The 59,451-nt window shown below is 38.2% G+C and overlaps 1 protein-coding gene across 1 annotated transcript; it reads right to left on the bottom strand.

Annotated features, from left to right (window-relative positions):
- Nucleotides 1–3,039: 3,039 nt before the first annotated feature.
- yjefn3 (YjeF N-terminal domain containing 3) lies at nucleotides 3,040–56,983 on the bottom strand. Its single transcript, XM_066648200.1, has 6 exons — nucleotides 56,808–56,983; nucleotides 18,594–18,702; nucleotides 6,876–6,986; nucleotides 5,330–5,443; nucleotides 5,047–5,197; nucleotides 3,040–3,833 (listed from the first exon to the last, which is right to left on the bottom strand). Exons 1-6 carry the CDS (start codon nucleotides 56,873–56,875, stop codon nucleotides 3,637–3,639), a joined length of 750 nt encoding a protein of 249 aa, XP_066504297.1. The 5' UTR covers nucleotides 56,876–56,983; the 3' UTR covers nucleotides 3,040–3,636.
- Nucleotides 56,984–59,451: the final 2,468 nt, after the last annotated feature.

The following is a 59,451-nucleotide window of genomic DNA, read 5'->3' as shown; positions in this document are numbered from 1 at the left end:
ACAAACACTTTTAAAAATAAAGGCGTTGGCAAATGTTCTTTGAGTGATGCCATTAAAAAAGCACTTTTGGTTCCATATAGAATATGTTAAATACATTTTAACTGGTAAAGAAACTTAAGGTCAAGTGATGAATTTTTAATCATTTAAAAGGTTATTCACACTCACACATCTCTTAAACCAAAATATTTCTTTAGGGAACCATGAGTGGATGCTCTATGGCATTGCTCATAGAACCCTTTTAGCACCTTTATATTTAAGAGTAAATATTAAAATTTTTATATAGCTGGATCTCCATAAGGAAATCATTACCAAAACAATAGGATGCCTAGCACTGACTAGAAGGATGTACATTTGGCAGTGGAGGATTGTTATTGATGGAGCAACCTTACGGTGATTTTTTTCGTGGTGTTTGTGATCCACAACTTTTTATTCAATATCTCGTGGTAGAATGCCATCAAACCCTGAAAGAAATGTTCCAACATTCTATGCCATCAAAGTGGGGACAAACTAATAACTCTTCACAGCACATTTTTGTTGATAGGTTTTAATGGTATGAAACCAGCATTTACACCTTTATATTCTCCAGTGTCTGACCATTGCTGTAAACGTTTTCACATGGCATGTAAAGACAGCTGTAATCACATGCTCAGACTGTAAAAAATCTCACATGACAAATCCTGGACTTCCCCCTGTCAAGGACCTGAGTGACGTTAACCACTCGCATTGTTCAAATGTTCCCGGACAGTAAGAGGAGAGCAGATGGTGCGCTTATGGTTCAGTTTTTCAACTTTAATGACCACTGATTGCAGGATGCTCCAATGCCAAAGAGGCAAGTGGTGTTGTATTGCACGCTATTCAACACACACTTCACACTGAAGGCCTACACAGTGGTGAAACAAAGTTAATACCTCATAAGCAGCTATGATGATGTTTGGCAATGGCAAATGTCTGCAGATATCCTCAGGTATGAAGGATAGAAATTGCATTCAGCAACAGAATAGCTGCTGACAAGTAGATGGTGTTCTAAGAAGAAGGGTATTTGGAAAAATTGTTTGAAGATGTTGCATAATTGAAAGGTTATTTGTCTCAAAGAATATGCTAATCACTATGTCATTGATGCAAAGCACTGAATAGCACCCCAAGTGGAGAATTTGTTAAATGTGTGTGAGTGAGTGTGTGAGTGAGTGAGTAAGTGAGTGAGTGAGTGAGTGAGTGAGTGAGCTGCAAGTAAAAGATTTTATTAAGGAGGATTCTGGGAAATTACTAAAATGATATCAATGTCCAAAATTGAAATGTGACAGTTGAAATATTTTCAGTACTTTACTGAACAGTACGCACAATTTAACTAAAGTCCTGTCAAAATGGCATGACTTGAATTTTCTCTGTATTTAGTGCATTGAACTTTTATTTTTATTACAGATTCCATTGTTTCCCATTGACTTTCTCCAGGGATATATATTTTTTATCTCCAAAACACAGTCTTGGAAGTTAGTTGCATTTTGTTCTTTCTCACAATCCAACACATTCCGTGATGCCAACATCTTGGCTCTGAGATTGACAGTCAAATGTTCTGAGAATACCACCAGTTTCTGTTTGATTTGCAAATGCTTCCTTTTCTCTGTAAGACCTTCTCAAATTGGAAGGCAAAAGTTAAGCATGATTCTCTCAAAGATGAATGTGTAAAAAGTGCTGTTTATCTGATGGGGATTTTTTTTATTCTGTTTTCTCCATGTTTGTTAGTAATGTTTTCTTTCTCAAGTGGATTGTATTAATTTAAATCTCAGTTCTGTGTAACTTTTATGTTGGTAATATTTTCTTAATGTTTTACATCACTTTTATTTCAACTGAATAGAATAATTGTTAATTTATTCATCTGAATATACAACAGAAATTTTACATAATTTGTTCAGAAGTTTGTAGTCACCTTATATAGTTAGTGAATTCAGCTGTAACAGGAAAATTCTTTGGACATATTTATATTTCAGATTGTACAGCTTGAATAAGTAATACACAAAATGATTGCTAATAGAAGGTTTTAAACAACCTGCACATTAGTTTAATATTGCCAAGCCCAATGCCAGGTGTGTAAAGCCCTTCATGTTTTCTTTTCTTTTTTCTCTTTTTTCTTTTTCTTTTTTTAATATGTTCATTATGTTAAATTGAATCCCCTCAGGAATGTAAAATATATAACTCCTGCATAGTGGTTAGTGTTGTCTGTTAAGTAAAGATATGAATTAATTTTGCAGTGTTGTATATAGAATTGGGCAATAATGTAAAGCCTTTTCACCACTAAACAGCCACATTTCCTCTTAAAAGCACAGACCAAAATATTTTCTCTGCCTCCCTCTTAGTCTAAACAGCTTTTCACATTTTTCCTTTATTGCCATATTGAGTGCACATGATTTTGGCTGTCAGTCATCTGAACACAGGGTTCTCTGGGTGTTTGGAGATTAAAGAATTTTTTTTTCAACTCAATTCTTTTCTCTTTATTCTATTTTTTCCTGTGTAGTATTACAAAATGTAGCTCTAGAAGAACCTTTCTGTAGATTCTGATCAGACCGTGTTGTTCACATATTTTAGAGGTAATAGAAACATGCTGCTTTTTGACGACCTTAGGTGACCTTTCACTAAATCAGTTGGTGAGAGATATAGATGTCCTGAGATGGTCTTTTCAACACACTGGGTGTTTCTTTTTCTTTTATTTTTTTTTTCTTCCTGCTTGTTTCATACTGCTGTTAGGGGAAAAATGTTCTTTCTTGCACCCACGCCTTTTTCCTGACTTTGAGTAAATCTTGGTGTAAAGATAATATACTCCAGAGCTAAAGATGGTACTAAACTAGCCCTTGTTCCCAAATATTGGCATTCTGATTATACCTTTCGGCCCAACTGTGGTTGTGAATGACCATTAACCTTGACATCCAGAGTCTTAGAAGCATGTTAATGCACAGGAAGTTAGCATTTTCATTCAGAATTTATTTGGATTCAGGCTCTAAACAATCCATGAAAACAATCTAATCCAAACTAGGAAACTACAGCTATCCACCATATAATCATACAAAAGTTTTTAAGCCTCGGTCTATTGGGATGGTTTGAGTCATTCAAAAGGACTAGATTTCAGGCATTTCAAGGCTCTAAAATAAAATAAAATAAAATAAAATAAAATCCAAAACAAAAATAGATATATCTGTAATGTACAATTGTACCACAGCTATTAAAAACAGCCCAGAGAAATACAGTAGAATTATAGAATGGACATCAGATAAGAGTGAGGGTTGAATGCATTCACCAGCTCATAGTCAAATATGTTTACAGCCTATACAGCCCCAAGATAAGAATTGTTTTAAACTATAAAATATTAATGAAAGGAGAAAATGTTAAGGAATAATACGAAGTGCAACAAACCTTCTCCTATAATTAATAAATAACCAAAATATGCTCTGCAAAGTCTTTATTTTTAAGCAAACAACAAAAAAGTTCAGCTCCACACTGTATCTAAGCACTGTATTTGAATCATATTCAGCAACCACAAGAGCCTCAGCGCACAAAATAATCCTGCATGACAATATACCACAGTAACAATCTATAAAATACAAAAAGGTAACCATATATTATCCAAAATAAGAATTTTGTTGTGCATTACAATTGTATAAGACACTCTGTGCCTGGGAATTCAGGCAGATTGAGTTCATATTTTTTCTGCATGTCGTATGGAAGAAAACGTCCAGCCAGAAAGTGCTTCCCTGAGAAACTTGTGGCACATTTCTTGGGCACGGTCAGAGAGATGAGGACGTCCGGATTGATACCGTCTTTATTCACTTCATCTACATCCCAGCCTTGAAAGAAAGAGAATAGCAGTCATGTAAAAAAACATTTTTAAAAAAATAGTGGCCCACAAACCCACCCACAGGTAGAGGCCTACAGTGCTCTTTAGTACATGCACCACAGCCACAAGTGGTGGAGTCTTAGCATCATAGCAACATTCCGTGCACAAACAATTGGGTTTCAGGCCAGATTTATGGATGGCCTATAGGAACAAACTAGGCACAGCATTTAAAAATGTTGTGGTATTAGAAAATTTGGTGAAATATTAACATGGTTTTAGAAGCAGTGTTAATTTTATTAACAAAACTATAATGACAAACATTGACGTCCTACTTTTCACAATAAAAACTATACGAGAACTAAATAAAAATAAACATGATAAAAGATGAGAACAATGACGAATGTTTTGCACTTTTCATGAATGAACAAAACTAAAAAGTGATTTGAAAACAGAAAATTGCAAGGATATATAAGGTTAAACAGGAAAATGCTCCATCTGTTTATTTTTGTTAGGGCAGCAAGAGCAGCCAAGTGGAAAAGTGGTGAGTAGTCAACTCTCAGGGAATCACTGCTTTGAGTGTCTGAGAATCGCTTGGATCAACTGTTGGTCAATGATTCATAGAAGTGAGACTCTTGGATTCAACTCACTCTTTTTTTAATGCAGTGTTTTGATGGTTCATGTCGTTCCCTTTTGTAGATGCAGTTCTACGTTCAGTTTAATGGTATACAAGATCAAGCCAACAGAACGTATATAGATGCCAATACACATTTGAACATAAATGTTCCATCCTGCTGCTTTTGCAGTGGAATGTGAACATAAAATGCTAAAGAAATGCAAAATGTTTCTGAAGAAAAAAGTTGGACATATTTCTTCAATAATTTTGGATTTTAATGTTTTTAAGTGCAACATAACTTATAAGCTAATGTTTATGAAAATTAGTAACGAATAATGCCTCTAAAATAGTAAACCTTTAAAAACTTTCTTTTATTTTAATGCACGTAAACAGGACTAAAATATTTGAGTCAAAAACTAAGACTAAATAAAATCAGTTGACAAAAAATTAACACTGCCTGCAAGCCATTAAACAGGCACTGTAGCAAATATTATTTTATTTCTAAGTGTTTCTACAGATTCTGTTAATTTGGGTGAAAATTACCATATACAGATGCAAAAGATAAAGACTGAGTTAAAAGAAGGCTGCAATATTAACTGCTTTAGCTTACCTGAGGGCACATCCACACTAGCGATGGGTATCTTCACCTGTTTAAGTGTAAGTAAAATTCCAGAGTAAGGCTCCTTTACATCTTTTAGGTCTGTTTCTGGGCCCAGGATAGCATCGACCACCAGATTATAGGCATCGTTTATGAGCTGAACCTGCACAGCAAAAGTAGGTGAAAACAAACGAGGTTTAGAAATAAATAGTGACACTTCAGTTTCCTGCAGTTACTGAGGGCAGTTGTCTTTGTCTCACAGGTTTCCAGCTATGTGCAGATGAGAAACACATACCTCAGTTGGAAGATAAGAAAGGAAAGGAATGTCCATCTTCTCACATTGAACAGTGAAGTCCTGATGTAAGCTATGTGGGGAGCGCTTGGGATAAAAAATAGTGGGCTCATACTCCTGATAAAAAGAGAGGGAAATAACACCAGCTGAGTTGCAGTTAATTAATCAATATAATTTTCAATATCAGTAATGACAGTAAAAGTGAAAATAGCCATTGAAATACTAGTAACTTCAATCAGCAATGCCTGTGATAAAGAAGACATATTTGTTTATTACTTGCTACACTGATATAACCCCACCTTAAACACACACACACACACACACACACCTCTGGAACTGTGCGGTCCAGTATAGTCCAGGTCCATGTATTTGTAATTTGATCTTTTCTGGGTACATTAGCCTTTCTTATGAAAAGGTACAATTGAGCACAGTTGATAAATCAGCTCCAGCTTATGGAAACCTGATTTTATACATGAAGCACACACTAATACATGCACATATATCAACAGAGCCTATAAGGAAAATTATTCAGCAGCTCATGAGTCAGTGGTATGGAGTCAAGCAGTCCTAAATGCTTGTTAAAATAAAATACAATAAAAAATAAAATGTGAAATGAACAAAATGTCAATTTTTTTAGAATTACATAAATGAAATAATGAATTCAGTGTGTAGTGTGTGCAGTGTTGTCAGTATAAAACAAACAGCTTAAAGTGGAATATACAATTTCGCATTTCTGGTTATCAGTGTACATGTACAATCCACAATCCACAAAATTAATGGGTCCAAATTTTTAATTAGCTTCACTGGTACCACTTTAGGACAAGACTACATTTATTAAAGTTTATAAATGGTTTGCAATCTATTTAATAATGGTAATTAATTAGGTTGTTAACACATTCAAATTAATTAATAAACATGTATAACACATATATAGAAAGTGTATCAGTGACCTGTTGTTTGCCAAATAGGGAACCCTCATCCATCTACACTATTAAACCTCAGATCTTGCAGAAGACTGACCTAGCTTTGTCTTCCCCGTCAGTTAACATTAAGGGATATACTTTCTCATGCTCTTGGCCATTCAGCTTTATGCTGAGTACTATTCTGTGATAGAATTTACAAGTGAATGACACACGCACATAAAACTATAATATCTTTGAATGAGAGAATGTTGAACGTTTATACATTCCCTGAATGCTATGATATAGTATATTATATGATATGATATATAAAACTGACTGCCCTGGAGTCTGTAGCCAAACCACAGTTTTTCAAAAATAGCATAAGGGTCACTTTAGGAGATCACATTGATACGTTTCCAATAGCTGAACACTGATACTCCACAAATTGTCATGTGGAACACATGGGGAATTTGTGTAAAGAACATTATATGGTAAAGCAGAGGACTTTAAAATATACCTCCTCATAAAGCAGAATGTCTAAGACTACAATGTTGCAGTACCTGCCAATGTTTCAGTATGACAGTCTGCACCAATGTTGTTCTATTTATATGTTTGTAATATTGGAATAGGGGTTACACAGTACTCACAAATATGCGCAAGTGACGGGCACACACCAGCCCAATGGAGCCATTCTGGTCTGGCCCACAAATAACCAGCACTGTGGGCTGTTTCTTGCTTAGAGAGCTCAGAGGGTAGGCCTGCATAAAGGCAGAGAGAGAGAGAAAGAGAGGGAGAGAGAGAGATGCCACTGAGATCCATTCTGCTTTTGAGTAAACCAAGTGCTTTATCACTGTCAGAAGTTCTATCAATAGAGCATTGGAGACAAAAGGAGGTGATGGTATCTATAGCTTAAACACATTACAATGACCCTATAACAGTTGTAACGAGTGGAAAACAAAGACTTTAAATATCATTGTTTCCACTGGCCTTCTAAGCTGGGTAGAGCAAGTGGCCAGAACTGTGCTTTCCTCATAATTATCTTCCTCTGCCTAATCAACCAACTCAAAATGTCTCATGTCACATTTTGAATCCAGTCAGTGTTATGTCTAGGAGTCTATTCATGAAACACAAGTGGGCAAGTCAACTGTGTGGCTCATACTAACAGGAAATAAAATTATCTCAAAAGGTGGCATTTAGTGGTGAGTCTGCAGATTGCATAAGAATACCCCTCCCTCACACCTCCCTTCCCAACCTGCTCAACATGCTTGTGCTTGGTTTGTCCTTTCTGGGCTTCTTTAGAAATAATGGTGTCATCAATATGGCAGTCTCTGCTGAAAGGACCCATTCTTTGCCTGTGTCTGAAATGACTCCTTATTTCTGTTTTAGGACACTACTGTGTGTGTGTCACCATTTTTCTCTGAGTGTCCAAATCCTAAAGGTGAATTCTAGTGTGATTTTGTGGGCACTACATTTTCCCACAATGCAGCTAACATTTCCCACAATTATAGTAAACAATGGAGCTCACAAAATGAATGTGGGCCAGGATGCATTGCGAGTTTTGTTGTTACTAAGCAACAAACAGCGGTAGTGTCGGAATTCACTTGTGTTTGAACTAAAAATACCTCATTGTATAGCACAATAATAATGAGGGATTAGGGAGCCATTTTGGTCACAGTTCTTGTGTAAATATGAAGGGTTTGCTCTAAGCTAACAAAAAATTATTCATAGTTATAACAATTCATAATTACAGGTGATTAAACACATTAAAATATGGCTTTGTAAACTATATTATATTTATGCTCAGATAGACTCTGTTTAAAAATTATTTGTATTAGATCGTTTTTAGAATATTTTAAGAACTTTTAAAGGGGACATATAATACCTCTTTTTAAACATGTTAGAATAGATCTATGGGCTGTACAAAATATGTTCATGAAGTACTTTGCACAAAATCATTCTCACATGAAGAGATCACACCAGCTCTATTCTTGCCAGTTTCATTCCCTTTCAGAACGAGCTGTTTAAGGGCTCTGTCACTTGGAAATAAGCTGTTGCTGGCCACGCCCCACCCACTTGTAAAACCAGCAGACCACAAATGGTGGATCTTTAACTAATCAAGTGGGTGGGACTCTGGTGGGGGTTGGCAGGTGAGGGGTGGGTGCCAGGGTAGTTCTATGCAAATGTTTTCATTGCAACATCACCAAATCTTTCAATTGATTCACAGAAAATGGAAGGATGTATTTTTTCACATTTGGAGTATTTATAAGGGCAGTAGAAACCCAAGTAGAAATACAAAAGCATGCAAAAAGTGAGTTTTGCATAAGATGTCCCCTTTAAGATCCTCTTCTATACACTTGTACTTGTTATAAATGACTTTATCTGGAGAATGTATCTTGTTATTGATAGATAAAGTAAATCATTTTGCTTTTTATTAAGAAACAATGTTGAAAATTAAATAATCTGGTCAGGGAATAATACATTTCCTCCAGATACCATTAATTAAAGCATGTACAATTGAAGTGGGTGAAAAAATGTATAATATACTTAAAACCAATTCATGAAAATAAATATTTAATATATTGACTAGATTTAAGAGGTTTGGTGAGTAGCAATATGTTCAGCAATATGAGCGCTGAATAAAACAAAATTCAGATTCAGAAACTCAGCAGAATCTCCAGACAGCAGAAAATTTCACAGACACACAATTCATGGTCTCACGTTTTACTGAATTTTATTCCCTTTGTTTTACTCCCTGAAATTGGCTACCAAAATATTTTCACACACCCAATATGATTCATTCATGTAAATTATTTGGATGAAAGTAAATTAATAACCTGTACTCTGATCAGCCATAACTTTATGGCCATCTACTTGTTTTTACACTTACTGTCTATTCCCTCAGCTCCAGAAGCACTTTGCATACTTTACCCCTTTCTCCCTGTTTTTCAGTGATCAGGACCATAGTAGCTGGTGGATAATTCTTAGTACTAGAGTGGATCAGACAGGATATTTTATCTCCCCCAGTCAATACTGGACTAAGAATAGTCCGGGAACCAAAAATATACAGCCAAAAGCATTCTGTGTATAGCATCCAGGATTTAAAAACTTTAGCCAGCCACAAAAACTCACTGACCAATCATCTTTGTCTCTAGTATTGCTATAGCAACTACCAGTCAAGTTCTTTATCATTTTGGGTCTCAGCAAACAGTCATATTGACAGAACTACGCTGAAACATGACCTCAGCATGTCACTGAAAAACCATGCCTGCAATATGTCCATATTTGTGGACATCCATCATAACCAATTAAAATTGAGCTACTGACATCCCAAAGTATGTGGATGTGCTCATTATAAAGTTTCAGCTCTTGTAGGAGAAATTCTCAGATTTTCTGTTTTTCTTCCCAAAACAGATGTAAAAGGGCTGTGTTTTTATATTTTCATGTCATATTTTGACATCATGTTCTGTGTATTATCACCTTAAATCTGCTAACTCTCCTGGTTTGTGCTGTGAAAGTGAATAGCTAGACTCCTTGTCAGTCAAGAGAGTAAAAAATGCACATTGCCACTTATGACATTTTCCACTGCATGGTATCTACTCAACTCTACTCAGCACATTAGTTTTCCATTAGGTAAATCTAGTACAAGGTACGTTAAATCACTTACTTTTTAATACTTGCTTGCTCATGGTTCCATGTGAGCTGTATATTGAATGTAAGACTTGCAGAGCGCTGATTAACAAGATACATTTCTATACATGCTGAAATGCAGACATCCAGTGAAAACTAGGTGTTCAGTTACGATCGTATTAGTTCTTATCTGACTCCTAATATTAGCTTGTAAACATATGTTGCCTTTTTTGAAGAGGTACAGACTGTCTTTAGATCAATGGTTCCTGTTAGAGATGTTGTTTTGTGACATGAGCGGCTAAAATTCGAGAGGGGAGTTCTAGAGGAAAACAAACCAGGTACAAAGATGAGCCAGAGTAGAGCACAGTAGGTACCATACAGTGGAAGATGCCAATTGTCAACAAAACAGAACCCTCTTCATGTTCCAATTTACTTTAAGGAACAAAATAGCAGTCATTCTGGCCAAAAAAGTTTCAAGTGACTATTATCAAAACAAACAAATGATTTCTGATGATGATCTCATTTCTATCATTATCACTCAGGTCTATTCTAAGGTTATTGTCCATTAACTGGTCCCTGTAAAATATGACTCATGGCACACATTTTTATCCAGTTCTGCATCTAAATGTAAGAGTAGCTGTTGATTTCCGAGCAGGTGAGGAAGCGTAGCAGTAATGAAGTTAATGGCATGAGGGAGCTGGATAATCAGCTAACAGAGATGTTCCATTAGGACTAATCAGCTGGTGAGGATGCTTGGCTGGAAGCTGTCTGAAACAGGGAGCTAAAAATGGAGGCAGAGAGTGCATTCACTGTGATTTTTATTGCTTTAATATCAATGCATTTGCCCTATGTGGCTCTTGCTTGTCTTATGTTATATTTATGGCTTGTGACAGACATCCTTATCTAGAGGGGTTCATGGTTGCATTATGTTATAGATGAAAACAAACTTAGGACTCTTATTGGTAAAGAGTTGAGTCATAGCCAGGGTGGGGAATTGAACCCTAGTGGGTAACACTGTTACCCACTACACTGCAGCATCAAATGAGCAAGCTCCCCAGCTATGTGCAGACCTACAGCAGGAATGTTTATGAAATGGAGGTCAGAATTCAGCAGGGCCTGGGTGTGTCTGTTTAAAAACGTTTTCTCTCAGTGCATCTCTGTCCTGCTTTACCCCTGCCCCTCCTTTGCTTTGGAAACAGGGCAGTGGAAGGTGTTTGGGCCCAGCGTCCAGAAGCTGTTCTGTTCTGTTATATTCAGAGATCTCCTTCATGGCAGGTGATGGAATCCTGTGTATCCTGCTTTTGCCAGCTCTCATGAGGTTTCTGCTTCTGTTCACACACACTGGGACCTCACAGCTCCACAATAACCCTCCAATTTAATACTGATTTTAACATGAACTCATCAACTTGCCTTTGCCATTATGCTTGACTCCATTTTGGGGTCTGTTATATTACTACATCAGCACAAGTAAAGTTTGCTGGCAGCAAAAATATAAGTGAAGTTTCAGATATTTTTATTTCCAGTTAAGCTAATTCAACACCTACCTACATAATAAGTAATTAATATGTAATACTTAAGTTACATTTGTTTTTAGAACAAGAAAAAAAAAGAAATAAATGAATATATCAACTTTAAGGTGCATACATTTTGGGAACCGATGTTCAATTGTGTACAGAGATGACATTCGGGAGCAGCTGAACATGAAGTTAACATCACTATGCCTGTTGCCAAGCTGCAATTAGATGAGTATAAGCCCCCTCAGCACTAAGCTGTGAAGCAGATGAGCTGCATTCTCTGGAATGATTGAGCTTCATCCAGTACCTATGGGATGAGCTAAAATGGCACATTTCATGGCTGGGTACGAGAGTGATATAGCAAGAAGATCACATTTAGGAACTCACAAAGGAAGGTAGGGTCAGTTTCACCACAAAGGTCTAACTAGTATATTATTATCCACAAATCTCTTTCTAATGGTTCTCTCTCCTTATTTTCCTGATTTGTGCCATGACATCAGTCCCATGGAGCATGATGTTGTTCCAAAGGCAGAACTAATATTGTGACAAAATACTTTCAAATAATTAATTTAAAGATGAATGTAAGACGATAAGGGCGGCACAGTGGTGCAGCAGGTAGTGTCGCAGTCACACAGCTCCAGGGACCTGGAGGTTGTGGGTTCGATTCCCGCTCCGGGTGACTGTCTGTGAGGAGTTGGTGTGTTCTCCCCGTGTCCGTGTGGGTTTCCTCTGGGTGCTCCAGTTTCCTCCCACAGTCCAAAAACACATTGGTAAGTGGATTGGCAACTCAAAAGTGTCTGTAGGTGTGAATGTGTGTGTGTGTTGCCCTGTGAAGGACTGGTGCCCCCTCCAGGGTGTATTCCTGCCTTGCATCCAATGATTCCAGGTAGGCTCTGGACCCACTGTGACCCTGAACTGGATAAGCGGTTACAGATAATGAATGAATGTAAGAAGATAAGCAAAAATATCTCCATATAAGAAAGTGTCCTGCCAGACTACATAGGGTTTAATATTTACAAGGATAATTTATTGCAGCCATCAGAGAAAGCATGCTAGTAGGTTTTAGAATCCTTGTGAGTAACTAAGTGATCCTAAACATCAGATGCATTGGAGTATGAATGGCATTACATTAAAAAGGGCACAGTTCTCTAGGGTCTTAATGGAATGTCTGGGATGTGCTTTGTTCAAAATAGCACAAGGAGCAAACAACACCACACCAAATTCTCACCCTGTCTAAACAGCCCTGTTGGGAACGACCTATGTCAGCATCTGTTTCTTTAAATTACAGTGAGCCACTGCTCACTCCAACCCAAGCACACAGCAGTGAGGAGAAACTCCTGACATTGTTCTCTTAGTTATTTCTTTTAATTATTATTCATTAGCCATTTTATTGCTATTGCCACTAACTGCACTGTTTATGATTGTCTTTGGACTGTCACATAAACGAGAGTCCAGTGTTGTTATTGGAGATAGTCAGAAAATGGAGAGGAACAATTCTAAAGTCTGTGCAGCAAAATGAAAAGAGATTATTTTATCCCATGTTTTCTTTCTTAGGCAACCCACAAAATGACAATGCCTCATTTGACAGTCTGTAGCTTGATATGTGTCCCTGATCTCTAAATTAAAAAGCTAATTTGATGAAAATTGATTTTTATATGCCCCATTCATTCATTCATTCATGCATTCATTCGTTCATTCATTCATATCCAGTCCTGGGTCGCGTTTGGTCAGGAGCCTTATGCTCCATTTTAGTTTTTAAAGAAATCATTTAAAAATATGAGCGGCATGGTGGCGCAGCAGGTAGTGTCGCAGTCACACAGCTCCAGGGACCCGGATTCCCGCTCTGGGTGACTGTATGTGAGGAGTTGGTGTGTTCTCCCTGTGTCCGCGTGGGTTTTCTCCCACAGTCCAAAAACACATGTTGGTAGGTGGATTGGCGACTAAAAAAGTGTCTGTAGGTGTGAGGGTCCGTAGGACCCACCGCAACCCTGAATTGGATAAGTGGTTACAGAGAATGAATGAATTTAAAAATATATTTTGAATAGAATATGGCAGAAGGCCCTACTTCCCACTATTAAAAAAGATTTTTGTAAAGTGTACATCAAGGATCATCAACAGGTTTAGCTCATTTCTTGTTAATTAAAAAGTTAATGAATTGGTATTTTGAGACAGATTTTTTCCCTTTCTTTCTTTTTTCTTGGGCTTTATTATTATTATTTTTTTTGCTTAATATGTACAAACAGACCTTTGTGAATACACACACACACACACACACACACACACACATATGGCCACAGAAGTGTGTACTTAAATGATGGCAGGTCAAACACTGCTGTTCTTTTGTAGCCGCGTGTAAAACACTGTGTAATTCAGACTTAATCCAGTTCTGTGATTCCTAAAATCAAAACACAGAACATTCCGTGAGTCTGTGAGATGAAGAGAACTTCCTGATAGCATCCCCATCACAGACACTGGCCTTGGAACTCTTTACAAAGCAAGTGCTTAACCTTGAGGCGGACAGGCTGAGTTTGTTTTGGCACTTGGCCTGTGGGTGAATAGTTGGGTTGTGAAATCAGACGAGTGGTAAAAACCTGACTACTGTGCTTTCCCCTCAAACAACAGCCATGATGTCATTCCAAGCACTGAGCTGTTGACCAGTGTGTTTTTCTAAGTCACGATTTATGGTGTCCTCACCGAGGCCAGTGAGGGGGTCCGCGACGTTAAGTGTGATGGGGCTTGTGGTCAGAAAACCACAGAAGAAGCAAAAAAAGAGGCAGTCGGTAACATCGCCATGTGGGAGAAGAAAATTTACGCTCTGAGGACATCCATCAGGAAACAATTGCAGGGTTCATGGCACACTCAGGTAAGTCACGGTGAGCCTTAAGGCCTGACTCAATCCAGATGGGGCTATTGCACTGAGAAAAAGGATGTCTTGGCATATGAAATCAACTTAAATCTAGTCATTATGTCTAATATGTCTCAGTTATGAGATCATTTTAATGTTAATATAACATTTTGGGTGATTTTTATAGACATTATTTCCTTGTTTTAAGTAGATTTATGAGTTGAAATGATCACTGGCAATTTATATCGAGCATGTGTCTTAGCAAGTTAGCTGCTGGTAGAGTGAGATTAAAACAAACAAACTAATCAAGTAAAGAATGCTTATAAAAACATACATTACAATTTTCATAAAACCTCAAATATTAGAAAAACCAGGAGATCGAAATTTCGCATGTTCTGCAGTGTGGCCTGATGTGGGTTGAGTTAGGTTAAATTAGGATGTTCCTTGTACCTGCTGGGGACATAGAAGATAAATTACCTACACTCATATTTAATGACAATGGCTGCTCTCGTTCTTAATGTTAAAGAGGGATATTTTTAAAACATGAAGGAAGATTTTTGCAAACATATCTCAATCTATATATGGTGGTTTCACTGAACCTAGGTCCCTTTGATCAAAAGATCATTTACATGGTAAGCTAAAAGCAGAATATGTTGACTTATGGTGCTTTTCCACTGCTTGGCCCCTACACTACTTCACTTGAATCTGCTGGGTTTTTTTTTTTTTGTTTGTTTTTTCTTTTGTTTTTGCCTTTCCATTAGGAAATTAGTACCTGTTTGCTTGTGGTTCCAAGTGAGGCAAGTAGGGATTAAACGTGATGTGAAAACCATGCACTGTTTGGCATGAGAGAATTGTAAATCACAACAAAATGTAGGCATCTGGTATAACTAGCAATTCGTAAATTCTCTAGTAGTGATCACATTTGTTTTTTAGGACTCACAACAGCAGTTTGTAAATTTACATCATGGTTTTTGAAGAAAAATATACGTTGACTGGATTGGTGGAAGATGGACAGTGCAGCAAGGAATGGAAAATATTGATATTTCTGAACTGATGAATGGACAACTCAATAAGAAAATGATGACTAAGCTAATCTTAATGTTACCGCTGATGGTTTTTTTTTTTTTGAAAAATTGCATTCATTTTTACTGAAACCATTTGAAAATTCAAAGCACAAGAACAATTTAGCACTTTTTCAGTTTCTTTTTTTGAGGGGGGGGGTGTCAAAATATAATAGAGTATATATTTATTGGGATGCACCTCACAACCTTATGGCCAACTGGTTTCAAACTTCACTGACCAAATTTACTACATTGGCCAGGCCTAAGCTTGAATCCAGGCCATTGTGAGATGAAGAGCCACCAGCAGAAGACAACAACTTTGTAGTTATTGAGACCATGTGAATGTTCGAAGCACAAAGGATTCAAGCTGAATTTATCACTTTTTTCCCAAGGAATTGTTTCCAGGATTTAACAGGGTACAGACTGTGTACACCTTATGGCCAACTGCTTTCAAACTTCACAGGCTGTTTTCCTACATGTATCGAGACCAGGCTCAAACCCAGGACATATAGGTGGTGAGGCAGATTAACAAGGTGCCAGAACCTGGCAGCTGCTTGCCAAATGATCTTCGATATATTATATATATAGAAGATAACACCTGGGCAAGCCACATTTCAGCCACATGTTCTTAATAGTCAGGTATTATTATATATATCAATTTTCATTATAAAATAATGAATAAAAGTGTAATGGTTAGTCATTCTGTACATATATTTCAAATTTCAAATTCACATTTGAACAATCTCTGTCAAACCAGTATCCCAGAAGCCAGGCTAACCATGCACACATTGAAGATACATTTTGTGCAGCTTTAATGTCTTCAGTTGTTGCATTAAGACCAATTATGATACAAATAAATAAAAAACTAAGGTTAGTTTGTTAGTTGGTAATTTCTTACAATGCTAAATTCAGAGAATTTGACATTGTAATAGCTGTTACAAATTATAGACTTGTACATTAAGTCAAGCTATATGTCAATAGGACTATGTTAAGCCTGAAAAAGCCTACTGAATAATAATTGGCCAATGGTGATGATAATAAAGAACGCATGGGATCATTTATAATTTCCCAATTATAACCTTCCTTGAAGATGCAGTGTAACAAATTACAGCTTGAACAGATTTCTTGCTGGCAGCAAACATGAGTGTGAGTGAATGTGTGAGTGTGTGTCGCCCTGGGAAGGACGGGCACTCACTGATTCCGGGTAGGCTCCGTACCCACCACGGCCCTGAATTGGATAAGCAGTTACAGACAATGAATGAATGAATGAATCGAGCTCCAGACTCTGCTAAAACATTTGACACCAATATTGTGTGGATGATATTTAAAACCACAGACTACCAATACATAAAATGTTGATTTATTGCACCACCAACAGGCCAACTGGTGTGTCCTCATTGCAGTGGGGGGTATTCTACATCTACCATCCAAACTTGGAGCCTGGATGCCTTATGTTTTTGGCTCTACCATCATAGTAAATGAAAAACATAAATAAATCAGGGCAAAAACAGTAGGGTTCCATATAGCACTATATTCTTGATCCACTAATAAATAATTGCCTTCATAAATGTTTTTGTTGGTGGCTGTTTTGGTTCTACTATTTGGTGATAAATACATCTAATACTCTCATAAAAGTGTTCAAATATTTCATCAAACTTCTACTTAAGATGGGAAAAAAATTAAGGTCCTAGAAATTAAGTCAAAGACAATAACAGACTTTAAATCGCAAACACATATAGCAATTAGTAATTCTCCTCAACTGATTCAAGCTGATTTCTGGTTCTGGCTGGCTGGCCACACTCAAGGCCCCATGACCGCCTGGCTATAGTCCAGCATCAGACTGGAGAAAACCTCAAACCCTTAAACATCACTGGCTGTGCTTTGAATTCACAGTGGGCTTTTTATGAGCCGGACCCTGGAAGCTGTCGTGTCTGACATGTCGTCTACAAGAGCAGCAGATCAAAGCCTAGTACTCTTTTCATGCTCCCTCTCTCTCCTGCCCTCTTCAGGGAACTGGATTTAAGCTGTGGAGCGGGAACGCAGAAATGGAGATGATGAAAACAGAACAGTCTGAGAGCCAGAGGAAGAAAACATTGCTGTGTGGTCCGTTAGATGGATGACCTTCAAAGCAATAGAGCATGGAATGGAGGTCACAGCTCACTACCTGCTTGAAGTAAATGTTCTTTCTCACCATTTCTGGTCTTATGATATTTCAGTCACTCCCTTTTCTGTGGCTTTTTACAAGGTCTCAAGTTTTGATCTGTGATAACCACTTATTATGACTCAAATCAGCTTTGTCCAATACTTAACCCAGGGCACATTAGCCATCTTCTTGTTTTTTTCAATTGCACATCACCCTTGTTATTGGTTGGTTCAGCAATCTGCCTCTGATATGCCACATGTTGGCCTGTGCAGTGTAAACACAAAATTTGAAGGAGCAATAAAACAATCCAGACCTAATTGTACAACACCAGTGCTTGATTTGGCTAATGCTCTTATGTGGCTGAATGCACTCTAACCCTCAAAAACATGTTCTCATATCTTGAGTAAATCTATCCCTAAAGAGTGGAGATGATTAGTGTAAAGACAAACTTCCTGCTAATATCCTCCTTATCAGAAGAAACACTGGATGTATTTTAGACCATTTTAAAATTGCCTACACTCTCAGCCTGACACTGTTGTGGTATATTTTGCTGTCACTGAGGTGGTGCCCTCAAGGGAACATCTTTACAACTATATTTTGTTAAGGAAAATAAATTTACCATATTCTGCATTAATTATGGATTCTTAGGTTTAATTAATAAATCACCAATTCCAGGATTTTTTTTAGTTATTCACTAATGAAAGTTCACTACTATTTACCGCTATTCTGGAGAAGAGAAATAAATGTACAGTATACAGTAATCCTTTTACAGTATTCATATTGGGCTCTGAAATTGGTATTCTTACCATATTTTAAAAAAACATTAGATAAATAAACAGTATAACTAATTACAATAAGTATATAATTCGTTTTTGTCACATTTAAATAACAGCTCTGAAGCTTAGAGCAGATTTGGAATAAGTAGTTGATAGGTGTTAATCAACTTTGTGTAGAAATAATACAACTGCACTGGCAGTATTCATACAACCCATGAAATTATTCATTGCATTGAAATCAAATACAAAATTGTCCATATCAAAACTGTTAGGGGTGCAATTTTTCCCCTCTTATGAATATGCCAATAGCTGAGGCCAAAAACTTAATTTATCATGGACTAAAATCTCTAGGATTCAAGGATTATTTTCCATCTCCCATAAAGTTAACTTCACACTTACTTTGGTTATGGCAAGAGCACTGGCATGACCCCACATTTCAATGAGTTGCTGTTGTCCAAAGCGATAGTCCTTCAGCAGCTCATTTTCAACAGCAGCCATCTCCATTTTACTAAGAGAGAGAGAGAGAGAGAGAGACAGACAGACGTATAAATATGAATCTGCTGTGGTGCTGCAAATATTTATTCACTCTCCTGACTTCATAAATGAAGAATTCATTCATCTCTCCCTCTCTCCTTCACTTGGACTCTTTTTAGAGTTAATGAGTGTTTTGTCTCGAGAGCTCAACTCTGTCAAACTGCAGCCTCAAATGGATTTGGTGATAATTATGGCCAATTAACTCTGTACATTTTGCACAGCGATAAGATGAAAACCCCTTTTCCTTTGCTCAGGAAATAGAATAAATTAAATCATGATTAATGAGTAAATGGGTCCCAAAATGTCCCAGACTCCTGTTGTATAATCCACACAGGCAGTTAATGCCCAAAGATTGATTTGATAAATGACCTTTTAACAAAGCAGCACTTCTTCATGCTCAGTTTATACGCAAATTTCAACAAATAAACAAATGCAGTGAATCCATTAAGCAGAATGTAAATGAATCAGTGCTTTACTTTGTTCTTGAACTTTTCTCAGTCTGAAGCATGGGCATGCCCATACAAGGTGGAGAATGTCCGCAGATTCCCAGGGCCCTGCAGCTGCTTGGCTGCTTGTAGTACCACCTTGACGCCCATCAGCACTAACGCTAATAGTAATAGGAATGTAATAAAATAATTTGTTTAGTTTCATGAAATATGCGTTATGCTCAGTTTATTATCCCAGCATTCTTTGACGTGAAATAAAACATTAATAAATAAATAAAAACATTTTCTAATAATGTCATTAAGATCATAATATGTTTGGTTTCATTGACTAAAAAAATATTATAAATGGAATTTTTATTGAATAAATGAAGCAAAGACGGCTTTTAGAGGAAACAAACACATTAATAAAACAGAAACACAAGAGTACACTTTTTGTAACGTGATGGTTTATGTCCATTGTCTCGTCTTTTGTTTTCTTACTGGTTCTATCTCCCTTGTTCGTTTGTTCCCTTATGTTTCCTGTGTTTTGATTATATAGCCATGTACTCTTGTTCCCTCATGTGATCCCTTGCCATGCCCCCGGTTCATGTCACGTGTTTTGTGTCTTCTTATGCCTGTGCTTTCAGATTTTTTTTTTCTTTCTGGTTATGTGTCATTCCTCCTGCCAGTGTAGAGTTTTCCTTTTGGCCTTCCCTTAGTTTCTCTTGTAGCATTTTGTTTTTGTTCATGCAGCAGTAATTCCTAATATTATTCTGTCTTTTGTTTTAATTAAAGTAATTTCTGGGCGGTACAGTGGTGCAGCAGGTAGTGTCACAGTCACACAGCTACAGGGACCTGGAGGATGTGGGTTCAATCCCTGTTCCGGGTGACTGTCTGTGAGGAGTTTGACGTGTTTCTCAGTTGGTAGGTGAATTAGTTACTCAAAAGTGTCCGTAGGTGTGAGTGAATGTGTGAGTGTGTGTCACCCTGCGAAGGACTGGCGTCCCCTCCAGGGTGTGTTTCCCCCTTGTGTCCAGTGATTCCGGGTAGGCTCTGGACCCACCACGACCATGAATTTGAGAAGCAGTTACAGACAATGAATGAATAAAATTATTTCTGCCTCTGCCCTGGTTTTCAAACTCTATGCAGTTCTAAGTCACAGTGACAGCTTTCAAAAGGTGGTAAGCACAAAATCTGCCATTTCAGAAAGTGGCAAAGACATGTCCACTGTGTCCATAGTGGAAATTGCACATACAGTTGTAATAAATATAAATGTTCACCCATTTCTTTAAGCTTATTTGCTTGTTTTATTGAGTTAGTGTCTAATATTATTGGTGGCTAATTTTGCATACTTCACAAAATAATACTAAAATGGGGGAGATGATCTGGTAGTGGAATAAGACATTTTCTCCCAATATATTCATTTAAGATATCAGAAAATGTACAAAAATAAACTGCATGATCTTATAACAGTTTTATCCATAATCACAAAATGAGAAATATTTGCAATATTGACTAGATTTGAGATGTTTTGCAGTGAAATATACTCAAGCCCTTAAGGACCATTCAGCCCAAGTGTAGCTGATAAAGGCTGGATCCGCTGGACTCTGCAGGGTGGTAGAATCTGCAGCAGCAGGGGCAGGGAACCCCTGCTACAAGGCGTCCTGTCATATTTAGACTCTGATCATTGAAATGCTAAAGGTCAGCTGGCGTTTATTTGAATCAGAAGAAGACTTTGATCACTGTGCAAACCATGCTGCATGGGAAGTTTGGGGCCCGTGGCATTTGCAGACTCAGACAGAGCATCACAGCTGGCTTCTTCCTGTTTTACTCTGATACATTGATATTTATAAAGTTCAACTCAACTGTGTTTCTCATATTTCCTTTTTTTTTTCAACTTACAATTCATTCAGATTTTAACATCTGCGTATCTGTGAACTGGATTCTGAATTTCTTTGAGACAAATATCTTATCAACAGTGGTACAAAGGACAACATGACCTGACTGCTTTTAATAAGGCCTAAAGACTGTGAACACCTTCTAATGCCACAGTTCTTCTGAAATGTATTGATCGGTACAATGTCAACCTTTGCTATAATGACAGCCTCTGCTCTTCTGGGATCATTTCCGTGAGGATTTGATGTCATTCAGCCATGAGAGCATCAGGTGCTGAGGCTGGATGATTAGTTTTGGATCACAAATGCCACTACACTTCATTCCAGATGTGTGAGTGTAAGGAAACTTTTAAAGGTTTGAACTTTACTTGGTGTAAAGCAGCGTTTCTCAAAGTGTGGGACGTGTAGGTATTGCAGGGTGGGGCACAAGGAATCTAAAGACATGAGCATTTCTTTATTAATGAGCCATTATTAATGCCTTTATATTTTGCCTATAAAGCTTACTCAGTAAAAAGCACCCACTCACAATGGATTCATTAATAGCACTTAAACATAATAAAAGATCATTAGATAGGACCCCAGAAAAACGTAGCTTGCCTGGAACCAAAATATGTCCCTCGCTAATATCAAACTCACTCCTACGTCTTTGCACCTGCTTTTGCTCATTTTTGCACAGATTGAAAAGTGAGAAACTGAAGCACAGTTAAATTAGGCCAATTTTCCGTGTTTTTGAACATGGATGTTAAAATATCTGGTGTTATAATGTGCATTCCAAAATGTATTGATGGATGTATGCACATTAGTACATGTAGTTTACACAGTATTTCTATAAAATGAAACCCATACTGTTCAACTGAAAATTGTCTGTACAATGTTTGTGGGGAAAAGACGCTGTAAATAATTCCTCTAAAACAGGTTTTAATATCCCATAAAAAAAGGTTGTAATATTATAAACAAAAAAAACTGCACAAAAACATAGTAAGTATACTCTCTGCTAACTGTGGTAACAGACAGTCCTCAGTCTGTTATTAGTGTTATTGTTGGCGCTAAGTTAAACGTGACGAACGACCTGTTGAAAATATCGAGCAACTGTTGAGTGGTCTGATATCTCGGGGGAAAACAGCTGCAAAGCCCCTTGCTCTATGTTGTAGAGGCCATGTCTTTTTTCTTTGGACATTGGTGCACTGAGAGGAGCTTACCACCAGGGGGAGTTGCAGCTCTGACTGATCTGATATCAGTCAAATTCTGTCTGTTTTCAAACTTTTCGGTGATCAGTTCAATCACATAGATACATTTTGTTATAGCATATATTAAGTTTATGAGTTATAGGGGTCGTCTGAATTTGTTGGCTTCTAGAAGTTTGTGTTCAATCAACTTAAGACTCAGCAATAACAAATGGCTGGGGGGACTCTGTAGGTCATTGTTCGTAAGGTTAAATCAGCCTACATAATTTGTCATGTAGCCTTATGAAATATGACCCACAGTAAAGTGTTTCTGAGTTATTATTAATTACAATTATAGGATATGTACAGTTAATTACAGGAGGGACTCTGCTGGGATAGATTATCTGTATTTTATGTACAACTTGATTGTTCATTGTTTTAATGTTTGTTAATAAGAAACATCCTGCAAGGCAAATTTCCCATTTTCAGCAAATCTGCATTCAATTATGAACAACATTAGCTGCACGCATACACATGCATGTGATGGCTGTTAAAGGAGCGACAGTAACACGCTGTATGTCCCTTTGGTGCCAAACAGTCCGCCCCTGGAGTCTCCAGTAATTTCCCCATGGGGCATCTTGCTCCCTGCCATATGCAGACCATACAGAAATGCTGTAATTACATGTGGGTTAATGAGGCTGTATACCACATGCGGTCTGCAGCCCTGATGAACACACACACACACACCGGAGCTGTGAGACTTGTCTCCTGCACAGGAGTGCACATACATACATGCGCACACGCACACACACACACACACACACCAAACTCTTAACACTCCATGTGCCTTTTTAAACAGCCTACATCCCTCAGGAGAACAATGTCACAGGCATGAGGGCTTCAGGACAGGGAGGATGAAAACAATTATTTCTTCTCTTAATGAGACCTCATGAAAGATTACTGGAGTCTATTTCTGAGGCTGGTCCAGCACTTTAGAATATCTAGCGCTTCATTACAGAGAAATCTGGGTTTATTTTTACCCTGTTTTCTCTGCAATGTAGTCATTTCCAGTTAGTTTACACTTCCCCTAATCACACAATGCTACCAAGCTGGAAAAGTCAGGGCTTGACAATGCTTCCTGTGAGAAATGTGGAGCCAGCCACAGTTTGTTTTCCATTGATGCAAAAACTTTGCCACTGGAAAGTTCAGCAGGCTAGGAAGAGAACACAAAGTGCACCAGATCTGCTATGCTAGCAACCACACGCCTGCACTGGTTAGCATCTTGCTGAGTGATTTGGGAGAGAAAGGTCTATCACGATCAATGCAAACATCCATAACATTTGAATCAGACAATACCCAGATTTTATCCTGCTAGAGCCCTAATATAAATCAGGTTTATCATCAGAGTGAGCACATGTGTGAATAGATCGGGAAGTGTTTTGGAGAATCACGTTCCGGAGAAGACAGACAGACACAGCCCCATGCCTAAAGCAAGAAGAACATTTCCAACTTCATGAACCTGTCTGACACACAATATCACCATCTGTGCACTTTATATGTAAAAGGACAACTCCAGAAAATATCAGGATCAAATTCTCCAGATTTATTCAGAGTTCATATATGAAAACAGCTCTAAAGGGAACGAGGTCAACTGTGATCTCTTCGACTCCTGGCCTCGAATGGTTGAGGCATCTAAAAATATCACGATCAACACTTTTTTGGAACCATTCTTTTCCCCACCTTAACTCAGACTTGGCAAGCTCCAATTGAGCTTTGTCTCTCCAAATACCAAATTTGATTTGTTTGTATTTGGTGATAAAATATAATCTGATACATATGTATTATTTAAGTATTAATATCAAAATAAGGCTTGTGGGCCTTACAGTTCATAACGACCAGCCATAGTGAGACTGGCTGATATACCATGCATTTTAATAAGGTTAGTATTAATGCCAAAACCAATCCAGTAGATTGGATTCATGCATCATTATTAGTGAATTTCTTTTGTAGGACGTCTTTGTATAATCTATCCCATAAATACCCAGAACCCAGCAGCAGCTCCAGGCTTCCAGTCCTCACTCCTCCAAACTAAATATGACTCAGCCAGTTTGCATTATTGTCCAAGTAATAAGAGAATAATGAGCCATAGGATGTAAAAAGCCCAGGAATTAACAGAGAAAGCAGCTAGCAGCATGTCAGCTCTGTGAAAACACAGAGAAGTTGGTGAACTATCGATGGCCTCTGCAAGTATTGTGCCATTTTGTAGACACAGCTACCTTCGGCCATCACTTACGGTGATGTTGTTTAGATAAAGACAGATAGCTTGGGCTGGGGAAGGTGGACAGAAAGATGAATTGGTTCCTGACAACATCTGTCTCAGTCAGAGGAAGATACTGGAACTGATGGTGATTTAATAGCATTCAGGCTGTGGACATTTTCTACACCCAATATTTTACATTAAGTTTTTCTCTCTGTTTCTCAGTATTCTCTTTCTTAACATGACCTAACAGACTTTTCCTTGGGGGAGTCCATCATAAAGGCCACTTCATTACAGTTCAGTTGTTATTTCAAGTGACGTTTGTCAGATGACCCCATTGGAGAAGCAAGGGAGCAAATGTAAAACATGTAGAATTAAGCAGAAAAACTTGGAGACATATATATTTTATAATGCTGAGAAATGGCTGAAAAGTTAATATTAATAGTTCCAAGCTTTACAAAAGATTTTTTTATACTAATAATATTTTAGCATATTTTTCATCTTTTACAATTGGCTTTATATATGTTGTTGTTGTTGCATATATATATATATATATATATATATATATATATATATATATATATATATATATATATACACATTAACGTATGTTAAAAGCTACACAGCAAGCAACAACAACAACAACAACACACATTTGTTAATGATGCTTAATATATTTGATTTTGATACAGTGCTAAAACGCCACATTTAAAAACTCCCATAAATGTATTAAATGTATTAAAGGTGATATTACTGATATTTCAAACATTAATATAGCAGCAAACAACTAATTATTTTCCTTTTACAAGTGGCGGCGCACTTACCCCACCACAAACTGTTCCGCAGCTGTTTGCATTACCACTGTGGTTGAAAACCACTGGAGCAGAGAAATAAGTCACATCCTCTGTGTGTGTTGTACTCTGCTCTGTGTTTCATAGCTAGGCTGGCAGTGCATGCAGTCCCACCCTGAGGAAACATTGGCCTTCCCCACATTTAGTTTTGTCCTCCCCAATAGATATGGAATCCTGCATGCAAGATGGCAGAGTGCAATATGAAAGGTTAAGGTGAATGTGACCATTCAGATATGTGTTCTTCAGCTAAAAAGACCTCTAATGAACAGTGAGACAACTCAGGACGCAACACTGGATTGGCTTTTCTAAGGTGGAGAACATTAAGACCTACCCAAGGCCTCCAAAATGTCTGGACTGGTGTTTCTTCTCCATGGTGTGTAAGTCACTGGATGGCTACATAATGTTCCATGTATGTTTTCATGCATGACTTGCTACAGTAGGCATGATAATATTAGCTGTTACAAATATTGTGAATTTTTGTGAATATTATGAGCACTGTAGAGTTTAATTCAGTTGTACTCAGGCTGTATCCCAACTGTGTACTACTCACTAATACTATATAGTATATTCTATGTACTAACCTTAAACGTGTGAGTTTAAAAAAGTGTAGGCTACAATCATTGGCATAGGAACCGCAGGGGATATGAAAGTGCGCCACAGAGGTTAATGCATTTTGGCAGCAACTCACTGCATAGTGTACAATGTTCCTGCACTAAAATAGTGCATTGTATGTCAGATAATAAAACAATTTCTATTCCTCATAAGCTTCATGTCCCTCTGTCTAACATTTTGTGCACTGTCTATGTGTAGTAGTATCAGATTTATAATCTATGAAGTAAGCTATGTAGGGAGTATGGCTAAATATTTCCAGACATTAGATGGTACTACCTTTCCATTTTCCATTGGACTGTGCTACAACAATGTCCATCATTACTATACTCAAAAATCAACTGGTATATAATATGCAGTGTGTTTTTTTTTTTTTTTTGCATACTCAGTCTTGACACTGTAACTATACAATACATTACATACTCAACAACTGGTAAGAAATAGTATTAAATGTGCAACTGGGACACAGCTTCAGTGTTTATAAATCGCTTTCTCTGGGCACCTCAAAAGTGTGCTAAAAACCCAGTGGGAGGCAGGATGCGTGGCTGAAGGGAAGAGCATTGCTGAATACAAAGTATTTGTTTTGGTTGGAGATGCTGGTTTCTAAAGTGAACATATAATGTCAGAATATCAGAAAGATCACATTTTCATTTAATTAACTTAAATTAGAACAAATAACTAATTCTATAACCAAAATTGTCAATGAGAAAATGTTAAATACAGAATCCCTGATAGGAGTTGATATCCCCCATGTGGGGGATTCATTCTATGGAGCATAAACTGGTCCATGCCAGGAATAAAAAGCAAATTGACTGTACAGTTCACTTGAGTTTAACTTTCTAGATGTAAAATGCGCTTGCATAAATATTGTTTTGTTGGTGCTAGAATAACAGAGCCAGCAAATTTAGAAAGAACCATTCCTTTTGGTTCCCTTTTCCCCTTGTTGTGCAAATGGTCATGGCTAAATGGGGTTTACTTTTTTTGGAAACCCATTTTTCCTATTGCTATAATCCAGGCACGCACGAGGCAGCTAAATAACACACAACAGCTTGCTTGTCTTCAGTGTGGTTCATTAAGCACGCAGTGCTAGTACATTCAAGTACCACACAAGGCGCAAGTGGAAAGAGAGTATAAAAACACTGTAAATCTAACAGAACCAAACACAGAACTGGGTGAGATATGGAGAGGACAGCACGCTATTGCCACAGAAAGTGTCACACAATGTCAGCTCACTTGTGCTCCGTCTAAAAACCAGTCACATGATCCCAATCTGAGGAAGGAGAGCCTCCAGGCTGTGAGCTAGAGAGGAAGTTTACACTTGCTAATTCTTCCTCTGTAGTGTCATGTCTCATGCATTTTTTAACGTTTGTTTGCTGAATGGGACTGTGAGGCAATGTACCTCTGAGCATCAATTAGAAATGTGCATAAATTTCAGCCTACTACCAGGAGAAATGTTGCGTAGTGTAAATGGTATGTACTAGCACACAACAAACAAAAGAATCTCTTGAGTGAAAACTGAATCTGGTTCATATAGCTGCTATTATTAAATATCAAACAATATTAAGAGATTGCTGTAATGATTTATTTTAAAAAAAGATCAGGTAAAATTCTAGACAATTTTACTTGATATAAGTGTTGAGGGATTTTTTAAATTATTTTTATTTAATGCCAGATTTCCTCCCAATGGACTTAATGCCATTTCCATCAGTTAGCCCAGTCTCCCCCAATAAAACACAATACCACCAACCTGGGTGTGTGTGTGTGTGTGTGTGTGTGTAAGTGCGTGCTTCTTCAGAGACATGTGAAGCTGACTAACACTAACTGAAGACCTTAAAACACTAACTGTCCAGATATGTTATGTCAGCTAGTGCTATCTAGCAGTTTGCTTGTTATGAGGTGAGAGGTCAACCATCCTGCCTACCAAGAGGGAGTAAGGCCAGTTGTGCTCTTTTGGTGCCACTCGGAAGCTCATTGAGTTTTTTCATTCCACTGGCTGATCATTTGTTTTTTCACTGTTTAAAACATTATCTAAATTATTTCAGATCCAACAATCACATAATGAGAAATATTATATATGTTGACTAGATTTACAATAAATAGTTTTTGCAGCGTATCACAGAGTTTGCAGCTAGGAAGATTTTTTAAAAATGAGAAAAAAATGTGATATTGTGACATTCAGGCACAGTGGGGATAAACCAGCAGGCTTTTTGGGTCTAAACCCCCCAAAGTGAGGTCTGCCATGAAGAGGGTGTTGCTGTGTTGGCTGTCAGAAGAAGTAACAGCCCCACTGCTTTAACAACCAAAAAGGTCAACACTGCACAAAATGATCTCTTAAAAGGTGAAATCATTTCAAATCTAATAAATATATACTTTTCTTTATAATTATGAGATTTTTTAAAGAATATTTAAATATTATTCAATATTTCATTAACAGATCATTTGACTTGTTTAATATATATATATGCTTGGAAAAACTGTATAAATTATAAATATTCAAATTTCTTTTCTATATTTTTACATATATTCCTTGGTAATTTTGGTGGTAAAATGCATGCACCATTAATCCTTTTGAAGACTCTGCTTTGGTCATCACTTAACTCCTTTGTTGAGTTGGAGAGCATAGGAAATTCTGTGTCGTCAAAAATAGATGTGGGCGCTAGGGAGAGAAGACAGGAGGGTGAATTGGTTCATTCTGACATGTGTTTGAGTCAGAGGAACACGCTGGAGCTGCATGTGATTTAATAGCTTACGAGCTGAGGACAAGCGGGCTAGGATTAGATTGAGCTGACACTCAAGACCTGGAACTGCAGCAGTCCTGGCAATGAAGAGCTGGGCTCGACTGACATGTGTTTACATTAGGCATTAAATATGTATTCTATGAGCTTCCCTTACTTCAGCAGTTTTCCACTTTTGATGTTAATCGGCCAAGAATAAGTTTGGTTGTTATCTTTGATTTGAGAAGACACACCACGTTTGATCACACTTGAGAACACAAACTTTGCATTATATTCATACTTTCATCAGACACTAGAGCATGACATCAGCTAAATCCAGTATATTTAAAAGGTTTTCATCCCTAAAGGTATCATCATATCTAATCATTTGTTGGCAACACATTAGTGTAGGAAGACACCAAAATAAACCTTTCATGACAACTGACATAAACATCTATAAAGGCTTATTCCAGCAAACATCAGTTGTAGTAATGGCTGCTTTAGCCAGTTTCACTCCATAAATTGTTATGACAACTGATGTGCCAGCTTGTTGTACTAGGCCTTTAGAGACTTTTATCTAGTTTTATGTCAGCTGCCATATACACTTATCAACCATGGTAAGAGTGGATCAGACACATCAGAGTAGCTGGAGTTGTTAAATACCTCAGTGTCACTGATGGACTGTGAAAAGTCCAGCAACGAAAATTATCCAGTCAAGAGAATCCTGTAGGCGGCATCACCTATGAACACTTATGAGTTGCCAATCAATCGTGGGAGGAAACCAGAGCACATGGAGGAAACCCACGCGGACACAGGGAGAACATACCAAACTTCTCAAAGTCACCCGGAGCTCTGGAGCTGTGTGACAGTTACACTACCTATTGCGCCACCCAACATAGGCTTCATGTAATACTAAAAGTGAGTCATAATAATTCAGCTGCTACAGATAAATGTCCTATTTTTGTCAATCATTCATTCATTCACTGTCTGTAACTGCTTTGTCAGAGAAAGCAAAACCTAAAAAAGAACACTTTTTGTCTAATGAAAGTTTTATATTTATATATATATATAAATATATATATATATTCATCCATCCATTATCTGTAACCGCTTATCCAATTTAGGGTCGCGGGGGGACCAGAGCCTACCTGGAATCATCGGGCGCAAGGCGGGAATACACCCTGGAGGGGATGCCAGTCCTTCACAGGGCAACACAGACACACACACATTCACTCACACACTCACACCTACGCACACTTTCGAGTCGCCAATCCACCTGCAACGTGTGTTTTTGGACTGTGGGAGGAAACCGGAGCATATATATATATATATATATATATATTTGTTTACAGCTTACTGTTAAATATCAGAATTAGTTTTCTAATAATTATTTTATTATATTAGTTATAATAAGATAATATTAGTTATATTTATTTTTAATTAGTTTTTCATTAAAGGAGAATTCCACTGATTTTTCAGTTTTCTGCACGATTCAGTCACTGAGTAAATCATTCAAAGTGTGAAATTGTTCATTTAGAGACTCAGATATAACACAAATATAGTCATTTTCTTTACTGCCCTAAACCCCCAGTGAACCTACGTGTGTCTTCTGTTTTCCTGTGTTTTGGGTATGGGAAATCAACCAGACAATACATTTCAGAAGGAACTCACTTTATAATGCATTAAAACTTAAAATGTCTTTCAACCCCGTCAGACCACAGGGACATGACTCCATATTTCACAACCATAAATTTTACCCCTCTACTTTTGGAAGCATGATGCCACCCCAGAACCAACAACCATAAAACTGAAACCTTTTGTACTGGACTGATGGCCAATAGGAAAAAGCACAGGTCCCGTTTTCTGGTACCAAAAGTTCTTGTACTTTGCACTGTGGGAAAATGCACATAGACATTCATACTGTCTGAGTGTCCTTCTTAAAAATAAATTAGAGTTAATTGAGACTAAAAAAGAGATTTCTAAAACTCTCCACAGAGAAATATGTGCATGCTTCTTTTAGCTTGTAGCCATATGATGAGTCCTAAGATTTACGTCAAGCTGAAAGAGAGAGAAGGTCATGCACTCCAGCACAATTGTCCACTTAGGAGCGATTAATCCAGAGAGTTAGATATGGGGTGGAAGCACCAACGGCAACTGTGTCCATCCACCACACCTGGATGTGTCATCAGGCAGCGACCCAGCTGGCTAACCTACTGCACAATAACTTTCATCTGGCCAGATAAGCACGGTAAACAATGGCAGGCCACATTAGAGCCTAAATCATTTTTCTTCCTTGCCACCGACTACTGAAGATCCACAAGTAGACCACAGAGAACCAAACTAAGCTCATTTTTTCGACTGAGGACAGGGAAATCGATGAGCAGACTGCGAACATTGTCTCGACAAGTCCCTGTGGGCCTCCGTGACCCCAAAACCCATCTCTGTGACACCTCAGAAGACGCTTGCTAACTCAATTTGGAAACTCATTTGGCTGGCCAGGGCTAGAGCTTATAGATCAGGCTCTCTTCTGTTTCGGTCGCCAAGAAATGACAACAATACATCAACTGTTCTGTTTTTAGTGAAGCTTTATGTATATGCTGGGACTGTGTGGCTCTGAGAATCTGGCAGGGTCTACAGTTGTTTCCAGACTCAGTTCTGGGCCAATACAGCTCCTGGCTGGCTCGTCACATCTATGACAGCGCTTAAGATGATGACACAGGGGCTTGACAGAGTGAACTGTGCGTGGTTCTGGAAAGAAGATTTGAGAGGACATTTTATGGACCCCTGCTCAACTTGAACACCATGGGCCCACTTATGTGTATGTGCTATAAAATATGAGCTGTTTTCTCAGATACTAAAAAAAGTCCCACCGTGGGACGTCCGGCTGTAAGACGGACTGTTGAGCTTCAGCAGACCAGACAGAGAACTGACAGAACGTCTGCTGTAGTTATAGCGTGCCAACGACGTGAAACCATGTCCATGAAATGTGATTAACGGCCGTATTTCATGGCCTAAGCTTTCTTTAATGACACTGCATTACACAGTCATTTTTTGACACAGCAATTGCCCCACACTAGTGTAATTAAATTCTAGCTCATGATTGGCTCTGTCTGGGAGCATGCATCTGTAACCGTGCATTCAAGTGAAAAGGGAGAGGGCTATGGTGGCAAGTGGCAGAAACCATGGTAACAAACTGTGAAGCTTGAGAGAGAGTGAGGGGTGTAGCTCCTTCTGGCCCAATTAAGACCACTGCCAGGCTTTATATTTGCAGTAGCAATAGGACAATTCAGAAAGAGAATACCTCAATGTTTCTCAGCATAGGCAGTGGCTCATTAGGTAACCTTAAGAGCTGTGTCTGGCTGTGGACAAAAGAACAGTCTCTTGCCAAGTCTGGCAAAATCCAGATCAAGATTACTTCAGCATGTTCCAGTACACATCAAATGGAATGGTGTATTTATGAATTGGGTAGTTATTGTCCACAATGCAGTATTGGACAATCATTGCAGGCCATAATAGAATAGTGTAAACGTGTGTTTCTGATGTAAACAGTGATCAACAACCTGAACCTCTTCCTGAATAAATTACTACATCTATCACATCCAATCAATCAAGGACTCCTGGACCACTGATATTCAGTGCTGTACAAAAGTCAGAGAACACACATCATTTATTTAATTTTTAATAAATATTTTCTATTACAAATGATGAGTTATGAAATAACTGTTAAAGTTGGGGTGAAAGACTACAACAGAAACTAATCCTCCTACACATACCATGCTTTTTAAATCCTCCTCCCTCTCTCCCTTCAGTTTCCTCTGACGAAAAACTTTGCAATTCACGAACACCCCATCACCTCCCTATTTTAGTGACTGACTTCTCCTGCGGTGTGACAGGAGGGTTGAGCTTCCTTGCCAAAAACAAAGCCACCAAGAACTCCTCCACAGTGTTTGCCTTCCTTGCTAAGTTTTAGGTGTGGTCAGTACAAGCTAAGTGCTAAGTTATTGTTTTATTGGAAGATATATCTGAGGAGATCAGGTATAAATTTGTTCACTAGCATAATAAAGGAAAAATGCAAAGGATAATGGGACTCCTAAAAAGCACACGAGACATGGTAAAGCACCAAAACTGTCTCCATCAGATAAACAGTACTTAAAGGTGATGTTTAATCAAAAAGTAGCAATTTTAATCAAAAAACGTTTTCATAATAGTCACAGGATATTTCCTCACCATTTATTAGCTCTCAGATTGTTTGCATGCTAGAAAAATCTCTGCTGTTTGAACACAGCACTAGCTCATTAAATGGGGAAAAACGAAGGGTCTTGGGCCAAAATGGCTCAGGATATTACCCGGAAATTTAAAAAGCATAAAAAGTGATGAGTGTGTTGCTCTACTTCTGCTTCATAAGTGGGTAATATTGACTTATTTTTGCAGCTACAGATTACTTAATGTGGATCTAATTCCATATTCCGGAGACCGCTAACTGCATGAAAGTAAATTCATACCAAACGAAACAACACAACAACACCTACACACTACACACTGTTTCTAACAGAAACATAGTGTTCCACCTTTAAAGATGTGGAGCTTCTGAATGAACACACATACGGGGGTGTGTTTTGCTCTGAGAACAGTAGCTCCCCAGAATAGTCTTTGTGGCCTTCTATATGTAGATTAAAAAAGAAGAAACAGATCAAATGGAATTTTCAACTATGCATTTGGTGCCTTAGAGTCATACAGTGATGATGCATCATAAGGCCAAGAATGGGGCACCCTTTTCTTATCCAACTGAGTTTAAGAACCAAAGGCCCTTACTGTTTAAGATCCAAGACTCAGGAGGGAGCATATGTGAGATGAATAAATCATTTTACCATCCAAGCATCCATATCAGAATAGAAAACACAAGCACTACCCCACTCATCGACTCTGATAACAATCATGAAATGAAATAATTCAATTCAGTGTGCTTTGTGTAATATAATGCCTGTCTCTTAAAGAGCTTTGTGGAAGAAATGTCCTCATTTACGGGCTATAACCAGCCTATGTGAGTCAATATCTGCTTATGACCTAAATCTGCTCTCATTACTGCACAGTATAATGAAGCAACATGCTCCATGAGCTTAGATTGTCATGCTTCAAGGAATATAAAGCTTAGTGATGCTATTGCTCCAAATTATCAGGAAAGATCATGCCATTAGAGAGCACAGAAAAAGACTTATCATGTATGAATGTGTGGAAATCGATGCTGAAGCCCAACAGCATCAAGCAAAAATAACACTTTCTTTAGATAAGCCTACATAGAGGTCTGTGTCTTCAGTATCTATTTTGTTTTTCCTCTGGCTTAATGCTCATGTGTTTAAGAGGAGCACATAGTGGCCATAATTCCACAACAAGGCTAAGACTCCTCAAGTGCTGTGGTCAACAACCTGACCCAGAGCTTAGCAGACAAGAATTTAATCAGCGAACCCGTCAAGCAGACAACTTTCCCACATCATGCCTTGAATGTAACCTTGGGCCAAAAAGCCTTAGGTTAAGCCTCTGCTTCAGTGAAAGTTTTTTTTTTCAACTTCCATAAAAAACAACTACAATTCTCATATTACATTTTTCTGAATGATTTTAAAAAGGTCGGCCCATCTGACGTGGCCAGAAGTTCAGGATGGCTTTGGAATGTGTATGAAGCCAAAAATAACCTAAAATTTAAGTAATTTGAAAATGGAAAGCAAGACAAGTTTATTAATCTCTGCATTCATTATGAGTTCCATTAAAGGAAAAAGTGCTTCATTTGTTCATGTGCTTCGATGTGTTCTTGGGGGTAATATTGTATCCAAACACTTACATTTGAGTTTTGATTTAGACAATTTAAAGATGGTGATTTCGATGTTTCCGATTCTAAACGTAATATGTCATTTTAGGAGCTATTTTTAAAATAAAATGACAATTGTCATTTTCAGAAAATGTGCATTTAGAATTACAATTGTAATTTACACAAAAATGCTTTCAAATGTATTTGTACAAATAATAAATTGTTTAAAAGATTACATTTCAGAGCAGTTCACTGTGGTGGTAAGAGTAGCTCACAAACAAAACACATTACAATATTTAAATAGTTTAAATATGGGTTATTAAAGTCTGAGACACTGTTTTATGACAGATATGAAGTAGGACCTAAATGTATTATTTTTCAATGGCAAACAGATGTACATTTAGAGTGTTTTGGAAATCACTGTAAAAGAAAAATAAATAAATAAATAAGGGCCACTGCTGTGTTCACATTATGTAGTAAACTACAAACTGATAAAAATTGAGGTGTAGTTTCATTAGTTACTTTGAATTGCAATTTACTGGGATTGGTTGCTTAGGTTTATAACATAATTAATCCCATCTGTTCTGAATCTGCTACTTTGAGACAATCTTTGCTACACTTCAGCCAAATGCTCAAAATGGCATTGTCTGCTTATTTCAAGCATAATATGTCTTCTAGGTAAAACCTTGATTTACACCGGAGAGGTGTTTAAAGATATATTTTCACTGTAGACATCATGACCCCCAGTTCCTATGAAACCTCACTGTAGAAAAACTGAGTTATGAATCTCAATCTCAAAATTTCAGCGATAGCTTTTAAAAAATCAATGAAATTATCAATAAATCAATCAATCAAATGTTATTTATATAACACTTTTCACAACAGAAAGTTGTCATAAAACAGCTTTACAAGGATCTGGGTCCAAGCCTCCTATGAGCAAGTCAAGGGCAACCGTAGCAAGGAAAAACTCCCTTAGCGCACGAAGAAGAAACCTTGGAAGGAACCAAGACTCAAATGGGGGGAACCCATCCTCCTCAGGTCGACAATGAAGAGCACAACAGATAACAAACAGAAGTAAAAATGAACTGACAGATGAAGGGGTTTTGGAATGAAGGTAAAATATTAGTTATATATGAGTATGAGGAAAGGAGGAGGTGGTCAGTGATTCTGTGGGAGGTAAAAGCAGGTGCAAAGTTAATTTGAGATAAAACAGCATCTATGCATGGCCAAGCATGATACTGTAGGTGAGACAAGGCCAGGATTTTGTACAGGATACACAGAGTCAAAGGCTAGAAATTATCCTTAAAGTGGAAACCTGTTGAAGTTTTTCACCAAGCCTATCATCAGGCTGGAGCCAGTGCCAAAGGCCAAGATCCCTTTTTGAACTTTAAATATACTGCAAGCAAAGAAAAGATTAAGAAATAAAAAATTCATACAGCACAAACTATATATAGTGTGTGCCATCAAATTGCCTTTTAAAGATCACATTAAGCGGGCACCATATGTCCTTTAAATGTGAGTCCAGCTTTTAGAGCAGGAAAATGTGACAGCATGCTGTGCTGCTCTCTCTCGCTCATTCACTTTGACATTCTGATGTCCCCTGCTGTTAGTTCCTCCAAGAAAAGGGATTCCATCAGTCAAACTCCCCTCCTGTGTCTCAACACCCACTTACAGACTCTTTAAAAAGCCAATAAACACTGCCACAAACAGACACTCCGGGGATTGAATTAATCTTTTTGTTGTGACAATTTAAGTAAATTGTGACAATTTTACGCAACACACTGAGGCAGGTTATTCATTGCACTGGCTCTTTAATGGTGTAATAATCGGTGGTGAAGAACATTACAATATACCTAACTGACCATTCAGCACTTTATTAGATATTAGGTGCTAACCTTGCAACTACACACATTTTTCCACTTCTGTCAGGTCCGATATTTACATAGTCGCAATATATAGCTCTTTGAAGTCTCATGCATCTACTAGTTTCCATCATATTCTCTGCAGCATGCAGTGATCCAGCAGCATGGCAGGAGTTTAAAGCTCATCACAACCTGGGGGAAATTTGGCAGCAACCCAAATTAACCAAGAGCTAATCTGGGATTGCCTGTTCCCCTTCAGCACCCACAAACATCAAACACTTCACATTATGTTCTGGTCACGAAATATTAATCAGATCTTAATCAAATCGAGATTAGAGGAACCATGTAGGTGAGGAGAGGATGTAATTAAAATCTGCATCTTGAGCAGGGAGTGTCCATATTGGAGCTCGACAGGGAGTGAACCAAGGGCCAAGTGTAGCTCTGATTTTCTGGAACTTACTGTTAACATTGACATAGCGATGTAAAAAAATAAATCATATCAATCGCTTCCTTTGTAAAAGAAGTATATTCAAGTGTACTATTAGGATACTTCATTTAAACCAAAAACAAGTGAGTATATTTTCAGTTTACTTTTTATATACTCATCAGTGATATATTGAATAGTACATGGGTAGAACTGTATATAGTGCTAACCAACACAGAAACTGATAAACATTTGGCAGATTTTATACAATATTCATCAAAGATTTGAGCAATATGATTTTCACATCTAACATGTAAATAAACTACTTAAGCCACACCTACTAAAACGTTGTCATTTGTAGGTTGAATACATTTTGCTTCATCATAAGTTTTAGTTAATGTATATTCACTATGAGCCCCCATCCACTGGTGGTACTGCTTTAATGCAAACACTCAAAGTTTCTGTTATTTATCCAGAGAAGAGCTACGAAGACAGCATTATTCTCAGTTAGCGACAACAATAAACAAACATAAATACTGATTTTCTAGGTTTCTGGACTAAGCAGTTACATTTTCAGATTTAGAGTTGGGTTAGGTTTAGAGTTTAGAGTTTTAATGTGGCTTTTTCACCCGAGGTTGCCAGATATTCACTATATGGAATTTAGGAACATTGGGAATGTAAAATATATTTTAAGCTTTATGTTATATGTTTTTAGCATAAAAGTAGGTTGGGTCTGAGACTATTGTAACGTGCTTAATTTATATTATAATCCATTTAAAATATAAGTAGGATAGAAATATATAACTAGTAGTTTACTTTAAGTATATTTGCAGTACACTATAAATCTTATATGTAAACATGCTGTGTACTCAAACTGTGCTACACTTGCACCTAAAGTATACACTTTTATAGTATACTTTTATAAACTAAACATTGGGCCAATTTATTCCCAAGATGAATTGAAAGAATACACTTCTTACAAGTATACTACATAAAAATATACTTGGGAAACTTTAACTATACTTTTTTGGTAAGGGTTGGAAATGAAGCTTGTGGTGTAAGGGTTTTATACAAAGTCTTTCCATTCTGTATCCATCTTGCTAATTGTGCTGGGTAGTTATTTCCACTCATGCAAGACCAGGCTCTTGTCTCTTTGAATTAGGAGAGACCTATAAACCCAAACTAAAAGCCACAGGGACATGATAAATATGCAAATACACCCAAGCAGGGTTTGCAATGGCACAAATTGTTAGTAAAAAGGCCTGCAAATGTAACTGGACAACTGGCCGCTCAGTGGGTTCTTGGCCTGTTGTTTACCAGCGCATTGTAAATTAATGCAAAACAGAGCTAAGAAAAGGTCTGCTGATTCTAGCCATGACATTTGGAGGGTCAGAAAAAGAAAAATATATTATACAGAGACAGACAAAGAATCTGGTAGACCAGTAATGGAACAAACGCTGCTAAACAGTTAAAAAAAAACCTATAGGATATATCAAAAAAGGAAATAGTACTGCAGTAAAACCTAAGATGGTTCATCATAAGATACATACCAGCTGAAATCTGAAAAAACCTGTAGAATTTTAGGAGAGGTTTTAAAGAAAGATGAGGTAAGAATTAGCCTCTACCAAGCTGATGAAAGATGTAGAGTGGAAAGAATAAAACACACAATCATGTCCAGCCCACAGTGAAACAGACTCACTTTATTACTGATAGAACTGCTGAAGGCAGAAAATAAACAGAACCCTCATTTGCTCTGATTCCGAACAAATTCCTGAAAATGAACTGGACAGGCTCTGTTATGGATGGGCGCCTTGTTCAGGGTGTGTTCCTGACTTGTGTCCAATGATTCCGGGTAGGCTCCGGATAAACAACAACCCTGATAATGATCAAGCAGTTACAGTAAATGAATGTATGGATGAACTGGACGATGCTTTATTTTGAACTGGTATGAGTGGTAGATCAGGCACAGCAGTGTTGCTGGGGGTACTATGCACTTAAAGAGTATGAGTCAGGAAAGTCAATGTAACAAAATTACGTTAAAACAGCCATTAGTGATTTTCTACAGTGATTCGTCGTCACGTGTCTGAACAGCCATTATACTAACACCTAATGCCCTTCATGGAGATACTGTACTAATTCTATTTTAAACTTGACTACTCCTCTGTGAGAGATCCACTCTACAGGGCACAAACTGGTTCCTCTGGGACCAAAAAGCAATTTGGATTTTGCACTTTATATAATAAAGTAAAAAACAAAAATAATAATAATAAAAAATTGATCACAATTCATTAATATTTTCTTACAGTAAAATTATTTATATCTTATATAAGGTACACCTACTTATCTTAAGATTACTACCTTTTAGGGTCACTTTTAATTGTGATGGCTTGTACAGTACCCTTTATCTGACAGTGCAGACAAAAGCAATCCTAACATTCTGCACATTAACCTCACAGTCTCACAGATTTCATTTCTGCACAAAATATTTGATTACTGTGAACATTTTTCCTTTTTAATGACATAGATGCCATTCAAAGATTAAAACATGATTTTCCCTGAATCCAATTTCATTGTTAATAGCATACACTAGCTTTTTCCACTAGTCATCGTGGTCTACCTTGCCTGAGAGGGTCAATCTCATGGATCATCGTTGTGGTATCTCTACAGTGGCATACTGAGTGATTCTGTGTGTGTGTGTATTGCAAGGTGTCACATTGTTGCTGTCCAAAAGCCTCCATAATTGAAGCTACAAACAGTGGGGGCTCTTTATACCTAAATTGCAAGCAAATTAACAGGCATTAGCCTAACCTCTGATAGCCACTGTAAGGGGGTCCATAACAAAGGACAGACCGCTGATTTCAACAACTGAGCAATGAGAATAAAAACAGCTTATTCATTCAGAACAGGCTAGATTCTGAGACCTACATTAAAGGACTATGAGTCATTTTCTACATGTACAATGATTTGTCTACATATAAGTTTATAGCCTTTATACTGACACCTACTAATGAGGATGTGTCAGAGATTTTTTTTTTAAACTAAATTTATTAGTTTATTAGTTATAGTACATAATATAACTGTAAAGAAAGACTTGAAACCTTTTACCCACTCCCACAATTAGAACTAGAGAAGATTATCACCTCAGCCAAGCCCGATGACAAACACAGATTAAAGAAAATAGAGGACTGTGTAAAAGATGTGAAAGGCTGGATGTTGCGTAACTTCCTCCTTCTAAACAGCAACAAAAGTGGGTCCAAAAGTGGCAAGAAATAAATTATCAGATTTAATTTTAAATCTAGCTAACTTTCCAGTTAAACCTGGTTCAGCAGCAAAAAATCTTGGTGTCATAATTGACCCGGAATTATCATTTGATCAACACATAGGTAGTATCACTAGGACAGCTTTTTTACATCTTCGCAATATTGCTAAGATTAGAAAGGCCTTATCCCTTCAGGACGCAGAAACATTAGTACATGCCTTTATTACTTCAAGGCTTGACTACTGTAACGCACTACTGTCAGGATGCACAAGCAGCAATTTAAGAAAACTTCAACTAGTTCAAAATGCTGCAGCTAGGGTCCTCACTAAAACTAGAAAATTTGAACATATCAGCCCAGTTTTATCATCACTTCATTGGCTGCCTGTTAAATTCCGCATTGACTACAAAATTTTGTTATTAACATACAAAGCTCTACATGGGCTTGCTCCTGAATATCTTCAAGATACAATTTCCTATTTTGAGCCTCCACGTTCACTCAGATCACAGAATACTGGATTTTTAATTGTTCCCAGAATTCAGAAAGCCTCAGCTGGGGGAAGAGCCTTTTCTTATAAAGCCCCCAGACTCTGGAATGATCTTCCAGAAAATATTCGGGACTCAGACACAGTCGCAATCTTCAAATCTAGGCTAAAAACACATCTGTTTAGTTTATCTTTTGGTAGCTAATACTCCCCCATAGATAAAGGCGGCAGATCCGGGGAGTCCATGGACACAGGGAATTATAGTAAACTGAGACGCTGGTGCTGTCGTCCCGCCGCTTCTCGCGATCACTCAGGTTTGTTGACGGTGGAGCGGAGGGATGCCAGTGTTTCAGGATGCTCCCGTGTCTGTGTGTCCTTCTGGTTCTCTCCTTTTAGTTAAAGCTGTCATAGTCAGATCTGCCGGAGTCATTAGCCACACTCTGGAAATTTTCATATTTTCTACTTTACAAACACAAAACAGTTCAAAACTAATTCCATCCCTTTACATCTTTCCGAGTAAACAACTGCCCACCTGTCTGTCTGGACACTGATGGATGACTGTCGAGATCCTCCTCCACGCTTCAGACCAGCTGCCCACGCTCCAGCAACCACCAAGTGCCTTGAAGCTGTCCCTACACTGAAGTTCTCATGGAATACTAATTATCATCACCAGTAGATTGACCAGAGGAGGATGGGTCACCCCTTGTGAGCCTTGGTTCCTCCCAAGGTTTCTTCTTCAGCTGGGGGAGTTTTTCCTTGCCACTGTCGCCCCTGGCTTGCTCACTTGAGGGTTTTACATTTGTTTTTACATTTCATGTCAAATCTTAGTCTTACTGGAATTCTGTGAAGCTGCTTTGTGACATCAGTTGTGAAAAGCACTATATAAATAAATTTGATTTGATTTGATTTGATTTTAAATATGGGGTGCTTCCGAAAGCCCTTAAAGTTACTGCTTTTTCCTACTGATCCTCTTCCTCTCCCCCGTGACCCAGAAACTGATTTTGTGCCTTTCTAAACAGCAAAGGAGACAAAAGAATCCGCTTACAGTCAGCACCGAAGAACCAGCAGAGGATGCACTTGAGTGTGCTACCCAGGAAGTATTTTTAAGATTCTAAAGTGACATCACTGGGAGCTTCACAGAGAGTCTGTAAACATAGAGAAGGCTACACATAAATATAACTCATAATCACAAATATGAAGCAGGTACTGTTCTGAAATGCTCTTCCTTCCATACTGTTTTACATTGCTTGTACATTAATATTGTTATACAGTGTTTTTCTTCTTTTCAGGCTGTTCTCTATAATGCTGTTTCTCCATAGACATTTTTCAAGAATATTCATCCTCCATAGACATTGTTCTAGAATATTCTTCCTCTATTGAAACTTTTCTAGAATGTTTGTCTTCCATGAATATTGTTCTTGGATGTTCTTCCATTCACATTGTTTTTGAATCCTTTCCCTCCATTTACATGATTCTAGAATGCTCATCCTCCAGTCACATTGTTCTAGAATTCTCATCAATTTACACATTTCTTGAATGTACACATATTTCTGGACTGTTTTACACTTATATTCTTCTAGAATGTTCACATCTTCTTGATGGTAACAATCACATGTTCATTCTGCTTTTTTTCACAATCACTCTGTTTTATAGAACAAACTTACTTTACTCACAATATGAAATATAGCTTTCTGGAATGTGATTAATGAAATGAAGGCTCAAATTGCTTTGTTGTCTGTGAAAGGACCTGTGTATACTCCAAAGAGTGGATCCCTCACATGAGTGTGGCCATGTTTAAGGTTTTGCACAGAATCTCTAAAAATCCAAGCCACTAGGGATCAGTACCTTTCATTCACTACACCTAAAGTCTATATAATGTGAAGAAGTGTCATTAGAGAAAATTCATTAGAGACAAATTCATAGTTTTTTTTTAATCGATGTCTGAAAAACTTTATATCTGTAGCTATATATCTGGCAGAAGGTCATATTCCTAAAAGACAAGCATCTAGTAACTGACATAAGCCTGCCATGTGGTGTCTGCTGACTTTGATTACCAGAAAAACTAATCAGCCGACTGACTGCTCCCTCCTCCAGGGAGCACACACTCCTCGTCTACAGCTACAAATACTTACAATCACAAGACCCTGATGCAGAAAATCAGCTAATGTTCAAAGCATGGGTACTAGAAGTTAATGCAAATATTATGTCTTAATTTAGGACCAGTGCAACAAAAGGCCCATTAATACAACAGGCTGCGATGTTTTACATTAGATAATATACATTAAATTAAAATTTTTTAGCCTCATGAATTTTTAAAAACTAAAGGTGACTTCTGTTAAAGAACTTTCCAACAAAGATAAAGATTCTATAGCCAGGTTCCCCAATAGGCGGCCAATATTTAAACCTTTGGCCTGCCGCCAACACAGCCACAGTCACATTGGGTTTGTGTCGTCAAATTTTTGCATGTGAAATTCCAAATTTTTTGCCACTACTGCACTACAGCCTCACTCAGCCACGCCCACTTCCCACTTCCAGGAAAAAGCTGTTTCTGAGCGACGCGGTGGTGCAGCAGGTAGTATCGCAGTCACACAGCTTCAAGGACCTGGAGGTCAAGTCCTGCTCCAGGTGACTGTCTGTGAGGAGTTTGGTGTATTCTCCCCCTGTTCGAGTGGGTTTCCTCCAGGTGCTCTGGGTTGTGGAGTTGGCAAGTTACAGGCAATGAATGAATGAATAAAGCTGTTTCTCAGTGTGCATTCTTGTGTGTTTTTACGTTCTCATGTTCTTGGGAAATGTGATCAGTTGCAGCCCAAGCCTATTCTGTTTAAAAGTCCACATCTAGCCAAGTACAGTTCAAATACCCAGATGTGTTTTTGCTCTGCACTGGGACAAGACTTCTTTAGACTTATGACAGTCAGATATCTCAGAATGTTTTTAATACCAACTACAGCGAGATGGCTTTTCCCCACCACTGAGACGGTGACTCATCAAGTACGTTGGCGTTCCTCAGAACTTTGTACTCATGAGTCGAACTCTCCAAGTTTGTACAACCAAGTACAGGAATTCAAACTTGAAGTAGTTTGTATTGAGAAACATCCTAAGTGAAATGCAAAAACCCAGTGTAACTGGGGCATAACGCTACTGGTGCCAAAAAGAAAAAAAGCAAACCATTCAATGAGCACCGCCACAAATTCAGGTCTCTATTTTTCCAACCCACTGCTGTCACTTCTCTCATTGAATGGTGAGTAAAATCAAATAACTGTAGTTATTTAGTTATGCCTACCTATTTACAAAGACTTAATAATAAGCATAATCATTCTAATAATAATATGATTACTGAAATAAAAACTCTGGTCCCATACTGTACAAAATAGTATGAGAATGATACACTGGCCCTTGACTTTGCGATGTTGGTTAAATGTGGCCCTTGAGGAAAAGTAACTGGGGACCCCTTTTCAACACTAATTTTAAAGTTTTACCTATAACCTACATCCAAGTCAAGAACCACTTGCAGGTGCTATGTCTTATTGCAAATCTAATGCAATGCATTAAAAGCAAAGTGTTAACACCATTATAACTACTAAATTCAGCTACAAAATATGGACACAGGCATTTAACTTTGTATACACAACTGGTTTCATCTACATAGAAAAGCATAAAGATGAAATGTGACCTCTGAAGCAGCTGCACATTTGCCTATGGTTATCATACATAGTGACAAGTGTGGGCATGGTCCTAAACACAATTACAATGATATTAAAGGGCTGTGAGCATGCACACACACAAACACCCAGAGCCATGGGTGGCCCCAGGGCCCATACCTCTGTATATTTAACAACTGGACTGTGAGGTGTGGAGGTGTGTAACGAGCATGTTGTCAATGTTAGATATGTTCATTGCTTTAAAATAAAAGGAATACCTAGTCCTTAATCGCAGTTTAGACTGAAAATTAAATTAAATGGAACTGAAGGGTGGTCTTCTTCACAGCACAGTATGAATTTCATTTTATAAAGATAAAATGTGCCGGTATTACAGGATATGTACAATTATTAATACTGATAAAAATGTAGAAAGGTAAAAATGCAGTTAACGTTCAAAGCATAAAGACTTTGTTTTGCCTTAAATGTCTCATATTGTTAATGTACTTACATAATGAGGATATGGAAAACTACCTGTAGGGCACTTGGTGTTCTCACTTTTCTTGGCGTACACCTACACTTGCTCTGGTAATGGTTATTCTCTGTTGCTCCTGGAAGAGGAAGAGGTGATAAGGGGGAAAAGGAAGGAACGGAAGAAGGGAAGGATAATTACACCCTCGAGCCCCCATGCTGGCAATCAAGAGACACAACAGTGGAGGAGAAGCTACCGCAAATCAACTCCAGAGAGGGCTGCAAAATCACAGGGCTGGTCGAGAGAAGTGACACCTCCCTGGTCTCCACTTTCATTAAGGTCACACGTTGAAATATATTAAGAAGCACCCAGCCGTCCTCTGTGGAGTCAGACAAGCTGCATTACATCCTCTGTTATAACCCTACATTTCCTAAAGGACTTCCTTAGAAACGGCTGGCAAAAGTGGAGAGGCCTACTACGGCAGCTGATACAAATTGCTGCCAGAAGAAGTGACAAGGCTGAAGAGGGGGCTCTCGAGCCCGGCTTGTGGAAACTAGATTAAAGCATTACCTGAAGCAAGCCATTGATGACACACACCAAGTGGAAAACCTTGCCAAAAAGAGAATCCATTTGCACTTCCACTACATGACACCTCTGCTGTTTTTTGTGACAGACTTGATCTGAAAGGCCCTTAAGCAAAATCATCAAAATCAATATCAACGACTCCACAGACCATCTGGAAACGTCTCGTTAGTTTTCTGTCAATACTGCAGTAATTGCATGCATCCCAGCCAATTTAAGATGAAAAAAACAACAACTTTATATCCACAAAACTAGAGAGACACTATTTTTGGTATTACTGCTTTTACACATTGAAATATTATACAGTCCCTAAGTGGTTCTTTCCTTGGATGTACAGCATGCTTGTTGATTAGATATAAGATATTCTACTTACATAAAGGTGTAAGTCAAAACCTTTCTTAAACTATAATTAACAAAAGTGCAGTATTCAAACAACAAAGGGAAAGATCTGGTAAACCACCAAACGTGTCACCCTCAACTAAGTAGTACATTTCCAGTTTGAGACAGGACAAAAGTCAAGCTGTACTTTTGCATCAAATATGAAAAAAAAATCCACAGATGTTTGTGCCCAATCCTCCCACTTTCAGAGGACAAAGCAACACTTTGTGTCTGAATAGATGTGTAGCCATGGGCGTAACATTGCTTTTAAAAACTCTTGGGATAAGAATGTGTCCCAGTTTTGAATTAAGTTTAGCTGCACTTTAAATTTGCAATCGTTTTAAGGGGACATTTATGGTTTGTTTATGTTCAGAAGCTCTGTGCCTCTTAAAGTGGAACAGTATGTTTGAGGAAAATAACAACTATTGTTTATACATGGCTGATGTTTCACTTGTCTCTAAGTTTTTATTCACTGTTAGAATTATCACAGAAACTCATTTGTAACTTGAATTGTTTAATTTTATAGCAATTTTAGTAATGCAGTTAGCCGTCTCCTGATTTTTTGGGTAATTTCTACCTTAAGTGATCCAAAACAGCAAAAATAAGTCAATATTACCCACCTATGGAGCAGGAATAGAACAACATCCTCATCTTGGTTCATGCCTTTGAATTAAAAAAAAATACATGAGCAGAGAGAGAGAGAGTGAGAGTGAGAGAGAGAGAGAGAGAGAGTGAGAGTGAGAGTGAGAGAGAGAGAGACAGAGAGAGAAAGCCTATTTAGATTTGTTTTGAGAACACAAACAGACTGAAGAGTTAGTAAATGGTGATGAAACGTCTTCTAAATGTTATATAAAAAAGTGTTTATTGATAACAATCGTGAATGTCACTTTTAAGAAATCAAGACCTCATGCCCACACTTTTGCTGAAAGGATGTCATCACTGGGATTAAAAGAAAGGGTTTATGGCCAAATATATTGGTCATACACAGAAAATGTCATTTTTATGGATTTAACGTTGATAATGAAGGCAGTTGATATGGTGTGTAAAGCCTGAATGAAACTGGGGCATTGAGCATGCATTAACGGTACCAGTGGGGCTCAGTATGGCCTTAGTATGGCTTGAAGTGGGGTGGGTCTGGTATGACATCACTTCACTGATGATAAAAAAGTATAAATGATTGGATAATAAATTACCAAAGCAAATATAATAGCTAGGTTTATGATATTAAATAGCATTCCAGAAAGCTATATTCCATAATATGAGTAAAGAAAGTTTGTTCAAAAAACAGGGTGATATTAGAAATATTGTGGTTGTAGATAGAAAGAGAGGGGACTGGGCCCTATTTGAAGCTCTAATGGAATGGCGTAGGATAATTTATATCTTATCTTGTGTATAATTACAGTAAGTATTACAATTGGTTTTTTTTTATTACTGTGAATAAAATATAATTTGTTTGGTTTCAGGAAATGTGAGTTGTGTCGATTTTATCATCTAAGCAGGGTATTTCAAAAAATAAGCACAAAATAACTCATTAGAAATATGTTTGGATTTATTGTTTAAAGAAACAGATTATAAGACTTATTACTGAGTCAATAAAGCAAATATGACTTATAGGGGAAAGTCCACCATTCACCTGGATGAAATTCCGGACCATGGTAATCAATTTTCGAGGCTTGGGCTGACCAACACACTTTTCCGCATGATTGTAGTGCCGACTGTTCCTATGGGTATTTGTATAAAATATATTGAACATACTGTGGTGGTGACTGTCTCCCATTTCACAAAGTGGTGTAGATATGTCCGTAGTGTCCTCAGTGTAAATTATGCCTATGTAGCTGTCAAAGACATTTACCAACTTGACAGCCCAGATTTCCTGAAATCTCTCATGAACTTCTCTTCCAGGGCTCTGGAATTTGGGCTGATAATCATGTGTCATCCAAACAAATTGTTTGTGAGGAACTGAAGCAGACCATTACATAATCAACATTCTTAATGGATATTCTTCCTCCTTTTACCATCAACAAAATGGCCTGTTAATGAATGTGTAACAGAGCGAAACAGTGAACCCAATTACACCCCTGCCTCCTGTCTCACACAGAGCCAGGGCTATGAGATCAGAAGTTCCATTACACAACGAATAAATAGCTAGCCATAAAGAGTTATACATGAGGATCAGCCAAAACATTTAATTACCTGCTTTTTTTTACACAAATCACCCATTTTGTTAACTCCACTTACAATGTAAGTGCATATACATTATCTGCATGCATCGTTAACCCCCCTGGTGTGTTTGTGTGTGTTGCACTGGCACAACTGGATCAGACTCAGCAGTGCTGCTTGAGTTTTTTAACTCTCACTACTGGACTAAGAATATTACAGCAACCAAAAATATCCAGCCAACATTGTCATGATTCCATTGATAAACGAACAACACACGAGCTATACTGTCTCTGGCTTTACATCTACAAGGGGAAACTACAATGTAAGTAGGTTAACAAGGCTAATAAACTCCAGATTGCCCAAATATCATGATTCCAGTTGAATCAAGAAGTCTGCACTCAGGTCATTACTGAGTCACCAGTGTGTTATCAATATATTGCAAACCATATATCAATTGTTTAATGCAACTATACATGCAGCCACAATAGTACTATTTTACCCATGCTGTACGTCTCTACCTAGAAATGACACTCCTGAGATAAGAGACAGAGAACAAAGACAATCAGGCTCAGTCTGTCTCATTCTTCTCCTCTCTCTACTCTCTCACTTCTCCTGCCTGTTTTCACACACGTGTGTAGTCACACGTTCTCCAGCTTGCAGGCCTTCCACTCCCACTGTTTCTATGGTGACGTAGCCATGCATGAACACTGCTGTCAGCAGTTAACAGACACTGAAGCATGGACTCAGCCATCAGTCTCCTTCCTGATCTTATTAAGTGTTGACAGCTCTTCATAGCACCTTTTGAACTGGGAACAGAGAAGGCAAGAGGGGGGGTGGGTGTCACAATGCTAGCCCCATCAACACCTTTTACTTTTCTCATGTATGGCTTGAGCATTCGTGTTGATGACATGCAGAACGTTCAGCTACCTTGTTATTTGTTTCTATACACAAGATGAATACATAAGATACACAAGACAGAAATGCAGTCAGTCTAGTGGGTAACACCCCCGTCTTCCACAGAGCGATAGGGGTTGGATCCTCAGTATGGGGATAGAAGCATAACATTCCAATGCAAGTTTTGGGCTATAGTCCTAGCTCTGCATTCACCTGCATCAGTAAAATATAGTACTGTCTGCAAATGCCATGAATAAGAAGAGATTTGTATCTTTTTACATTGCTTTTTTTAAAACTCTTTCTGAAAAAGCCACAGTGACCTTTTCATAGACATTTTAATGATATCTTTGAGTACCCCAATTAAGGGAACAAATAAGCCAAAAAAGAATTCAGATAATGACGAATAAAGATGGATATTAAGGCCTTGCTTTCAGATCCTAAAATAACCCCTGAGCCGCCCTAGCACTCCTCTCCCAACTCCCACTGGAATGTGGCCCTGCTGTTGTCATGGAGATAGAGAAAATGCAGGAGGATCTTTTTTTCCCCTAAAGCCTCTGATCAAGCTGAATCTGTCCTCCCCTTATTCCTGTCCTCTTATCTACTCTCTACCTGTCCAGATCCTCTTGGTTGTACAGCCTGTTTCCTGCTGTTTCTCACATCTCACTTCAGCAAACACAACGATATAATGAAACATTTTAATGGCCTACTGCCAGTGGAACTGACGGACTGTTTTTTCTCCTGCTGTAAATGTATTACAGTGTTTCTGCCAATTTATGAAAGGAAATGGATGCAGGCTAAATGCAAAGTTCTCTCAAGGAGCATTCATTCATTGATTGATTCATTCATTAATTTTCTGTAACCAATTAATCCTTTTCAGGATCACAGTTCCAAGGAAAAGAGGTTAAAAAAAATCACTGTGAGGACCACACTGGACTATGGGGTTACTTTTCATTTTCCCAAAGGTTTTTAGACACTCTTTATAATCAGTGAATTTGTAGTATTTTTACCTTACAAATTAGAGTTCAAATCATTGTGTTGCTTCACTGATCTGTAATAAGAAGAACAGATCCTCTGTCATTGCTACTCCAGTCTCAGCACTGCAGAAACTGCACTTTGTAACTTCTGGAAGAGGGTCGGAAAAGGATGAGTAACATAAACTGTGCAGCAAAAGACTGACTTTACGTATACAAGGTGGACCAATGATATAGGTGTGTCTAATAGAGTGGACAGTGAGTGGACTTGGTGTTTAATCATACAAGAACAACACACATTTAACACACCACTACCACGTGTCCTGAGCATTAAAGAACAAGGTGAAATTGGGCAAAATTATGCAGAGCAACTGGACTACAATCCCACAACGGATGTAGTGTAAAACTGTTAAATTCACTATCATTTAGAGAGCACATCCACAGCTCAATAAAATAAAGAAAATCTTAAGTCTGTAAGCAAAAGTGTGTGGAATAAATTACTTCCAGCACTGACTTTTCTACAAGAGACGAAAGTATTCCTGACAGACCTGTTTGAAATTCTGTTTCTTCAAGTACTTCCCTTCACTTTAAATTTAATTCTGCTGGGTTCAGCTGGGGAAACCTAAGTAATGGTTAATGGAGCAGAGGAGTGTGCCTCCCACATTGTCAAACGGTAAATCTGCACTAAATACTTTCCACATATGTAAATAAGGAGTATTCTTCTCTCTTTAAAGGTGCAGTAAGTCATTTCCCACCCAACAGTAGCAGACAGTGTTCATTCATACATGTATTTATTCGCTGTCTATAAACAATTCCTCCTGGGAGATACAGTGGGTCCAGAGCCTACCTGGAATCATAGGGTGCTGGGTAGTAACAAATGCTGGATCATCGTAGGGCATCATATACTCACACCTGTGGTGTTTTTGTTTCTGGAGCTGTGTAGTAAGGAACACTACCTGTATTTATGTCAGGGATCATTTATTATTGTGCTCAGATTAGGAACTAAATAACTTTGAAATGCTTAATTGAAGTAGTTTATTCCTAATAGAGTGAGTCTCCCTTGTACATTATTTTACTTTAGAATCTCTGAGACCTCCAGTACACTAGGGGACAGTATATTGGGTGGAAGGAGTAAAGAGAACATTTGTGTAGCCTTTGCACTGGGCTTGCTAGATGTAAAATACTGATCAGCCAAACAACTTTTGCAACACTGAAAAGGGAATGGTATTGTGACATCGCTGGTGGTGGAAAATGAGACACAGCCTTTCCTGAAACAAGCAGCCTTTATTTAAGCGTCCTTACAAGGTCACTACAAAAGAACAAGAAACAAGCAGCATTTCTTGGCTTGGTGAATGTCGGGACTTATTCACAGTCGCCTAGATCCTCCTGACTGTGGATACTGCTCCACCCACGTCAATCGCCACACACACATCCAACACACACACATAACCCTTTGTACATTCTCCAAACACACAAACAAGCCCCTGTGAGCTCCCCATCCCACCTAGAGTCCAGCAACACCACAGTATATTTATTATTCTAGCAATGTTTTTCCATATAGATTGCAGCAGGCCTTCAGCATCAATTTTTCCCCTACTTTTAAGCACCGTATTTAAATTCACATAAACAATTATAATGCAATGCCATGTAAACAAAAACAAACAAACAAACCATGTGGTATAATAATGCTCTTTGCCAGTTCTAAATGTGCTAATCTATTCTCTTTATGATGCTATAAATGTGATAGAAACACAGCCCTTTTAGGGAGCTCAACAAAGCTCAAGCAAAATCAGAGCCAGGAGTAAAATAAGTGTGATTATGCAAAGCTTAGCAGGGCAGCAAAGGTGTGCAGTAATGCTTTTCCTGATCCAAAAGAAGAAAAAAAAACATTGGGTTGGATTTTACAGTTCGGCGGCTTCTGCTGTGTCCCTAAGACAAAGTTTCTCACCTGGTGGCACACGACACTGTCTATGTGTTGTTTATATTTGCCTTCCCCTACATTTTTTGCCTTTCCAATTATTTTCAAACTGTGGCTAGCCCTGAAAAGCTCAACACACTTGGAGGAAAATAAGTGCCCAGCTCTGTCGTGTTAGCTAGCACATGAAAAACATTGCCAGCATCATGCTACGTTATGGGGAGGTATTATTCATTCATTAAATGTCTGTAAGCGCTTATTCAGTTCAGGTTCACGGAATCATTGGGCACAAAGCAGGAACACAACTTACAAGGGTGACACACTTTTTGAGTCGCCAATCCCCCTACCAACATGTGTTTGGGTACTGTGGGAGGAAAAAGCACCCAGAGGAAACCCACACAGACACAGGGAGAACACACCAACTCCTCACAGACAGTCACCCAGAGCGGGGCTCGAACCCACAACCTCCAGATCCCTGGAGCTGTGTGATTGCGACACTACCTGCTGTGCCACCATGCTGCCCTTATGGGAAGGTTTGTCATTGTAAATTGGTAATCTCATGCAAATATATGATGATAGGTGAATATTGGTGAATATTAAAGCAATGCAGTTTCAATGAGTTCTTTTTCTGCAAGTCTCAGAACTGCACCTGCAGTCACTTCAGCTTAACATTTTATTGGTCAGTAAAGGCCACAGAGCTAAAGGTCTTCTATTCTGCTGATCCACACCATGCAGTTTCCTACAGCATGCCTTTATCTCTCTCTCTCTCTCTCTCTCTCTCTCTCTCTTCATCTCTCTCTCTCTCTCTCTCTCTCTCTCTTCATCTCTCTCTCTCTCTCTCTTTCTCTCTCTCTCTCTCTCTCTCTTTTCTATCACTCTCTCACACACACAAACACACTTCAAAGCAATAAATCAAGCCCTCTGCTCCCTAATGTAACTTTAATAAGGGCTGTTAATAGCAACAGTTTGGCTGGTAGCGATCACTAATCATTCAAGGCTGCAGTGTACTTCCCATTTAAATAAATCCAGGGAGAGGGAGAGAGAGAGAGAGAGAGAGAGAGAGAGAGAGAGAGGGTAGGGTAGGGTAGATTAAGACATGGAGATGAGGAGATACAATAACAGATGGATATACCATGTCAGAGAGACAAAGAAGGAAGAGGAAAATTATGCATGTGTGTATGTGTGTGTGTGTGTGTGAGAGAGAGAGCTACAGAAAAAGTGATAGAGAGAGGAGAATTCAAAGGAAGAAAGCCACAAAGAAGGGAGAGAGAGAGTACTACAAGACCAACACCCAGAACACGCAGCATCTTAATGCACAGATATTAAAAAGAGTGCATATAATGTAAAATGGCCCATGTACGTTGTAATATCACACCATAATACAACAAATCTCCTGATATAAAGATATGTATAGGTGTCGTAAAGGGTAGGGTAGTTCAATGTATATTTTATCAGCAGGCTGCAATATGCAAATGAGCCCTTTAATGAAGTTCTAACATTCATTGTGTGCGGTGAGCTCGAGCTGCTGTGGGTGTCTTGATGAATCAAGGCATTCACATGATTAAAACAATAGTAAGTGATTTTAATTAAGATAATGCAGGGCCCATTTCTTGCCTTTTATGAGATACACTTAAGATATTTGCTTGTGCTCAGGTCTGAATTCATTTTTAAATTACCATCAGTTTTACTCTTTGTGTTACCGTTACTTTAAGATTGATGTATTCAAAGAAGCTCTGGTCTGATTGGAGGCTTTGTTTCTGGTCTATTTCAAATAACAGTTCAGGCCAAAACACATGGTATAACTTTAATGTGGATGGGCGGGGCTAAACTGCTATACTCTGAATGAGGGCAGGTAAGAAAATGTAAAGGTTTTTGTGATATCAGAGGTTGCATTGTAGATCATGTTCTATATTTTTTATAGATTATAGACATAAACATATAATATATGATTGAATGAATGCATTTATATGCAACAGATGCAACATAGATATATGCATATATGCATTTGTACAGCACATATTTTCAGGGTGTTCAGAAAAAGAATTATAACCAGTGTCCACTTCCAATTCTACTGCATAATTATTGATGCTTATGGAAGTTGATGTACTATGATTGCATTCTAAATAATTTTGGAGATTTTCTATAGCTCACTTCATGCATTAATTTATTAATTTAAGATTTTAATACAATAATAGCATATATAATTTTTTTCAGAGTAGTATATAAAATCAAATAGTCAAGCTGGCAAAGCAAATACAAACACTGTGGCTAGAAAAACACAGCAGCACCAATAGGTTATATGATGGCTTGATCACTAAACTCCTCCAAATCCACAACTTAAGCCCTTAAATCCTATCATTGTGGTCTCAACCAAGCATATAATTTGCCCAGTCTCTCGCTGACTGCCTTGTGCTTAAGCATCCGTGGGCTGACGGGATGAGATTCAAGAGCCTCTTCTGCCAACAAAGCCATCATTATGGAAAACAAACTGCTCCTGCTCTTATTTGTGATTAAATCTGCGTTTCTGAGGGAAGCCGGAGGGGGTCAGACTTCTGAAGGAAAGTCTACACAGGTCAGATGTCATATCTGTGGACTCTGACTTCCTTTATTTTGTTATTTTTAAAGCAAGCCTTTTCCCATGACCTTATTCTCACATTTTTACTCCATGCCACATTTCATTTGTGTCTTCTAAGAGAAACCTACAAATAAACACAACCAGAGGGAGTCACATGTGGTAGACGAAGGTGGCCCATCTGGACAGTTATTTAAATGGATGCCTTTGATTTTAACTTTGTCTCTGTTTACAAAATCTGTAGATAAGTGTTGATTATCTCAATTATCATGGACAAAAAAAATGGACTGTAAATATCACTGGCATACTTTTACAATGGATGAAAATGGGCAGGAAAAGTGTTAAAGTTTAATGATGTGATTCCTAAACAGGAATGTCTGAATGAATAATATTTAGTGCTTGATTGTGGCAAAATATTACACTAACATCGATATATCCCCATACATTTTTTAACCAATATTCAAACCGGTTTAGTCAATTCCAGTTCCATCGGTTAGCTAGGACTGCCTCAGTCACACCACGTACCAACTGGGAGGGTGCAACAAGCTTGCGCTTCTTTCAAGCCATAAGCCAGAAACGCCTCTTCCAAACTGCTGCTAAAACAATGCCACTGGACAGCTGAACTCGCTTGAAGGAGATTAGCAGAACTATCCCAATCTCTTATGTAAGATAGCAGACACCACCATAGTTGAGCATGACACTTATGGCCATTTTCCACTGCGTTGTACCTACTGTACTAGACTCTTCTCATCTCTACTCTCATATTAAGACCTAGCGTCTTGTTGGTTTCCCAAAACAATGGATAAATGTAGCTGGTTATGTCTCAGAATCGTTGGCTATAATGGGAACCGCTGGCTTCGGGTGCTGTTTAGTGCTGTTTACTCATCATATATTAACGTGTTTTTGTTGCTTTTTGCAACTGAACACAGCTACAAATGAGTTCAGTATGTTTTTCTTTTTCATTCCTTGTTGCACGATCCTTGTTGCACTGAATTCTTTCATCAGCCCCCAATCCAAAGTACGTTTCACACTCTTCAAAAGACCATGGTGTAATTTTACAAGCTACCAAGTTGAGCCAGATAAAAACTAATGTGGTCTTTACAGTAGCTTAGTGATTTTGCAAATGGCTATTATGTGCTGGATGTCTGCACTGCATCATAATTAACAAGTTTCTCCTTCCAATCTCTGCAAGGTTAATTAATGGAACCACTAGTGAGCAGGTACTAAAATGTACCCAGTTCCAGGTACCAAGTACCAATTTGTCAGATGTAAGCAAAAAGCAGAGTAGAGGTCAAGTTGAATAGGTGCCATGCAGTGGAAAATTGTCATTATTGATACAGGGGAAAAGGAGGGTCATTCCACACACCCAGAGAAAGCAAGGCAAATGGTGCTGTCTTGGACTTACAGCCTCAGATGGCAGAGGCATCATTAGTGATCGAACCAGTGATTTCCTGATAATGATACACTTCTAATGTCCAAAACACAGCTGACAGTTAAACAAGCAGGCTAGCAAAACATTATCCCCTGCAGAACCGGTTTTTCCCTTGCAAGAAGAAGGTTTTGTGGACAGTTTACTGCTCTGTTAATCAAGGTCAAGCCCATGGTCTAACAACAGGGTTGTTCTCTGCTGTCAATGCTGAGTTTCAAACCATCACTTACTATTGTAACACATAACAGCATTTGACAGACTCTTATCCAGAGTGACTTCACAGTTCTAACCACATTAAAGTAAATGTAGTAAACCAATGTGGAGTCTTGCCCAAGGACTGTTTGTTGTATTAACCCAAACAGAGAATCAAACCTAAGTCTGCTGCATAGAATGCAGTGTTGTTACTCCCAACACTACACCAACCACAAGCTCCAGATTGGTTGTGAACCCACCCACATTTAAATTAACATTTCTGATGTTTCTCAGGCTTGTGAAGCACCACTGGCTTCAGGTATAAGTCAGCTGTTTTCTGTTCTTTTGCTAAATATAAAGTGTCAAAATGTGTGGTCTTGTCTCTGGTAATCAACTGAAAGCTATTTATTTCTGGGTCAATAAAAGGTTTTGTTATTATATCTTACCGTATCTTATCTTATCACTGCTGTCACTTTCAAACATGGCACGGTTTTTCCCAGAACTAAGGGCTGAGGATATAATGCAAGATTAACAGTCAACATTCAACAAACACATGTATAAAGAGCAAATCCCTTGCCATGACTTTACCATCCCAACAGCAAACCAAATGTCACATGGCTTCTGTGGAGTTGCGATGTGCAACACATTAGAAATTCCAGCTGTATGAAAAACATGACATTTTTAATGCTGCACCAGGGTTTCTTGGGCACTGTTTTGAATGGATATTGAGTCACGGAACAGAAACTAATCAGTATGTGCTGGTTGTAACAGTAAAAGGGGAAAAAAACAGGAGAGTTAATTGTTCCCTTAGGAGTGCATTTCAAACATCTGTCATTTGATTTCCATTGGGAGTAAGCTGCAAACCGCACCTGGAATGGCCACATTTTAAGAAGCAGGTGAAGTGATGGAAGCTAGAGCTTCTTCTCTTTAAGCACAAAGTAGTAAAGTTCAGATACCGAGAGCATAAACTACCTATAAGCACTAAATAAACAGCTAGGAAACAGAGTCAGTTTAAAGAACAGCCCTGGCAGCATGTGATAAAAATTTGACAGTGTGTGTGTGTGTGTGTGTGTGTGTGTGTTCGTGAATGAGTGTGTGAAAGAGAGAAAGAGAGAGAGGGAAAGAGTAGTAGTCTTACCTGAGGTAGCGCAGGGGCTCTGTGGTCTCTGGCTCTTTTTCACTGGAACTGTGGTTCATCTTTGCCATGGAAGAGATGTGCTGGATGCAGGTGATGAGATTCAGTAGCGGATCCCTCTGCACCAGTCAGCCTTTTTTATTTCTCTCTCTCTTTCTTTCTCTCTCGTACTCCCAGACCCCCCCCCCCCCCTCTCTCTCTCTCTCTCTCTCTCTCTCTCTCTCTCTCTCTTTCCCCCTCGCTCTCTCTCTCTCTCTCTCTCTCTCTCTTGTGCTGGCTCAACGGCTGATAAATCAGGCTTCACGCGTGGATCAGCTGCTCTCACTGCCAGTGGCAGCCAATTAAGAGGCAGCCAGACCCGTGAAGAGGTGCGTGATTGGCTGAATGCCGCAGCACTTCAAGCTTAGCCAGCCAGAGACGCCAACGCCTTCACAAACAGCACCCTGAGAACACATACAGACACACACACATACAGAGCTAATCCACACTCAGCCACATCACAGCCCTGATCATCCCCCCAAATCATGGATATTTCAGAAAATATTTGAATGCTGATAATCCCACAACACAAATCCTGCAATGATCTAGGAATACACTGCATGAATATCATCTCTGAGAAAGTGAAATCAGCTACTATCTATTAAATAGAGTATATAACTAAAGCAAGCACAACTCTCTTTAATATCACTACCATGAAAAACAATTTAAATTAAAATTAGATTTTTTGTGCAACATATATTTGTAATTCAGATTTCAAACATGCTCCCGCTCTTTTGCCTTTTTATGGTAATTGTAACATAATATTAAAAATGACAATTTGCATTTTCTTTCAACAAAATATAAACGAAAAATGAAGTAGTTTGAAAATGGAACGTGAGAAGAATTTCTTTTTCACTGCATTGATTATGAGTGCAAAAGCATGTGCATCGATTTTTCCTGTTCTTGGGGATAATACTGTATCCAAATATATATGAGTCTTGGTTTAGATTTAAAAATGGGGATTTTGATGTTAGAAATTATGAACAATACTTAATTATTAGGTCTTTTTTATATACATAAAATACCATAAATTACTATAACAATGAGAATACATAGAAGTGGAGAATGTTTGAATTTTGAATTACAATTAGAAGTTACACAAAAATGCTTTAAAATGCATTTTTTACACCTAATAATACACTTTTAATTGTTTTTATTTAAAAAGCAAACTGATTACAGCATGTTTAGACATAGAAATATATATGTGGCACTGGTTAAACTGTATTAAAGGGCAAAAGTGTTCATGTCTATTTTTCTAACATTCTTCACTTTGTTGCTAATAACACATTGAATCCTCTTCTACATGGAAGACACTAGCACAGATCTGTAGAGCAGTGTTCTGCAGTCCTTCACAGATGATTCTTTTCAGCAGTTCTTTGCTTGAGGGCTCATGAACCTCTACATCTGCTTTAAGCTCCCCATAAAGTACTCTGTGGGATTCTGGTCAGGTGACATACTCAGCCAGGTGTTGGTTTACACTTTATTCTTTATCTTTAAAATAAAATTGTGTGCTTTTAAGAGGGAAACTCGATCCCACTGGATCCCAGTGACCAGTAAGAAAATCGAGGCAGGGGGAGTTAAGGAAAAACACAGTTCTCCTCCCTCAATCTGTGGCTGAAGTGCCCTTGAGCAAGGCACCTAACCCCCAACAGCTCCCCAGGCACTGGGAATGGCCACCTGACGCTCTGTGTGTGTGCGCGCTCACAGTCATAGATTGGTTAAATGCAGAAGTATTTTATTACACACATAAGTTTTCATTAAATGGTCACTACACCTGGTGAACCATATTTCATCAGTGTCCAATCAAAAATATGTATCTCCATTTGTGTCCATTTTTAGATTATTGCATCAATTGAACACAGAAGTTGTCCTTCACTCTGTATCAAAATTGCATGATGGATGGACCAATAGAAATGCTCCAAAATTACTTAGAATCAGATTTTTTACATTGATTCCACTGAGTCTAAAAAGGTTTTTTAAACCTGATTTGGCCCAAAAGTGTATTTCCATTTCATGAGACCAGAGAACGTGCTGCCAATATTAATCAGGCTTTTTTATGTTGTTTGGCAAACCTCAGTCTTTCAGTTTTGTGCCATATGTCAGAGATATCTTCTCTTCCATAGATTGTAAAGTCGGAAAAATGTGTAGCAAACTCTATGAGTTGCCTGTTTGTGATGATCATTCTTGTGCTAAGATGGAAGCTTTGGTCCTTCTGTTTTTCAGCACAAGATTGTGTAAATATAAGACAGTGGAATTTGTCATTTTTGAGCATAGCCTTTAGCCTTTATGACTTTGTCTAATGGTACTGTGCCTCTGCCGATTCTTGATGATCTAGTGGCCACAGAAACTGGGATTCAGCCTGTGCTTAGCAGCTAACTAATGTTCCTGGATTCTTTCCAACTTTGTTTTTCAGTCTGTATTCTCAGTCTATAACAGGACAAAAAAAAGCTCAAGTTTGGTTTTGATATTTATGAAGCATGCGTTCTGGCAAACAACCCGTTAATGAAAAGGTCTAACAGTGTGTATGTAGTTCTTCCTTATCACTTGCGGCATCACAGGTGTACTCCCTATTGTTTCACTGAGTTTCAATAGTGAAGCCTGTGCTCTG

This window comes from Hoplias malabaricus, chromosome 16, assembly GCF_029633855.1.
Source record: "Hoplias malabaricus isolate fHopMal1 chromosome 16, fHopMal1.hap1, whole genome shotgun sequence".
Lineage (NCBI taxonomy): Eukaryota > Metazoa > Chordata > Actinopteri > Characiformes > Erythrinidae > Hoplias > Hoplias malabaricus.
This window is presented reverse-complemented; position numbering and strand designations above follow the sequence as displayed.

Coding starts and splice junctions, on each gene's coding strand:
- yjefn3 (XM_066648200.1), bottom strand. CDS start 56,875: ATGGCAAAGATGAACCACAGTTCCAGTGAAAAAGAGCCAGAGACCACA. Junction 6,987..18,593: donor GTGCTCTTGCCATAACCAAA/GTAAGTGTGAAG, acceptor GCCTTTATGCAG/GCCTACCCTCTGAGCTCTCT. Junction 3,834..5,046: donor TAGTGTGGATGTGCCCTCAG/GTAAGCTAAAGC, acceptor CTTTCTTTCAAG/GCTGGGATGTAGATGAAGTG.